The 72,089-nt window shown below is 41.3% G+C and overlaps 1 protein-coding gene across 1 annotated transcript; it reads left to right on the plus strand.

The window, feature by feature from the left end:
- Positions 1-35,902: 35,902 nt before the first annotated feature.
- Positions 35,903-51,790, plus strand: LOC109196962 (uncharacterized). Its single transcript, XM_025905225.1, has 7 exons — positions 35,903-36,116; positions 38,574-38,912; positions 39,146-39,574; positions 46,176-46,274; positions 46,416-46,502; positions 51,448-51,565; positions 51,685-51,790. The coding sequence occupies exons 1-7, from the start codon at positions 36,080-36,082 to the stop codon at positions 51,788-51,790; spliced, it is 1,215 nt and encodes a 404-aa protein (XP_025761010.1). The 5' UTR covers positions 35,903-36,079.
- Positions 51,791-72,089: the final 20,299 nt, after the last annotated feature.

Here is a 72,089-nt window from a genome sequence, read left to right on the forward strand (position 1 = left end):
GTTTGCTTTGTAAGAATGTCTACCGTTATTAACCAATGCAAATTTGATGTGAATTAGCATTATCCGATAATGGTAACTCTTTTCCCCTGCATTATAACGATGTCAGGAGTTAATGCTAAGTAGGCTGCCATTAGGGGCTAACTCCAATTAGGGGTGAATAATTATTAACAGCTAATGCTAATACAGTTTTCTCTTTCCTTATAACAATATGAGCAGCTAATGCTAATTTGATGTAAATTAGCATTATATTAGTGAGGAGTTAATGCTAAGTAGGCTGCCATTAGCAGCTAAAGGTAATTTGAGGTGAATAAGCACTAGTAGCAAATGCTAATACCGTTTTCTCTTGTGTTATAATGATGTGACCTTAATGCTAAATAGACTGCCATGAGTGACTCTTTTCCCTTGCATTATAACGATGTGAAGGGTTTATGCTAAGTAGGCTCCCATTAGCAGCTAAAGCTAATTTGAGGCGAATAAGCATTAGTAGCTAACGTTAATACCCTTTTCTCTTGTGTTATAATGATGTGAGACGTTAACATTGTTCTCAAATAACAGAATGAGAATGAAATATTGATTCTAACAGGGCCCATAAACAGCATTAGCTTAGAAGCATTAGCTTATCAGAGTTTCTATCATGGTCACACAAATCCTTAGCAGAGCAAAGTGGCCTACTTAGCAATAGCTGCTCAAGTTGTAGAAAGCAAGGGAAAACAGTATTAGCATTAGCTGCTAAATGTGCACTTGAGAACAAATTTATTGTGAATTCAGCTGTGAATGTAGAGTTTCCAGTATTTAAGCTTCCATTTCCAAATGTTAGCTGCTCCTGCCTGCCTCTTTATCACACACACAGACTGAAATAATTCACAGCCTTGTTTCATCCTTCTGTCACTATCACTGTGGACATACAGCATGGCAAACATACACATGGCTGACACTTTATTAGGTACACAGTGGCCGCTATCTCAGGTGCACCTGTGACTTAATAAAGTGTATCTAAAGTTACGAAATGTTGTCTCTGTCCATGTATTTATGGACCTAACTGTAGGTCTTCTTTTAATGAAACTCTCAACATGACTTATTAGTTATCATTAATGTTCCTGCAAACAGACTCCTTGGAGACCCCCTACATAAATATCCATGTACTATCCAGCTAGACTAGTGTGTCTGTCCCTGAAAATATTCCTGCATGTGTGGTTGTTCATGTCTCATCTGCAGGAAACAAACAGGAAGTGAAGGACACAGGAAATGTTTCCAACTCTTCCTCCTCTATCAGACATTCTCTTCACACCTGAGAGTGTCCAGTCTCCAGCCTGGATCCTTCAGTCCAGCCGACAGCAGCTTCATTCCTGAGTCTCCTGGATGATTGTAGCTCAGGTCTAGCTCTCTCAGATGGGAGGGGTTGGAGCTCAGAGCTGAGGCCAGAGAAGTACAGCCTTCCTCTGTGATCAGACAGCCTGACAGACTGCAGACACACAAAACATATCAAGCTGTTTAACAGTGTAAGGTAAGAGCCTCCAATATTAGAGAGAAAGCCCCAACCATCAGACAATCCACTGTGAGCAGCACCTGGTGATGGTGGGAAGAAGAACTCCCTTTGACACAAAGATCCTCCCAGTGAAAACAGGCTCCAGGAGGAGCATCTACCATGACTGGTTGCAGGGTGAGGGGAAAGAGAAGAGATGAGCTCAGAGAGACAAGAACAAAACACAAACTAAGGAGAGAGAAGACAAAAGTTAAGGACATGCAGTAGTGACATATAAAAGCATCAGGAATGAAAAGAGGGGAGTGGAGAAGAAAGCAGAGCATCATGGGAAGTCCACCTGAGACTGCTACAGCCTGAGCCTATAGCAGCATAACTAAGGGATGGTTCAGGGTCAACTGATCCAGCTCTAACTATAAGCTTTTTCAAAAGGGAAAGTTTGAAGCTGATCTCCAAAGTAGAGAGGGTGTCTGTCTCCTGAACTCAAACTGGGAGCTGCTTCCACACCCAGTCCAACATAGCCAGGCTGAGTCATTAGATTAGTCCAAAGTAAAGTCAGAAAGTCATTATTTGTGTCATATTTTAGTGCAAATGTATAAAAACTATCCAAAAGTTATTTCTAAATCTGATATTAAACAGTTTAAATGGTGTTAAAAGCTGTAAAGAAAACCGAAAGAGTCAATAAAAGCCTCTTTAGAGGGTCACCAGTTTAAAACTCAGACATTTAAACTGGTGATTCTCCTTCTCTGTTCCATTTCCTCTCTAGACTTCCGGTTCCTAGGAGGGATTTGATTGGCTCAACATCCTTTTAGCCTCTCTTTAGTTCTTAGGGTGCTAATCAAAGAGGAAAACACACGAGTCATGTGACGTGACATAAGGAGCGCTCTGATTGGTTGGGATTGACAAACTATGGTGCTGTTTGCAAGCATAGCTTTGCAGTGCCAAGAAAATCTCTTAAATAGGGATGAGACGTTCCACACTGGCGTTGTTTGGAAATGCTGCTCCAATGCGTGGTTCAAACACTCAGATCACGTGACCTTAGTTGCCACAGGTGGCATACCTGCTGCTTCCAGGCATTGCCAGGCTCAGGAATTCCCATTTTCAATTGGCTGGTCTTTTGGACTGGGCATTGTAATGACTGAATGCTGCTTTTATAGCACTGCTTCAGTTTATTGCACACACATTCAGTCCTATCAGCAGAGAGAGAGCCAGACAGTGTCTGTAACATTAGAAGATCTCAGTAAAAACACCACCTCTGCTTCAAGGACTAAATCAAACAGGCACCAGTTTTCAGCTCTGTCTGCGCTCTACTTTTTTCTACTGTCAACAGAAAATAGGATTTATTGCATTCAGGGATATCATCCTCACTGTCAGTCGTTACTCACACAGTGTGTGTAGAAATACAGACAGACTACAAACAGACAGAAATCAAGCAAGAAGATTTGGTGGACGCAAGTGTTGCAGAAGAAAAGATAAAAATCTCATTTTGAGAAATTAAATGTACTGTGAATGAAAAACAGTGAACCAATAACCTCCTAAATTTATTCCTAAAGAAATCAAATTTATATATTATGAGCACAAAGGAGCCCTAAATCTTTAAATTAGCCAATACATAAAGTATTTTTTAAATAAACAAACCATAGAAACTTTTAAAAGTAATTCAGAGTCTAATAATCCACTCAAATCTAAATAAAACTTCACTTGAAAGCTCTAAAAAGGTTACCCGTTTATGCAATAATATAATTCACATTTTAAATGATCATCTGTGGAAAAGGTTGAATCCTGACCTGAGCGTTTCCACTGCACAGCTCTTTAGTCCAGCAGACAGAAGCTTCAGGCCTGAATCCCGCAGGTCAGAGTTACTCAGGTCCAGCTGTCTCAGCTGGGAGGGGTTGGACTTCAGAGCTGCTGTCAGATAATCACAGCTGATCTCTGAAAAACCACAGACCTTCAATCTGTATAAAGAATGAAAGATTTAAGTTTATTAGACAAAGTGTGAGCTTGAAATCATTCAGTGTTTCATCATCTGTTCAGAGCTGAAGGTTCAGAATGTAGAAGTTTAGAAAATGGAAACTCCAAACAGCTGAAGCCAACAGGAAGCAGCTTCAAACAAACACAACAAGAGAAAAAACTCTGAATTTTTCACATTAAAGTCGTACATTTGTAACAAGAGTGTTTTAAAGACGGCGTCACTGATGATCATCTACTCATTAAATAAAATAAAACTCTAAAGGGCTCAGCCTTTATCTCCAAGAAACAAAGCTGATCATGGAGACCTAGCAGGTCAACTGATCTGTGGACAGCACCAGCATCTTTAACTAAGAGTGAGAGGTGAGCTGTCTTTGGAAGCCTTTACTTTTGCTTTTCTTATATTATTATGTTTAGCTTCTGCTTCACAGGTATTCTCTGAAACGTTTCCCGCTGTTGGATGCATTTTCAGAGTTTCCTTATAAACGAGAGCTCCTGTCATGGTCCCTGATCCTGCTAAGCTGACTCAGTAGGACTACAAGTGTTTTTGTCTTTTTTGTTTCTCTGGCTCCCCTCCAGCGCTCTGCCGGGGCAGAGTAATGATGACTCCTGCACCTGCAAACAATCATCTAATTATGCTCTCACTACTTAAGGTGGCTGCTGGGAATGCCTCATCACTGGATTATTGGGTAACGGTTATCCTAATTGGGCGTTCATAAAGTCAGCAAAGAGTCGCAAAAAAGAAGGGAGGATAAGAAGGACAGACGCAACAACATTGTCATCTTCTATGTAGCCGGTGTATCAGTAAAACTCAGGAGAGTTTTCTCCAAGCATGACATCCCGGTGCATTTCAGACCCAGCAACACGCTCAGACAAAAACGGGTTCACCTGAAAGACAAAACTCCTAAACACAGACTTAACAACGTGGTGTATGCTGTACAGTGTAGCGAGGAATGCCCAGACCTCTACATCGGAGAGACCAAACAGCCACTTCATAAGCGCATGGCACAACATAGAAGAGCCACCTCCACAGGACAAGACTCAGCAGGTCATCTGCATCTAAAGGATAAAGGTCACTCTTTCAAGGATGCCAATGTTCACATTTTGGACAGAGAGGACAGATGGTTTGAAAGAGGAGTGAAAGAGGCCATCTATGTCCACTGTGAGCGACCATCTCTGAACAGAGGTGGTGGTTTACGACACCAACTGTCTGCCATCCATAATCCAGTTTTGAGTTCCCTCCCCAGACGCCTTAACGCCCACTCACATCCTGGGCCATCTGACCTCAGGAATTCGCATGATAAGGTGGGGCCAGGTTTCACAATGAGCTCACCCGAAACCCCGGCTGATTAGGTCCCACACCCGCTTTCACACCTTGGCTCATGTGATTAGTGGTTCCCAAACTTTTTTTGCTGGGCCCCCCTTGTTTTACAAGAAAAATGTTCGCGCCCCCCCCACCCCGCGCGCGCACGCACAAACACATCCTTCAACCACACACACCCATATTTTGCTCCATTGCGGTTTCTATCACACCTCAAACATTTATTTAACAATTAAGCAAATACAAATAATCTGCAATAAATTACAGGTAGTAAGAAAATAAACTACCAACTCTTTTACGCTCCGTCCGCACCTACACGGGTATTTTTGAACGCGCAGCTGTTTCGGCCACATGTAAACGGCGTATCAAATCACCGAAAACTCCTTTTTTTTTGCGCTTACGTGTGGACAAGGAATATAGTTTGTCACGCATCGTCAAAGGTATGTGCCTTTTTTCATATCACGCTGTGCGCCACGTTATTGTTTACATGGGATAAATTGCAGAATGGCAGATAGAGACAAAAAAACGGTAATCTGACTCTGCAGGTTTTACACGCTTATATATACAGGCAGTTACTGTCCCTGCATTTAGAAAGGCAGAGGCATCATGATGTAATTACTTTACATGTAGTTGTTTTTTTTCCTGTGTAATAATGTTCAACATTGCTATAAATACATTTTTCAAAAAATCCCTCTGCAAAATGGGTTAAAAAACATAAACAACTGTGGGATACTGTTTGTCCGTGATTTGAACAGCCCAGCGCTGCTCCTGATGCAGGGAAAACTAATTATGCAGGGAGACCTACCTCAGCACTTGTGCAGGTGAAACCAAAGGGAAGATATGATTCACCATATTTTCTAGTCTTTGGCTTAGAATGAAGTTGGTTTGGAAACATATTTAGCGATGCTTCATCTCCTGCTTTGCGTTTGTGTGGGCGCCCCGTGGTAGCAGTGTCCAAGCGTTGTCCCCCCCCCTTTCATGCCGCGCCCCCCCTGCAATACCTCTGCGCCCCCCCTAGGGGGCGGGCCCCACACTTTGGGAATCACTGGATTAGAGAATCATCAGGGGATCCTTTGTCCCTCTTTGGGGGGAAACTCCCACTGGGTTTAAATCTGGGACTCTCGGCCATTTGACCTTAGAACTGAAGAGGCTTCTCGGATGAGAGGTGAAACATCTTCAAGCAACTTAAAGAAGTCCAGACGTTTTTCTTTGCAGGCTCTTTTGACTACGATGACCTGGATGACTGAGAACCTTCACAGACATTATTGGGTAACACTCGTCAGTGTCTTCACTTAGTCTCCTGTGTTTCTCTGAGTTTCCTTTGTGCCGTAAGTTAACCTGCTCTCTTCTCCCTGTGTCAGACTCTGCCTGCCAGCTTGAGGATCGCCACTACTGTGAGAGTAAGCCAGTGTGAAAGACTTAACCCTGAGCATTTGGAGGAGGATTACTGTAAATAGCCTGCTTGTGTTTCCCTCACCATGCCTGTGTTCCCCGGAGGCCCCTACAAGCTACCTTCACTTGTATATAGTTGCACTTGGTGATTTGTGTATAAATAAACTGTGAACTTTTGATCTCAGTCTGCCTACGAGTCCCTCCTGAGTCGTGACAGCTCCTGTGGAGTCTGTGATGATATGTTAAACACTGAATTTTGATTCATATGTGAATGTACTGGTAGTGGACTCATCTCTGTGCTTGTCCTGCTAGACCTCAGTGCTGCGTTCGATACTGTTGACCATAATATCCTATTAGAGCGATTAGAACATGCTGTAGGTATTACAGGTACTACGCTGCAGTGGTTTGTATCATATCTATCTAATAGACTCCAATTTGTACATGTAAATGGAGAGTCCTCTTCACCCACTAAGGTCAATTATGGTGTTCCACAGGGTTCAGTGCTAGGACCAATTCTATTTACATTATACATGCTTCCCTTAGGCAGTATCATTAGAAGACATAGTATACATTTTCACTGCTATGCAGATGACACCCAGCTCTATTTGTCCATGAAGCCAGATAACACACACCAATTAGTTAAACTGCAGGAATGTCTTAAAGACATAAAGACCTGGATGGCCGCTAACTTTCTGCTTCTTAATTCAGATAAAACTGAGGTTATTGTACTCGGCCCTGAAAATCTTAGAAATATGGTATCTAACCAGATTCTTACTCTGGATGGCATTACCTTGGCCTCCAGTAACACTGTGAGGAACCTTGGAGTCATTTTTGACCAGGACATGTCCTTCAATGCACATATTAAACAAATATGTAAGACTGCTTTCTTCCATTTGTACAACATCTCTAAAATTAGAAATATCCTGTCTCAGAGTGATGCTGAAAAACTAGTTCATGCATTCATTAATTCCAGGCTGGACTACTGTAACTCATTATTATCAGGATGTCCTAAAAACTCGCTGAAAAGCCTTCAGCTGATCCAAAATGCTGCAGCAAGAGTCCTGACAGGGACTAGAAAGAGAGAGCATATTTCTCCTGTTTTGGCTTCCCTTCATTGGCTTCCTGTTAAATCCAGAATTGAATTCAAAATCCTGCTCCTCACATAGAAGGTCTTAGATAATCAGGCCCCATCTTATCTTAATGACCTTGTAGTACCATATCACCCTATTAGAGCACTTCTCTCGCGCTCTGCAGGCCTACTTGTTGTCCCTAGAGTATTTAAAAGTAGAATGGGAGGGAGAGCCTTCAGTTTTCAGGCCCCTCTTCTATGGAACCAGCTTCCAGTTTGGATTCGGGAGACAGACTGTTAGAGTCAAATTGTTAAATGTTGCCATTATTGTACCTAAATTTGTAAGTCTTGGTTCAAGATGCATGATCAAACTGGTCTGACACCGAGGGCAGAGGAGTGCTGATGTCCAGTTCCGCTTGCTAGCAGGGGCGGACTGGGCATCTGTGGATTCTGGAGAATCACAGAACGGCCGGTACTCCAGGAAGGCCAGCGGGCCGGCCCACCACTCTCCACGCATGCTTTAAACTCCTGTTTCCCCCCCCACTAATCTCTTTCACACTCCAGTACTCTAGGGGGCAGAACTGCACCTCTAAGTTGGATGCCATTGGCTGTGGCCACCAGGCAAGGAGAAGAAGAAGTGGAGTAGGAGGAAGAAGTGGAGTAGGAGGCAAAGAGGTTGGAAAGAAACGATGCAAAACACGGCTGCAAGTAAAAAAGGAAAGCAAAGGGTGGGGCTGAGAAGGCAAGAGAAAGAAAAATTGCGGGCATTAGATGCTGAAGCCTCTAAATGTCACAGACTAACCAACATATTTAGCAGTACAGCCAGCAGCAGTATGGAACCCCAGGACTGCCATAATGAATTAATTAAATACACCATTAAATAATTAATTAAATGTGGCAATAATTAATTAAAGTTTTTTACACATTTAATTAATTAATTATTGCCACATTTAAATAATTATTTATTTCACATTTTAATTAATTATTGCCACATTTAAATAATTATTTATTTATTTCACATTTTAATTAATTATTGCCACATTTAAATAATTATTTATGTATTTCACATTTTAATTAATTATTGCCACATTTAAATAATTATTTATGTATTTCACATTTTAATTAATTATTGCCACATTTAAATAATTATTTAATGGTGTATTTAATTAATTCATTTTGGCACAGTTGACTCCTTCATGTCTCACCATGAAATAATTTTATCTGTCAACCTCACCCATCAAACTCAGGGGGCGGGGTTAATGCTGATCGAGTCAAAACCATTGCTTTGGCCTGGTGGCCATTGTTTTTAGCACACAACAACCGCCATGTGGAAACTAACAGAACTGAACTTTGAAAAACCCTGTTTGTGTGTCACCAAATACCGTTTTAATATTTTTTAGCCGAGAATGTAGCGGTTTAATCTTCAAATGTCTGGTCGGTTTGTCAAGATACAGCCTCTTTGCAAAAGTGCTTCAATGATTTCGGAGATGTCTGCCCAGTCTCACGGCAAAGCATGGGACAGACCCGCTCGCCTCGCAAGCATTCAAGCTTTTATTACCACCGACAAAGCGCAGGCCCCGGTACACAGCTGTAATAACCCTGCTGATACTGACTTCATTTACTGAGGTTATATTTATCGGGATTTTATTTCCTGATGGTCGTATGTGTCCTACGTGTTCCAGTCGCCAATTCTGAATTATAACTAACATTAAAAACAAGTTTAAAGAGGAGAGAGCGCAAATAAATCCGTTTAACATCTGATCTTTGGGTTTTTGTTCAGTAATCAGTAGAGATGGGTATTGATAAGATTTTCATGATTCCGATTCCATTTTCGATACTGTTTAACAATTCGATTCTCTTATCGATTCTTAAAAAAAAAAAAAGGAGAACACTAAGGTCGATTAGCTTAGAACTTTGTTTCATATCTTCTCTTTGAAGAAGATAGAAATTTAGGAGTAGCATGGCCTTACAAACCCAACAGTGAGATCTTAAGAGATCCACAGCCTATGGCTCTTCAATGGGGTGTCACAGGGTCCCCGGGGAAAAAAAATTGTAAATGTAAAACAATAAAATAAATATTCTTCTGTAGCAATAACAAAGTATAACATAAATTATTCTGTAGCAATTACACAAGAATTTCCAGTAATGTCCCTGCCTACAATTAAACACATTCACTTACCGAAAATCAGGGGCATCTGCTGTGGCAAATGGGTGCAAGGCTTTTACCACAAACTTAGTCACTGCTCGGTGACATTTGTCTATCCTGGCCTGAAAGGAGACGCTACCGGTAGACTGCAGCGAGAACTGCCAGCATCTGAGCCAGCCAGACTCTGTCTCTCTCATCATGGTCACCTAAATGTAGTGCACAGTAATGGCAGGTTTTGTAATGAGGCAGATCGCACTAACATAATATGCACTGTTAGTTGATTATTTACCTGCCGCATTAACGGGAGAGGACGTGCAAATGTTACCACTGCTGCTGGGTTGAGATTCACGAGTCCGGAGCGGAATTAAAATCACGACATTCATTTAAGGTTATCGCGTGTTTTGTGAGCAAATGCTTTTGCATATTCGTAGTGTTTCCTCCCTTAAATGAAATATCTACTTTGCAAGTATTGCAAGTTGCCCTGTTGTCATCCGTTCTCGTAAAGTATAACCAAACTTTTCAGCGTTTGAGTTGCCATGTTTCCTGCCAGGTAAATGACGCTCCGCAACGTGGTGACGTTATTCGGGGTGACTGGAATCGATAAGGGAATCGTTTGCAAAAATGGCAAACAATTCCAACGAATTGAAACAGTGGGAACCAGTTCTCAGCAAGAACAGGGTTTTGATACCCATCCCTAGTAATCAGCATGACCTGCATATAAACGCATAAAATAGATAACGTTGGTGTTTCCGTCATGTAGTAACTGCTTTAACTGTACAAACGTGGTTCGACACTATGAAACACATACAGACTTCATGATGTTCGGCTAATATTTTTATTGTGAATATTAATCATGAGGGTAAACGGCCCTGTTCACCACGGAGCGAGGTCAGCATATCCACGATATCTTCAGCTCTATGAGTTAACACAGAGTTTCCCAGCTGACTAATCTAACGGTCATCTACGAATAATTCACGGGTCATATCAATATGATTTTACAGAAAATCCTTATTACTGCCAACTATTCCAGAGATGTGAAAATCTACAGCATAAAGAACACAAAATTATAGCAGTCTAACGCAACACTGTAACAGAGATGAACCGTCAGTTTGTCGCAGATCAAAGTGGAATGAAAGTGATTGGTTGAACAGGTGTTCGTGATCTGTGTTTTCTGCATTTTCATCAGCGTAACAGACTCAGCAGCAGATTAGAATAACAGTTATACATTTAATAAATCACCAAATGAATACACGCAAGAAACGAGCAAACCTGTTCCGACAGTTTGAGTTTGTGTTCCCTCAGCTGCAGACTCGCTGCTGTTTAAATGTTTGAGAAGAAGATTACATATAAAGCAAACGTCAAACATAGACTCAGTCTGCGTTCACATTTGATATGAGGCCAGCACGTATAGTGGCTGTGTCCTGTTTTAAGATCATACATGTAAAATTGTTGTCTGACCTCCGTCGATCCAGCCGCTCAGAGTCCGTGGTTACTGCATAAGCAGCTGTAATGTAAACAGCTGGCACAGCGGAAACCTACCGGCAGCATGAGTGTTTATGTTTTTCATTGCAAAAGAACTGTCTGAATGGTTAACTGAAGTTAACTTGGATAAATTATAGTTAAGGAGTATCACAGATAACGGCCACGTGAGCTGTGTGACTGTTCACCACTACACTGAAATCAGTAGGCTATTACTGAAATACACGTGCTATATCATAAACTATGATATAAATAGGGAGGTCCTATCAACATGTTTAGTTTTAAAGGACACCTTCCTGCCTTTAGTCTCATTCATGAGCAATATTAGTTTTCTTCTAACATCCAGAAGTCTGCACCATGTGTTTCATAGTTTGTAACACGCTGTTGCAAACTCTGCTCCTCTCGGTGGAAATGCGCCTTCTCTTTCCTTTTTGTATAAAAACATATTAAAAGTCAGTTTAATCTCAAAATTCACTGTTAAATCCAAAACACACCAGATAAAGAAAAGCGAACGGTTCAGTCTAACACATGTGCCAGTGAACCATTAAACTTCAGTAAAACTATGCAGTTATGAAACATAACTTTAACCTCAGCCAAACAGATTTGCTCAGTTGTAAATAAAACAGCGAAGAAAACGTCACCGAAAGACAAAACCTGAGTAAATTAAGTCCAGTGTTTAACCACTGAGAGCTGACAGGTGAGGAGGAGGATGCATGCAGGTAAACTGAGGGCCTGTTGAGCTGATCTCTGGTGTCATTAGAAAAATATCAGCTCGATATGTTACAGAAGCACAGAGACACAAGACCAGGCGGAAAGAGACGATCGTTCGGTGAAAACGAGAATCTGTGAGCTCGTTACACTCTGTCAGCTAACTGTTAGCAGAGCTAGTGATATCTCTGAAAACATCTGACGTGAAGATTATGCCACTACATTCGCAGCTAAAAAACTGTTAAAACAAACAAACAAACAAACTTCCCACGTGTGGGACTAATAAAGGTTATCTTATCTTATCTTAAAAGTGTAGTTGGTGACAAAAAAAACGGGGTATTTTAAAACTACACCACCACCATTGCTGCCTGTGATTTAGAATTCATTCTGGGATACCTGGCTACCCCAAGTCCACACAAGCAATCGATTATCTAGGATCGCTTGACTTAGTTTACACGGCAACCAATCAAATGTTAGACAAGCTGCAGCAGCAGCGTTAACCCCGCCCACTTAGTTTGATGGGTGAGGCTGACAGATAAAATGATTTCAAGGCGAGACATGAAGGGGACAAAAATGCCATAATGAATTAAATAAATAAATCATTAAATAAGTAATTAAAACTGTCAATAATTATTTAAATGTGTTATTAACTAATTAAATATGTCAATAATTAATTAATTACATGTGTCGTAAATATTTATGTAATTATTATTTCCAATTGTAATTAATTATTTTAATTTATTTGTGCAGTAAGAGTAATTACTAGAGATGGCACGATACCACTTTTTTATGTCCGATACTGACATATTGATATCATAAATTTGGATATCTGCCGATACCGATATGAATCCGATATAGTGTGTTTTTTAATCAATAAAACTGTTTTTTTATATCTTGCTGCATTTTGTATAAGTTCATACTCAAGTTTAAATAAACAACAACACTAAAGCTATTCTGTTATACCTGTATGCAAAAAATACACTGCGCCCAAAATATTTCATAGTTCAGCAACACTGATCAATCTAATAAACTTAAACCTACTCCATCCTCCCTATTCTGGTATTTTAAAGAGTACTTAGCAGAAATATTAATCAACCTAAATAATAGGGTTGCAAACTCCCAGCAAAAAAAAAAAAAAAGAAAAAATAGGGAACCACCCCCCACCCTCCACCTCATGATACTTAATCGATGTAATCAACTTTAATTTGATGCAGTGTGAAAAAAAAATGCACAGAAATAAATTATTTTTCAGGAATAATTAAATAGATTCAACATCTTTCTTCAACAGAATTGCAGACTGCACAGATGGTATCTTCCCAAAGGAAAAAGTACTAGCTTACTAGGGTATATTAGACTTAATAGTTACTATATACAATAATGGACTTCTATATATTTTACATCAGATTAAAACTTTGGGTGTAAGATTCAGATAATTATTTATTAAAAGCTAGACATTTTAAATGAGAATAAGAAAGAAAAGTATGTCTTTGTGCCCCCTTTTCCCTGTTCATGCCCTATCGGCCCCCCTGGCTAAACTTGCTAGATCCGCCCCTGCACAGTTACCAGCCGTCAGCTACGTAGAAAAGGATCCTGGTCTAGAAAGTAATATTAAATAAATTCTAACAACAGCTTATCAAGGTTAAACATGCTGCTGTTGTTCAGCCGCTGGTTTCCTCTTTCTGGTGCAAAGTGGGCCAAAAACAAAGAAGAGAGACGGACTGGCGACAGAAAAGCCGATCAGCTGATCATTAAGCAGTTTCACGATTGAAGTAGCAGCAAGAAGAGGCCGTCGCTCCATATACCGGTTGTTAAGCTTAACATGGGAATGCTTTACAAACATTCAGAGATGAACTTACACACTTGCTTTAATCTTTCTGGGATAACTTCCTCGGAGATGAAATGCTGGTTTGGTAGTGAGGCTCCAAATACACACAGTCGCTCTATCACGTGACGCATACTGCTCCGACGTGCTACGGTTATGAGCCGAGTTACGCCGTGTAGCAAGTTTTGTGAGGTGTTTTTTTGATGTTTAATGTTTAATATCCGATCCAGTAATTTAGGTCAGTATCGGACTGATACTGATACGTAATATCGGATCGGTCCATCTCTAGTAATTACTGCATAAATTATTAAGCCTATCAAGTGATAAATTCATTTTAAGACATAATCTAGTCCATGCTGTCTTGGAAGAAAACCCTTTTTTTTTTAAAATCCATTCCATCATTTTTTAGACCATGAGCAGGGAAAGACACACACTGCAACTCAACTTTACATTTTTTCAAGCGCCCCAAGTCAGACAGTCACAGCCCATTTCTATGTGAGTATTCAAGTTAATCTAGAATAATATACTTTTAATACAACATCTAGTCAACATCAGCACTGTTGCTATAATTTTGATGGTTTGATAGCATAAGCCACAATTAAAGTCTTGTAACACATTATTGTTGCTGAGTTTCTGCACGCCGACTACTTTGGGCCGAGGCCCAGTCAAAGTCCAGGGCTGTTTTTTAGTCCCAGTCCGTCCCTGCTTGCTAGCATGTAAAAAAAAAAACGTTAAAGCTGCTGTCGTCTTGCTTTGTTAACTGGAATAAGTCTGAACTAGTGGGCCTGCTGATGCGCACACCCAACACAGACACTCTCTCTACTTTTAAGATTAGGCTTAAAACTTTCCTTTTTTCTAAAGCATATAGTTAGGGCTGGACCAGGTGACCCTGAATCCTCCTTTAGTTATGCTGCAATAGACGTAGGCTGCCGGGGATTCCCCTGATGCATTTAATTTTTCCTTTCCAGTCACCTTTCTCACTCACTATGTGTTAATAGACCTCTCTGCATTGAATCATATCTGTTATTAATCTCTGTCTCTCTTCCACAGCATGTCTTTCATCCTGTTTTCCTTCTCTCACCCCAACCAATCACAGCAGATGCCCCCGCCCCTCCCTGAGCCTGGTTCTGCTGGAGGTTTCTTCCTGTTAAAAGGGAGTTTTTCCTTCCCACTGTCTCCAAAGTGCTTGCTCGTAGGCCGTCATATGATTGTTGAGTCTTCTCTGTATGCATTATTGTAGAGTCTACCTTACAATATAAAGCGCCTTGAGGCGACTGTTGTTGTGATTTGGTGGTACATAAATCAAATTGAATTAAATTTAAGGAAACATTTATATACTAAGATACATCATCATATGTAAAATAAAATATTTGATTTGTCATATATGTAAAACAAAATGTCTTTTGATCTGACCTCAGAGTATTCAGTTTATAGTTTAAACTTTGTAGTCTAGCAGACAGAAGCTTCACTCCTGAATCCTGCAGGCTGTTGATACTCAGGTCCAACTCAGTCAGAGTACCGGACCAAGAGCTCAGAAGAGAGGACAGAGCTTCACAGCTTCTCTCTGAGAGTTCACAGATGTTGAGTCTGAAAATAAAAACATGAACAAAGACTGTTGTTAAAGTGTAATCAGGGTGTAATAACTAATCCTGTATTTTACAGAAGCCTTATAATATTGTTCTGAGTAGCTTAGTAAAACCTCATTTTAACTTAGAAATGATTAAAAACGCTACAAAACAACAATAAATGGATACATTTACCTTTACTGGCTAAATTGTTTGATTTATTTTCTCAGTTGATAAAAAAAAAAAAACATCATAAATAAAACAAAACAAAGCAGAATACAAATCGGTCAGACCTCAGAATTTTCAGTTTTGGACTCTGCACTGCAGTAGAAAGATGCTTTACTGCTGAAGCCTTCAGACTGTTGGTACTCAGGTCCAGCTCTCTCAGACTACAGGACTTGGAGCTGAGGTATGACAACAAATCTTCACAGCCTTCCTCTGAGAGGTTACAGCTGCTCAGTCTGAAAAACAAACAAACAAAAAAATATATATTAATTTATTTATATGCTGAACCTAGATAATAGATATAACAATTCTCTATACACTATAATGCAAATTTAAATGTTATATATTTATTTTAGTTAACTGTAGGAGAAAAAGATTACTTCAAATTTGTGGAAACACAATTATACCAGTGTATCTAAATGGAAACCAGTGAAGAGCGGGTAGATTTAGTGATACTAAATCGGTCACTTTATGAATACTAATATGTGTGATTACTGTTAATGTTATAAATAATGTATCACATGCTGGACTTGGTGCAGACTCTCGTTTCATTTTCTTTCTAAAACAAACTCCTTTGGCTCATTACCATTTAAAGCCCGCTCTCCCTAAAGGCCAACTTTATTTTGATTGGATGACTTTATAAAGCTCACTGAAGGGCAGCAGCCAGTCATCATGAGCTCCATCTCCTCCACCTTCTGGTTTAGAAATTCTAAAAACTGTAAACTTCATGAAAACAAGATTGTAAGTAAACTCTTCTCTGATGCTATTTTACATTTTAGATCCACAGCAACAAAGTTCACAGCAGGACGTCTCTAGTCAGTCATTATTATGCTCATTACCTGTGTACTGTGAGGAACACTGGATTTTAGACACTAGCTGTATAAAACTGTTCCTGTTAAAGGTGTGTATAAAGGAGAGGAGCAGAAATGCAGACTTCAAGGAGAATGTTTGCTGTCAGGAAATATCCAAGGTAAAGCAGAGATCAATCCAGTCTCTTCCACTTAGCTCACAGAGAGACAGAAAAGCATTCTCACTCACACCAGCATGAAGTTTAGATCATCAGTTGACCTAACCGCATGTCTTTGGACATTGGGTGTTGAAGTGATTTTGTTAAAAGTTGTCATTGCTGTGCTTAAAATTTGTAATCCTTGTCTTAAATTGCATGTAAAGTTTCTGGTTTGCTTGATTGCTGAGGAATGTTTACTTCTTGCCCTTTAAGGGCTCACCTGTGCTTTGTATAGGGTGGGTTAAGCCATATATGGGCTCAGGGGAGATGACCCTTTTATGAATAGAGATGTTGCGCACGCACGCGCACACACACACACACATGCGCGCGCACACACACACACACGCGCGTGTGTGTCCCTATTCTGGTATTTTAAAGAGTACTTAGCAGAAATATTAAGCAACCTAACTAATAGGGTTGCAAACTCCCAGCAAAAAAAAAAAAATAGGGAACCACCCCCCACCCTCCACCTCATGATGCTTAATCGACGTAATCAACTTTAATTTGATGCAGTGTGAAAAAAAATGCACAGAAATAAATTATTGTCAATGGAGAGTTGTATTGGTAGTGTAGAATTATAGGGATTATTTTATATAACCATCATCTTTGTCATTGCATTAATTATCATTTCATCCAAGCATTTATTGAAGTTGCTGGCATTATGTTATAATTTATATTATAGGGGTTATCCTAATCAAATATTAACATGTTTATTACAGGTGCAGTTATAACTACTTTAACATGATTGAGTTAAATATATATATATCATAACTCATATGCTGAGTATATTGTTACAGTAAAAAAGTAGCTGAGCAAAGGCCTGAATGTATTCAGCTTCTTGTTGCATTTGAGTTTGCCTAGTTACAGGTGACGGAAGGATGTCCAGCCCATGGTGACCTCAAAGGCCTTAGATCATCACCATATTCTTAAGAGTATGCCACAAGGAGGAACCTCTGTGTTTGCATTTAATTCTTAAAATACATGAATGTTCTGTACATGCAAATTATGTGCTTGTAAACGCAAGAAGGGGCGTTACAATACCCTGATGTTATAAAAGCAATCTAGAGTGTATTTTGGGTAGAGATGTACAACTGTTTTGCAGTTTGCACCTCTCCACGCGGCGTGCATTCATTAAAATCAATTGTTTGAACGACCTTTTCTGGACTATCATTGTTTTACTCTCATCCTCAATTTCGGACCCTTAACATTTGGTGCATTGGCCGAGGTTGAGTAGAGAGAGTTGGAGGTTGAGACTGAGAGGGTCCAAGGTGCTCAAACAGGCAGACACGAGTCAGTGGTCGAAGTGAGTGGACATAAGCCGGCTTATTCAAAGGTAAGGCACTACCTGTTGAATTATTTCCAAACAGTGCTGAATTGGTTCTGACAAAATTGAAAGTCTACTCACTGAAAATTACTGGTAAAGGTCTGTTTTGATTTTGGTGAAAATCTCATGAGAATTGAAGTTGAAGTAATGATAATGTAAGGTTAAGTGACAGTACTGATTAAAGGAAATGCAGTTGGACTGCTAAGGAAAGAGAATTTAAAGTAGTTGGACTACTGAATTTAGGATATAGGTCATTTGAAATCTGTATATGGTCATACAGTTATAATTGAATATAAAGCTGGGCTTGGACATCAATACAGTCGGTTTTGTGGTTTCATAGGATGTCTTTAAAATACAAGTAAATTTTTCTAGAACGGAACTGTGGGAAGTTCTAAGAAAGTGCATTGTCGGAAGGTGACGCTTCCAATTTGTCGGTGACGATCGACATCTTCCTCTGGGAGGGATAGTTCACTTGGCAAGTGTGGAGAACAACGACGCTCCTAAATAGCTACTGATTGGATCAGTTTACCGTTTGGAACGGTGTTTGCACTTTGTTTGGGTAATAAAGGTTGGACCTTGGGCGTTGGACGCTTTTAAATTGACTTAGGAACTTTAGCAATTAGACCAGACACAGGTTGGACCTGATACTGGGTCATTGATTATCAAAAACTTGGAGTTTGTCCCTTGGAGGGTTAATTCAAATTTTGTCTAAATTCTGTAGGTTGTGCAATCTAAGGCCTTGTAAATATTTGATCTATGAGACGTCTCTGTATTATAATTTGACTGTTTGTATATAGATTGTGTCTGCCACGGGCACTGCAGCAGGCTGGTTATTTTGAGAGTGTGTCTGTGTCTATGTAAATGAGATGCCTGTGACTTATTTGGAGTGACATTTCCTGTTTACGAATGAGTGGCTAATGACTGACTGCAGAGCCAGGGTTAAGGACGACTTCAATCTGTGTTTTAAGGGAAGAAATGCAGTTTATGTTTATTATATTTGTGTGACTGTGGTTGATTATGATAAGTATTTCATGATAACTGTAGAATATGAGTATGGGGTTTGCTTGACACGTGTCTGTACTAGGTAAAACTGTGTAAGACTGATAGGAAGTTTATAGAGACTGCTACACATGGCTGATGCCTGTATTTAAGACGCTGGAGTTGTTTATTACAATATTGTAAGTAAAGTTTTATTTCTTGCCATGACTGTATGACTTTTGCGGGGTTTTGAGATAGGATACATAAACTGTTGATACTTAAGACCGTTACCTGGGTTCTGAGAAGTGAAATTGAATTTGAGATAATTTAATTAATAAAGATGTCTGTAAGCGATGTGTGTTTTGGGGTGTCGAAGTAAGATGTTTTAGGATTTTTAGATGGGTTCTGTTTCAGTTTGAGATAATATATACAGTTACATTTTCTGTGTGTGTGTTGTTGAGTGACAACATGCGCAGTTTAAATTGGGCGCTGTCCCTTCCTCTTTTTAGTTTCAAAACACAAAGGCTGTGAGATTAAAATTACTGTGAGTAACGGTTTGACTTTTGACTAGGGAAATAATATGCTTACTTTTGGGTCTATGAAGATATTTGACTTTGAGTGATGTTATGAGAGGTTGAGTTTATTTTTCTGTTTAAAAACACATAAGTATATGCACTTAGTACACCCACTCAAGAAATTATTGTGTGACTGATGCTACAAAACTGACCTAAAGAATGGTGATGTGTGAAAGAGCGTTATTAAAATGTGTGTGTGGGACAGGAAATGCATGCCCATAAAAGGAACTGAGTGTGTACAGAAAGAACACAGAGAGATAGATGAGTTAACTCTAGGCACATGAAGCAAATGAAGCCTTTAAGAAAAAATGAATATAATACTAATTATATGGTTTAGTGTGTCAATACAGGTGGGCGTCTTTCAACTTTGCAACCTTGAGTTCAGCAGCAGAAAAGTAGATTAAAAGAATTGGGAGAATAAGCCAGTCTTTGGCTCGAAATTGTGCAGCTTGAGCTCTCACTTTGTCCTTGACCCCGAGAAGAAACGCAAAGGACAGTCAATTTCCTGATGAAGACCGATAGAACATCGTGGATGTGAAGAAGTAACGGAAGCTAAAAGACAGTGCACGCGAAAGCAGTAACACTGACAACGACTGATGAGTCCAGCAGCATGACAGAAAGCACGAGATGCAACATGCATGCTGGTGAAGAACAGCGTGATATGTCTGCCTGAAGGCACCGACTGTCATATTTGCCAAGCTTGGAGCAATCTTGGAAGAAAAGACTGAAAAGATGACTGGAGAAGAAAACAGAGCAAATGAAAATAAGACTGAAGGAAGAGGAAATACTGAAAGATCAAAACAGAGAAGAAACAGACTGTGTTTGCTGGGGCTCTGAAGCCCGAACAGGACACTGTGAATGGAAAAGGACCAGTGAGAGATGAAGCTGGACGAGTTTGACTGCGAGAAGATAGGAGATGATTGGATTGAAATTGAACCCTGAACTCGGGATAGTTTAGGGATGTCCACCATATCACAACAAAGAGGTAAACAATACAAAAGGTAAAGATAATCAAAATAACTGACAATTATATTAATGAATAGAAAACACACATATACCAATTGTTACATGTGAGATTATTTTTGAAACGAATCAGAAGTGAGATAGTTTGAATCTAGAGCTCAGTGAAAAGATGCATAAATTAAATATGAATACATGAAAATGCAATGAATATATAAGGATGCAATGAAGAAAACAGCTTACACTGCATTTACATGACCACATAACGCAAGGAAGAACACGCTTACATACATGGCATAATTGGTATTTTTGACTAGAAAAAGAGAAATGGGTCGTTTAGGCGTCCGTGATAATAATGAAAATGTTTTAGTTTGTTATTTTTAGGGGCAAGCAGACCTGGACCAATTCTCCAGATCCAGGAGTCGGATGAAACTACAGGTTAACATGAATGGATATGTTAAGGCAAGTTTCTGGTTGAATTGTTTACAGTGTCCAGGAACCTGACAGCAAGCCCTAACTGGTGGTGGAAGACCAGCAGGGCTGTGATTTAAGGTGGGGAAGTAAAATTTGGGTTAGTGATTGGGGGACGGAGAAAACTGACTCTTTAACTGGAGAATGGGAAAGTGTCTGTGAGACTGTGAAGCCATATATGCAAAATAGCACACACAAACATACGCAATGAAGATCGGCTTGCTACTTGTATGAGTGATAGAATGGTGTGAATGTTGAATAAACTGATTAAACTAGTTTAAAAGGGTGACTTAGCAGTGCTTTTGCACTGAGTGATCAAAACAAGTGATTAGTATAGAAAGAAAATGAAAATAATTGAATAGTGGCATGAGGTTTAAAAAAGTATTTCTTTTGCCAAGTTAAATTGTTGAGATATGGCTGAGTATGGAAAAAGTTTGAGAGCTTGTGTGAATGTGGACAGAGGAGCTTGCTGTGTGTGTGTGACTGAGGCCTTAAAGGAGGGGTAGATTGTTCAGAGGTGCAAATTTAATTAGGAGGTTTATAAATTAGTGTTGACACATTGTTGTAAGGTGTTAGGCTGAATCTGAGTATGGTAAAGTGCTTAACCGGGGTTATTGTTGTGTACGAAACGGTGTAGCTTTTGGCGAGGTTTTCGGTGTGTTGAACAGGTGAAATTTAAGATTGTTTCAGATTTTTGAGGCTGTTGTTTTATTTCCAGAGAGGGTGGTTGATTAAGACATGGATATCTCTGAGAGGGGTGTGGAATTACAGGGATTATTTTACATAACCATCATCTTATCATTGCATTAATTATCATTTCATCAAAGTGTTTATTGAAGTTGCTGGCATTATGTTATAATTTATATTATAGGGGTTATCATAATCAAATATTAACATGTTTATTATAGGTGCAGTTATAACTACTTTAAAATGATTGAGTTAAATATATATATATATCATAACTCATATGCTGAGTATATTGTTACAGTAAAATAGTAGCTGAGCAAAGGCCTGAATGTATTCAGCTTCTTGTGGTATTTGAGTTTGCTTAGTTACAGGTGACGTAAGGATGTCCAGCCCATGGTGACCTCAAAGGCCTTAGATCATCACCATATTCTTAAGAGGATGCCAGAAAGAGGAACCTCTATGTTGCAGTTAATTCTTAAAATACATGAATGTTCTGTACATGCAAATTATGTGCTTGTAAACGCAAGAAGGGGCGTTACAATACCCTGATGTTATAAAAGCAATCTAGAGTGTATTTTGGGTAGAGATGTACAACTGTTTGTCAGTTTACACCTCTCCACGCTGCGTGCATTCATTAAAAATCAATTGTTTGATTGACCTCTTCTGGACCATCATTGTTTTACTCTCATCCTCAATTTCGAACCCGTAACATTTGGTGCATTGGCCGAGGGTTGAGGGAGAAAAGTTGGAGGTTGAGACTGAGAGGGTCCAAGGTGCTCAAACAGGCAGACACGAGTCAGTGGTCGAAGTGAGTGGACATAAGCCGGCTTATTCAAAGGTAAGGCACTACCTGTTGAATTATTTCCAAACAGTGCTGAATTGGTTCTGACAAAATTGAAAGTCTACTCACTGAAAATTACTGGTAAAGGTCTGTTTTGATTTTGGTGAAAATCTCATGAGAATTGAAGTTGAAGTAATGATAATGAAACGTTGAAAATAAGTAAAGAGAATAAGAGAAAATAAGTAAAGAGTAATGAGAATAAGTGTATTTAAAGCAGTTGGACTGCAGAGAGAATTTAGAGTTATAGGTTATTGGCGAAGTGTTTGTGACAGCAAAGTCTCAATTGAATATAAAGCCGGGCTTGGACACCGATATGGTGGGTTTATGAGTTTTTGGTGTCTTCAAAATAATTAAATTGTATAGAACGGAACTGTGGACAGTTCTAAGAAGTGCATTTCTCGGAGGTGACGCTCCAAATTTCCTGAGGACGCTCGGGATCTTCCTTGGATAGGGATAGTCCGACTTGGCATTTCGTGGAGAACTTGGGAACCTCCAAAATAGGCCACTGACTGGGTCAGTTTACCGTCCGGGGCGGTGGTTTGCACTTTTTTGGTCAGTAGAAACCGGGTTTCGGGCGTGTAACTTTTAACTTAAAACTTCGGGGAAGCCTGGGATGTGAAATGTCCCCAAAACAGAGCTTTTCGGCAGGCGTTGAGTTGGTTGACGCTTTTAAATTGTGTAGGGTCTTAGATATGTGACCACGGCCCGGGGCCGAGACTGGTTAAATTGATGACAAAAAACTCAGGGAGTTTATCGGTCGGACCGTTAATTTAAAAATTGTCTAAATTGTGTAGGTTTTGAAATGAGAGGCCTAAAATCTGTGCAGTTGTAATCATAGGACGTCTGTGTAAATAGATTAAGAGACTTGTCTGAGTCTGAGAGTCAGGCTGGTATTATTTTAGATTGTGTGTGTGTGTGAGAATGCAAATAAGGCAGCTGAGAGGTCCATAGAGTATGAGGAAGTTAATAGGGACTGCTAGTCATTGCTGATGCATGTACTTAAGACGCTGGTTTTGTTTATTACAATATGTAAGTAAAGTTTTATTTCTTGCCATGACTGTATGACTTTTTGAGGGGTTTTGAGATAGGATACATAAACTGTTGATACTTAAGACCGTTACCTGGGTTCTGAGAACTGAAATTGAATTTGAGATAATTTAATTAATAAATATGTCTGTAAGCAGTGTGTGTTTTGGGGTGTCGAAGTAAGATGTTTTAGGATTTTAGATGGGTTTTGTTTCAGTTTGAGATAATATATACAGTTACATTTTCTGTGTGTGTGTTGTTGAGTGACAACATGCGCAGTTTAAATTGGGCGCTGTTCCTTCCTCTTTTAGTTTCAAAACACAAAGGCTGTTAGATTAAAAATTACTTTGTGAGGAACGGTTTGACTTTTGACTAGGGAAATAATATGCTTACTTTTGGGTCTATGAAGATATTTGACCTTCAGTGATGTTATGAGAGGTTTCAGTTTTCTTTTTCTTTTTTCTTTTGACTTGCTCTTTCTGATCATGGAAGGCATGTCCAAGATACTCGTATGAAAGCGTATTTCGAGTGATTTTAATTGTGTGAATGCTGTCAGTATTTGATTTGAGTGACTGGGTGATTTGTCTGAGTAAGTGAAAAGGGGAAGTTTGAGAGAGAGAAAGGCAGTGCGTGTGAGACGATTTATGGCGTCTGAAAGAGGTTAGAGCATTTAAAAGGTGTGTATGGAATAAAGGAGTGTGAAATATATTTCTTGTGTGATGAAAAGTAGGATGTGCTAAAGTTTGAAAGTGCTTTTAATTCAAGAAAACAAAAAACAAAGGAGTTAGATTAGTTTGAGGAACAGGAAATATGGCTCTGTGTACCGAGGCTGCTGCAATAGGAAGTGTGTGTGTGTGTGGGACAGGAAATGCATGCCCATAAAAGGAACTGAGTGTGTACAGAAAGAACACAGAGAGATAGATGAGTTAACTCTAGGCACATGAAGCAAATGAAGCCTTTAAAGAAAAATGCATATATTACTAATTATATGGTTTAGTGTGTCAATACAGGTGGGCGTCTTTCAACTTTGCAACTTTGAGTTCAGCAGCAGAAAAGTAGATTAAAAGAATTGGGAGAATAAGCCAGTTTTTGGCTCGAAATTGTGCGGCTGGATCTCTCACTTTGTCCCTGAAGCGGAGAAGAAGTTCAAAGGACAGTCAATCGCCTGATGAAGACCGATAGAACATCGTGGACGTGAAGAAGTAACGGAAGCTAAAAGACAGTGCACGCGAAAGCAGTAACACTGACAACGACTGATGAGTCCAGCAGCATGGAAGAAAGCACGTGATGCAACATGCATGCTGGTGAAGAACAGCGTGATATGTCTGCTTGAAGGCACTGACTGTCATATTTGCCAAGCTTGGAGCAATCTTGGAAGAAAAGACTGAAAAGATGGATGCAGAAGAAAACAGAGCAAATGAAAATAAGACTGAAGGAAGAGGAAATACTGAAAGATCAAAACAGAGAAGAAACAGACTGTGTTTGCTGGGGCTCTGAAGCCCGAACAGGACACTGTGAATGGAAAAGGACCAGTGAGAGATGAAGCTGGACGAGTTTGACTGCGAGAAGATAGGAGATGATTGGGTTGAAATTGAACCCTGAACCCATGAATTGTTTAGGGATGTCCACCATATCACAACAAAGAGGTAAACAATACAAAAGGTAAAGATAATCAAAATAACTGACAATTATATTAATGAATAGAAAACACACATATACCAATTGTTACATGTGAGATTATTTTTGAAACGAATCAGAAGTGAGATAGTTTGAATCTAGAGCTCAGTGAAAAGATGCATAAATTAAATATGAATACATGAAAATGCAATGAATATATAAGGATGCAATGAAGAAAACAGCTTACACTGCATTTACATGACCACATAACGCAAGGAAGAACACGCTTACATACATGGCATAATTGGTATTTTTGACTAGAAAAAGAGAAATGGGTCGTTTAGGCGTCCGTGATAATAATGAAAATGTTTTAGTTTGTTATTTTTAGGGGCAAGCAGACCTGGACCAATTCTCCAGATCCAGGAGTCGATGAAACTACAGGTTAACATGAATGGATATGTTAAGGCAAGTTTCTGGTTGAATTGTTTACAGTGTCCAGGAACCTGACAGCAAGCCCTAACTGGTGGTGGAAGACCAGCAGGGCTGTGATTTAAGGTGGGGAAGTAAAATTTGGGTTAGTGATTGGGGGACGGAGAAAACTGACTCTTTAACTGGAGAATGGGAAAGTGTCTGTGAGACTGTGAAGCCATATATGCAAAATAGCACACACAAACATACGCAATGAAGATCGGCTTGCTACTTGTATGAGTGATAGAATGGTGTGAATGTTGAATAAACTGATTAAACTAGTTTAAAAGGGTGACTTAGCAGTGCTTTTGCACTGAGTGATCAAAACAAGTGATTAGTATAGAAAGAAAATGAAAATAATTGAATAGTGGCATGAGGTTTAAAAAAGTATTTCTTTTGCCAAGTTAAATTGTTGAGATATGGCTGAGTATGGAAAAAGTTTGAGAGCTCGTGTGAATGTGGACAGAGGAGCTTGCTGTGTGGGTGTGATTGAGGCCTTAAAGGAGGGGTAGATTGTTCAGAGGTGCAAATTTGATTAGGAGGTTTATAAATTAGTGTTGACACATTGTTGTAAGATCTTAGGCTGAATCTGAGTATGGTAAAGTGCCTAAAGGGGGATATTGTTGTGTACGAAACGGTGCAGCTTTTGGCGAGGTTTTCAGTGTGTCGAACGGGTGAAATTTCAGATTCTTGAAGATTTTTGAGGTTGTTGTTTTATTTTTAATAGAGGGAGTTTTGATAAACATGGACATGTCTAAAAGGGCCCATAGTTTCTATAACAGTGCACTTAGAAAAAACCTGTCAGGTGATTTTGTTTTGTGTTTTGATGAGCTAATAATCAGCTCTCTTTTTCTCATTTTTGTTCTAAGCAGGCCTGCAAAAGAGTGGATAACAGCGCTGAAAATTCTCGGTGACCTTCTCCAGATTACAATAGGCAGAGGAGAAGGCTAACTCTCTGTCTAAAAGGATTGCCGCGAGCCAATCCAGTTCAAAAGCAGAAAGAACTATTTTCTTAAAAACAAAGTAAAACAAATAAATGAGTTGATGTTGCTGAGAGTGAAGACTGAATATTTGCGAGATAGTCTCCACTGTCAGCAATACCTGATGGTAATGCGTGTGAGTGAATGTGTAAATGGATGGTGACTGGACGGACCAGGCAGACCATAGGTTGGACCGACTGGACACCGACAAAAGACTGGACTAAGGTTGGACACATGACTGATAATTGTTCTGTTTTAACTTTTCTGTTATAACACAGGTTGGATCATCAGTGGAGAAAGTGAGTATAAAAGGTGATGTTCTGGTTAACACACAGGCTTTTGTTTATAGGACGTTTCAAGGATGCAGGCTGTGGATGGAGCCAAGAAAAGATTTGACATGATGATTAATTTGATTTCATTCCTTAAAAACAGGTTTGAAGGTCCGGAGCATTTATACATAATATGATAGGACTAAACTCTTCTTTTAATTCCCTAACCTAAGTGAAGGATTTTGAGTTTGTAACACATGAGATGTGTCACAAAAAGGGGGGTGTTAATATATGCGATTAGCTACATGAAAGGTGCTCTTTTAGGGTTACTAAGCAAATGTCTACGTGACCTTTCTGAGTTCTGAGAATAACTCTGTTAAGTGAACAGGAAACACGTCGAGACAGCAATATAGGGCAAATATGTTTGAGCTTGTAATTAAATGTGGGACTTGAAAAGAGGAAGCAAATTTGGTACAGGACGTACTTGAGATGATCAGACGAGAGAAAGGAGAAGAACAGAGCACAAATACACCTAGTTGTTTATATTACAAAGAAGATCAAAAGCGTGTTAGACACAGGTTATAATGGAAGCATAAAAGGGATGAGAGGAACTTTACATAACATAGAAATCCTGCAACAATTCGTAAATTGCCCAAACACAGTGTTCAGACCGGATATGCGCTACCCGTTAAAGGGGGCGAAGAAATCAGGCCTAAGTTTGAAAAATGAAATGGGTTAACTCGATAGAGGATGTTTCCAAAGGTAGAGAAAATAATGTAGGACCTTTTACCAGGAGAAAGCTAATTGTATCTTTTACACTTTACAGTGTGCATTGAGGGAAGTCAGGAATAGTTTAAATTAGGATTGAAAAAATTAAACTAGGTGAAAAGGGGGTGTAGCAAGTAGATTTAGGGCAGTTCACAGCCTGGCGTAAACGCAAGGTGCTGTCACACAGCTTAAGTTATTTGGTTGATTTATTTTATGACAAAATAATAATAAATAAAGAACAATACAGAATCCAAATCTGAACCAAAGAACAAAATAGTGAAATGTGGATTATTGGGTTTTTCTCTGTATATATGAAGTATTTGTAATGTGTATCTGCTAATGAAGGCTTGTAGAGGCCAGTTTATACTCACAAACAAGTGCTCAGCCAGACTGAAAAACAGGAAGCTTTAGTGCACAAGGCATATTAATAAATATAGACACAAAAAGAGGAACTCCCCATATAAACAACGTTCAAAAATGTGTGAAGTATAAAGTACCGAAATAACACTATATAAGTCACAGCTGATGATTCTAATGTTAGAGAGCTCTTGCAACTGGCGTCTGAGCTGTGCAGAGGTCTCTCTTAAGACAGGTACTTATGTAGGTTAGCATGAGGTTGAGTTAATTTTATACACAATGCATAACTGTGCTTGTTTAGAGTTGATGTTCTATCCAAGAGGGTTTTAAGCTTCACTGGTGAGAGTGTCCAGGTGATACATGTTGAGGGAAGATGAGAACATAGCAGGTGAATTGCATGCACGCTTACAAACACACATGATTTAAATATAGGCCAGGCCAAAGGCCTGGACTTGATGCAGCTTTCAACTTTACAGCTCCTAACTTGCAGGAATGGCGGGGAGTGTAATGAATGAATGCAAAACATGCTTACAGACACAATCATGACAGGGGTTTATTTTACAGGGTAAAGGTGGACCACAGGTTGCTTTGTTTCTGCTTAGCAACTACTGAGGTAAATGGTGTTAAAGATAAATATGCAATAAGTGAACAGGAAATGTGTGAGGGTGAGCCGGGTGAAACAAAATGTTGTAGATAATGGAAACTTGTCTAACTGGCACTAACAGTAACCTTGGCATGTTATGTATATGCTTGAGGCCAAAAGAGGCGTAAATCCAGATAGAAAATTTTGAAGTGTGCTTTTTAGCGGAGATTTAGGCTGACATGGGGATGGTGTGCATTTTACTTGGGTTGTGTTTAATAAGACTAAAAGCGTTGCTCACACACATAAAGAGTATTGAGATTAAATAAAGTTAATATAATGGATAGAGCCCAGAACAGGATAATACATAAGTAAAATCAAATGTAATGTTTGATTTCACTTTTATTGGGAAACAATCAGGCTAGAAATGTGAGTAACCTATGTTTAAACTGTGAAAACACTCTCCACATACATTAAAACTGTGCAACTCTGAGTGGGCAATGTAATGAAGCAACTGTTACATATTTGCATTAAACTAGCCAACATAGACTCACCACAAAAGGATGTAGGATGTTGCCCTGCAGCGGGGGCAGAAAATCATTTGCAAACCAGGGATCTTATGTTGATTATCATATTCTTACTTATGTACACACACACACAGAAGGGAAACCAACTTTGAATAATGACAGGAACCTGAGATGAACACAGTAGGTTAGTAAGGTGTAGCAGAGAGAGGTTGTTTGTTTTTATCCCTTACAGGAGAAGATTTCCACTAGAGAGGGACCCAGAAAAGGAGCAGAGACCACTTAAGCATGAAGTGTTTTCAAGTGGGAGCTGGTGTTTTATTGCTGGACCACCTAGAGGACATGAGGTGGTTGTCGGATTTGCTGAGTCAGGGGGTGGCAAGAGAGGGTCAGAGCGAAGGTAGTGGACCTGGGAATGGTGTAGTGACGTCTTTGGAAGACGTCAAAAGGGGGAATTGTGGAATTACAGGGATTATTTTACATAACCATCATCTTATCATTGCATTAATTATCATTTCATCAAAGTGTTTATTGAAGTTGCTGGCATTATGTTATAATTTATATTATAGGGGTTATCATAATCAAATATTAACATGTTTATTATAGGTGCAGTTATAACTACTTTAAAATGATTGAGTTAAATATATATATATATCATAACTCATATGCTGAGTATATTGTTACAGTAAAATAGTAGCTGAGCAAAGGCCTGAATGTATTCAGCTTCTTGTGGTATTTGAGTTTGCTTAGTTACAGGTGACGTAAGGATGTCCAGCCCATGGTGACCTCAAAGGCCTTAGATCATCACCATATTCTTAAGAGGATGCCAGAAAGAGGAACCTCTATGTTGCAGTTAATTCTTAAAATACATGAATGTTCTGTACATGCAAATTATGTGCTTGTAAACGCAAGAAGGGGCGTTACAATACCCTGATGTTATAAAAGCAATCTAGAGTGTATTTTGGGTAGAGATGTACAACTGTTTGGCAGTTTACACCTCTCCACGCTGCGTGCATTCATTAAAAATCAATTGTTTGATTGACCTCTTCTGGACCATCATTGTTTTACTCTCATCCTCAATTTCGAACCCGTAACAGGGGCCCCAAAAATTTTTGTAGTAGTAAGTGCACTCAGGAAAAAACCTGTCAGGTGATTTTGTTTGGTACTTTGATGAGCTAATAATCAGCTCTCTTTTTTCATTTTTGTTCTAAGCAGGCCCGGAAGAGAATGAACCGACGGCGCTGACAAAATTACCAAGTACGAAAATCAGGTGGGCTTTACAGAATTATAATTGATTACAATCAGAGACTGATTGGCGGCAAGTCTCTGTCTAAAAATGATTGCAGCGTGTCAATCCAGTCAAAATATAGAGAACTATTTTCCTAAAAAGGAAAACGAAATAAAACAAATGATTGAGCTCATTTTGCTGATGTGGAGCATCTGATGACGTGCGCGGAAGGCTGCAGATCAGCAAAAAATATCATGTGTGAATGCATGGGAGTGAATGTGAGTGATGGGACCAAGAGGGGAAATAAATAAAAGGTTGACAAACAGGACAAGTGGGAGACTTAAATCTGGGGATGCTGATTTTGGGATATTGATGTGTGCGTTGAGAAAATTATTTATTGGGGTTGGATTATGTTATTACATTATAGAATGCTAAATGCTAAAAGGGAAACATTGATGTAACTTAAGTTACCATGAACGGAGGGGGCACATGATTAATAACTGTTCTGTGTAAGTTTATTTTGGGTTAGAACACAGGTTGGATCATAAGTGGAGAAACTGAGTATAAAAGGTGATGTTCTGGTTAACACACAGGCTTTTGTTTTTAGGACGTTCCAAGGATGCAGGCTGTGGATGGAGCCAAGAAAGGATTTGACATGATGATTAATTTGATTTCATTCCTTAAACACAGGTTTGAAGGGCCGGAGCATGTATGCCTAATATGATATGACTAACCTTTTTCTTTTAATTCCCTAACCTGAGTGAAGGATTTTGAGTTTGTAACACATGAGATGTGTCACAAAAAAGGGGGGGTGTTAATATATGCGATTAGCTACATGAAATGTGCTCTTTTAGGGTTACTAAGCAAATGTCTACGTGACCTTTACCTAGTAACCTTTGTGATGATAAACTTGTTTACCGACTTGCTCTCTTGTAGAACATACAGACTTAGAAAAGGGGAACTTCAGCTTTGAGTTTTGAGAATAACTCTGTTAAGTTGACAGGAAACACGTCGAGACAGCAATATAGGGCAAATGTATTAGAGCTTGTAATTAAATGTGGGACTTGAAAAGAGGAAGCAAATTTGGTACAGGATGTACTTGAGATGATCAGACGAGAGAAGGAGAAGGTCAGGAATAGTTTAAACTAAGATTGAGAAAGTAAATGGGGTAAAAGGGGGTGTAGCTTCAGGGCAGTTCACAGCCTGGCGTAAACGCAAGGCGCTGTCACACAGCTTAAGTTATTTGGGTGATTTATTTTATGACAAAATAATAAGGAAATATTGAAAATATGCAACACGTTGAGGAGATCTCTTTTGTTATATGCCTCTCTGGAGCTTCTCTCCTGATGCTACTCCACCAAAAGAAGTTTATTCATAGAGACTATGTCAGCTCCCAAACAGACAACAACAAACCAAGACTAGCAAAAAAGAATCTGAATATAAATAATAACAAATAAAGAACAATACAGAATCTAAATCTGAACCAAAGAACAAAATAGTGAAATGTGGATTATTGGGTTTTTCTCTGTATATATGAAGTATTTGTAATGTGTATCTGCTAATGAAGGCTTGTAGAGGCCAGTTTATACTCACAAACGAGTGCTTAGCCAGACTGAAAAACAGGAAGTTTTAGTGCACAAGGCATATTAATAAATATAGACACAAAAAGAGGAACTCCCCATATAAACAACGTTCAAAAATGTGTGAAGTATAAAGTACCGAAATAACACTATATAAGTCACCGTTGATGATTCTAATGTTAGAGAGCTCTTGCAACTGGCGTCTGAGCTGTGCAGAGGTCGATCTTGGTCATAACAGTGATGTCTCTATTTACAGGTTGAGTTAATTTTATACACAATGCGTAACTGTGCTTGTTTAGAGTTGATGTTCCGTCCAAACAGGTTTTAAGCTTCACTGGTGAGAGTGTCCAGGTGATACATGTTGAGGGAAGATGAGAACATAGCAGGTGAATTGCATGCACGCTTACAAACACACATGATTTATATATAGGCCAGGCCAAAGGCCTGGACTTGATGCAGCTTTCAACTTTACAGCTCCTAATTTGCAGGAATGGCGGGGAGTGTAACGAATGAATGCAAAACATGCTTACAGACACAAACATGACAGGGGATTATTTTACAGGGTAAAGGTGGATCACAGGTTGCTTTGTTTCTGCTTAGCAACTACTGAGGTAAAAGGTGTTAAAGATAAATATGCAATAAGTGAACAGGAAATGTGTGAAGGTGAGCCGGGTGAAACAAAATGCTGTAGATAATGGAAACTTGTCTAACTGGCATTAACAGTAACTTTTGCATGTTATGTATATGCTTGAAGCCAAAAGAGGTGTAAATCCAGATAGAAAACTTTGAAGTGTGCTTTTTAGCGGAGATTTAGGCTGATAGGGGGAGGGTGCGTATTTTACTCTGTGTTTAATAAAACTAAAAGCGTTGCTCACACACATAAAGAGTATTGAGATTGAAGAAAGTTAATATACTGGATAGAGCCCAGAACAGGATAATACATAAGTAAAATCAAATGTAACGTTTGATTTCACTTTTATTGGGAAACAATCAGGCTAGAAATGTGAGTAACCTATGTTTAAACTGTGAAAACACCTGGGTTCATTTCCATAGAAAAACTGTAGAAAAAACAAGAACTCATGTCAGGAGGACCAACTTAGAAAATGCACCTGAAGATGGTCTCATGAAGAGATTTGCTGTTGGGGTGTGCTGAGACTGGACGAGTATTTTAAACAAGTGAAGGAGAAATGGTTGAGTGTGTGTTTAAGTGTAGATATGCGCTTGATATTGATATATATATGTATATATGGGGGTTTTCATAGTTATTCTAAATGGCACCTCAATAGTTTAATAATTAGCCAAGAAATGTGTATTGAACTCTCCACATACTTTGAAACTGCGCAACTCTCCGTGGGCCATGCAATCAAGCAACTGTTACATATCTGCATTAAACTAGCCAACATAGACTCACCACAAAATGATGTAGGATGTTGCCCTGCAGTGGGGGCAGAAAATCATTTGCAAACCAGGGATCTTATGTTGATTATCATATTCTTACTTATGTACACACACACACACAGAAGGGAAAAATTTCAAAACAAAACAAAAAACAACTTCCCTTATCCTGTCAAGCACAGGAGTAAAATAAAAATCTCTTTGGGCTCTGTTAAAAATTTCTTTAGTAAAAGTGTAAAAGGCCAAACCTAAGAGGTTGGGCAACCCGGAAAGTCCCTCCAAAATCAGGAGTTAATAGTCAGGAAACATTTCTCACTTTAACGCCTTATATCTGAAAAATGATTGACTGATAGATGTAGATTGACATACAAGTGGACATACATACACATGTGAATTTAGACATTAGAAGTGTAGAGGCATGTACACACAGATTGGCAAACCGGTACAGAGTCTAACTGAAGAGCTTAACAAAGCAGACGTGGCAGTAGGGTTTATCATTTTGCCTGATATGATATTGTGAACCAACTTTGAATAATGACAGGAACTTTAGATGAACACAGTAGGTTAGTAAGGTGTAGCAGAGAGAGGCTGTTTGTTTTTATCCCTTACAGGAGAAGATTTCCACTAGAGAGGGACCCAGAAGAGGAGCGGAGATCATTTAAGCATGAAGTGTTTTCAAGTGGGGGCTGATGTTTATTACTAGACCACCTAGAGGACAGGAGGTTATTGTCTGATTTGCCGAGTCAGGGGGCCGAAGAGAGAAGAGCAGCAGTTGAGAAGGTCGCCAACAGAAAGGAGCGGTGACAAATTGAGGACTCCACAAAAGCAGGGGAGTTTCTTTCCAGGATACAAAGTTTATATAACATGATGCAAACACGTGAATCAGAGACACGTAATGAGAAGAAACTTATTAAAATGTTCCTTACCACTACATGTTTATTGTATGCAATGATATTAACCATGGCTGTGTTGTTTACTGTTTATATTTTGCAGGGTACTCCAGACCCCTTGTCTGAACACAGAGGCCAGTCCAGTCCAGCACTTCCTGAGACTGTAGTTGCTAAAACGGGATCGGTAAAAAGACAAAAGCGCGAGGTGTCAGGTAAAGGTGATGAGTGTCTCAGCAGCAATAATGGCATAGAGTTGAATTATGTTAAAGGGTCTACCAGCTCATTCACGTTTGATTTGTGTAACGTCATTAAGTGTACAGGAGCTAATAGTAGTTGGAGAGCGTATGATGTACAGGTCTGCAATCACCCCATGATATGCTTAGGTAAATTTAGTTGATCCAAAGTCTAAGCCGCTCGCAGAAAGTTCTATCACCATTCTGACTGATCAGATGCTAACTTTGAGAGCAGTAGCTCAAAAGCAACAGGAACCAAAAGGGAGAGTACTTCTGACCACAGATTACTCTAGACTGGAGCTTAAGGATTTAATCGAGCGTGTCACTGGTTTCAAGGACAGTAACCTCTGGCTTGATTGGGTGGCTCAAAATGCTAGAGAACAACATGTATCTGATTATGTTGCCTGTGCTTTAGCCAGGCCACGTTTGTCTACAGAGTGACTGGGAGCTCCACTCATGCTGATTAGAAACCAGGTAAAGACTATTCCATAACACAACTCGCGAACTTTAGCTGCCAGACATAAGAGACAGATTTTGGCCAAATGAGGGACCTAGGGTACACATGTTTATGATCCTCGCCTAAACTCACCGACCTGGGTTGACTCCATAGGAGTGCCTAGGGGAGTTCCAGACGAGTACAAGCTGGTAAATCTGATAGCTGCAGGATTTGAGAGTATATTTCTTTGGGTAACGCCTAATCAAAATTTTGACCACATTAGGTTCACTAAAACCTGCTGAGACTCTCTAACCTCACCAGGGACGCCATGATGGGGTTGGAAGAACAATTGGGTCCGAGTTTGCTGATGGGAGTGTAAAATCAAATGACCCTTGACGTGAGAGGGGAGGCGTATGCGCCATGTTCGGAGACATGTGCTGCACTTTTATCCCTATTAATACTGCCCCAGATGGCTCAGTAACCTGAGCTCTGGTGGGTCTGAAGAATTTGTCTAAAACAATGCATGAGCACTCAGGTATCGAAAATCCGCTGGCGTCCTGGATGACATCTGTGTTTGGACAATGGAAAGGTGTGGCTATGTCAGTGATATGTTCATTGGCTGTATTTTTGGGAATGTTGGTCATCGCTGGTTGTTGTATCATTCCTTGTGTAAGAGGACTGTTGGTAAAGGTAATGGGTTGTGAACCCTGGCTGGGTTGAGGGCATCTATAGGATGAACTTAGAACCCATAGAGCCGAGCAGGGAGTGATGCAACACGAAGTGTGGTGACATTCCTGATTGGAATGTCAAAAGAGGGAATTGTGGAATTACAGGGATTATTTTACATAACCATCATCTTATCATTGCATTAATTATCATTTCATCAAAGTGTTTATTGAAGCTGCTGGCATTATGTTATAATTTATATTATAGGGGTTATCATAATCAAATATTAACATGTTTATTACAGGTGCAGTTATAACTACTTTAAAATGATTGAGTTAAATATATATGTATCATAACTCATATGCTGAGTATATTGTTACAGTAAAATAGTAGCTGAGCAAAGGCCTGAATGTATTCAGCTTCTTGTGGTATTTGAGTTTGCTTAGTTACAGGTGACGGAAGGATGTCCAGCCCATGGTGACCTCAAAGGCCTTAGATCATCACCATATTCTTAAGAGTATGCCACAAGGAGGAACTTCTGTGTTTGCATTTAATTCTTAAAATACATGAATGTTCTGTACATGCAAATTATGTGCTTGTAAACGCAAGAAGGGGCGTTACAATACCCTGATGTTATAAAAGCAATCTAGAGTGTATTTTGGGTAGAGATGTACAACTGTTTTGCAGTTTACACCTCTCCACGCTGCGTGCATTAAAATCAATTGTTTGAACGACCTCTTCTGGACTATCATTGTTTTACTCTCATCCTCAATTTCGAACTCGTAACAGTCTACTTTATGTCAGCATGAAGAAGAATCACACTTATGCATGAAACTTCAAATGACTGAACGTCCTCCTCTTGTGATCTGTGGCCGGCCGGACTTCATTCCACAGATGTGCTTTAACAAAGTGTGAAGCTGAACTCTGAGCTGTGACAGTGTGAGCAGTGTGAGAGTGTCAGTAGATGATCAGCAGAGGAAAGTGAGAGCTGCTGTGAGCTGATGTCCTGAAGGGCTTTTAAAGAGTCTCTGAGTTTGACAGGAACATGAAGATGTTTGTGGTGTTTGTGATCCTCCTGCACGGTAAGTACACCTTCCTCTCTCTGCTCTCATCATCATCTCTCTCTCTTTAATGTGTTGAAGTGCAGCAGGAGGAGATTTCCATCAAACACTGGATTCTGATTCAGATCAAACTAACAATCCAAAGCAGCAACTTTCAAATCACTGGATTCTTCTTGGTGGCTTTCAGATGAGCTCATGTTACAATCAGCTGCTGTGTGTGTGTTGTTGTGTAGCTGAAGCTCTGACTCACATTTCATATGTGACCAAAGGAAACTTGGTGCTGTGTGACACACTTTAGATTCTCTGCTGCTGCTTTGAACTCTTCAAACTAAAGAGCCAAACTGATGATTGACTGTGCAGCTCTGACATGGCACCAAATGTCCCTGTTATCAGCTGCTGGATGGACGTTATCAGAGCTTTTTAGTCCCACACGGATCACCAGGAGCTCCTCCTCTGTCTGCAAACAGGCTCAGCAGCTCTGATCATTCATTGGAGTCAGCACAGAGTGTGGAGACATCTAGTGGTCGTGGAGAGAAGTGCATGTAACATGTGTGTGTTGTGTTAATCAGCATGAGTAGTTAGGGGGACGTGCCTCCCTGTGCCTGATGGGAGTCCTTGTAATTACCCAGCATGCTGTGCTGTGTGTTTCATTTCTAACACTGGTTTTACTGAAGAGCTTTCTGAGCTTCTTTCATTGATTGTGACCAACATACATGTTTGCTGTGGATCCACATCTGCTCTTACCAGGGGCGATTCTAGGATCAGAGCTTTTAGGGGTGCTGAGCACCCAAAGAGCTGCCCAGTCAGCCAAGATACACTTTACTCTTTACTGCATCCTCCCTGTCCTCATTGTCTGTTGTCTTCGTCTCCGTTATCAGTCATCATAATTTTACCATCTCTGTGCAAGTCTGCAAATGTCTTTATTAAATCATAAGATTCTTAAATTCATCAAGTCTCTCTGTGCCTGGGTCCTCGTCACAAAACATGACTTCACTGTTTTGTACATTTTAACACAATTTAATCCCCACATTTGTGAAAGTAAAGCAAAACACTTTTTTGAAAAGTCTGTAACAAAACCATCAAATCTGATGGTTTTGTTTTGTTTTTTTCTTTTGTTTTATTTTGTTTTGTCCTTGATGACATCGCCGCTTTGAAGGTGAAACATCAGAAACATAATGCCCTCCATGGCTCAGTGATCATAGCAGAGATATAAAAACACAAAGCAGAAGAGCTGAGAGGAACTGGGAGAAGGACAAACAACCTCAGGGTTTTATTTCAGGTAATAACCTCCTGGAGCTCATCTTGGACCAACATTAAACTTCCAGTTTTTATTTTAAAATGTGAAAAGTCTGCTGCTTCTCAGTTAATCCTTCACATGAACAGCAGCAATATTTCTATAAATCTCTCTCCGGTTTGTTCCCCACAGCACAGAAACAGCTCTGATCACATTGATCAATGATTTATTGTTGCTGCTGCTAACTCTGGGCTCTGATCTCAGCTGATTCTTCTGGATCTGATGTTGTCCATTATAATGGCTGAGAGTCAAGGCTTCTCTGCTGAGTCTTGCATATATTCTGCATCCACTGATGCTAACATCTCCAAGGGGAAAGTAGAAGGAAACTAAAACCCTGAAAACTCCAAACATCAATTAAAACATTCTCATGCAATTGTCATGAAGGTAACACAAAGAGTGAGGAGACTTCACATTAGATGGTTAAACTTGATTATTTTTAGATATAAATCAGTGGGAGCACAGACAGGAGGGGTCAGGACCTCTTGAACTCTTACAGACTCAGTTTGACAGTAAATATTTAGTTGTACAGAAGCTGTCTCATCAGAGGTCACAATGTTTTTATTTTACTCTCTGATCCATTCACTAAAGTCTAAAACATAATTTCCACGTAGAGTCAAAGTGTTACTGCAGCAATATGACAGCATCATTATTGAGAACATGGATGTTGATCATAAAGAGTGAGATCTTTGTGAACATTAATGAATATGTAACCATGGTAACAGCGATGATGTCCATTAATTACTGTGTGGTTAAACTTCCTGTCAGACACACGCTGTTTTCTCTGCCTCCGGTCTGTCTAAAGGACCAGTTCATCCAGAGTAACCACAGCTGACTGTATCATGAACACTGGCAGGCTTCAAATCGCCCACAGAGACGCTTTTATGTGTGTCCTTGTTTTACTGCTTAACTTTACTTGACCAGAGAGAGCAGCAACAAAATAATGTAAAAGAGCGTGACAGTGTGGGCTGGGTTTATTCTGTCCTCTTTAATGTTTTCAGTTCAGGTCCAATAACATCTAAGAACAGAGGATCTCATTTATATTTGAGGACTTCGGGTAGCTGATGTTTTATATCAGCACAGATTTGTGTGACTCTAAACTCTGACAGGTCTCTGATTGAACTGATGCAGAGTTCATGTTTAGACTCACACACAGCTGATTCATGGTTCTGTCTCTGTGTCCTCAGTTTCCCAGCATGCCTCAGCTCTGGAGGTGTATGAGGGGGTGGACTCTGTCCTGCTGACCTGCAAGGACTCTTCTGTACCGTCTTTAGCCAATCTGGTGTGGGCTCGCCACGACCTCGATCCTCCAATCGTCCACGAGCGTAATGATGCAGGAGATGAACTGAGAGACCAAAACCAGCGTTATAGGAGAAGAACGTCCATGAAGACGGACTCTCTGAGGACCGGAGACTTCAGCCTCACTCTGAGGAACCCCATCATCTCTGATAGCAGCAACTACACCTGCACCATCACTGCATCTGGAAACACAATGACACTGACTACAGTAGAGCTGCAGGTCAAAGGTCAGCAACAAACTAAAACACTTGATGTACAATCAGGTATGAGGCCAGAGGTCATTGTTGAAGATACAGATCAGAGGTCAGAGGTTAATCAGGCTTCTCAGCAAACAGCAGGGACAGAAACAGGAACTCTGGAAAGAGCAGAGGAGGGAGCGTATACATGCTGCTGCACATGAAGCAGAAAACCTTTGTGTCGCCTTTGTTGTAGCTGTGTTTGTGTCTCTGTGTCCTCACAGTGTCCCACCAAGTCCTCACCCTGGAGGTGTACGAGGGGGCGGAGTCAGTCCAGCTGCCCTGTCAGATTCCGTTTGTATCTGGACCCACCACAGTGGTGTGGAGCCGCCACGACCTAAATCCTCCAACCGTCCACCAGCGTCAGCAGGAAGAGGACGAGCTGACAGATCAAAACCAGCGTTACAGAGACCGAACATCCATGAAGACTGACGCTCTGCAGACTGGAGACTTCAGCCTCACTCTGAGGAAACCCCACATCTTTGACAGCAGCAACTACACCTGCACCATCAGAGTGACGGGAGAAGAACCCAGACTGACAGATGTTCACCTGCAGGTCAAAGGTCAGCAGCAAACTCCAAACTTTAATATATTAGACCTCACTACGTTAGTCTGCCTTAAGCTACAGCTCATGTTTTCAGACAGAAAACTTTGTAAAACAGAAAAAACTGAATTTATTTGTTGAACTCTAAAAATCACCTAAAACAGTCATTTAACACAGAGTGAAGATAAGAGCCTTCATACACGTGTAAAGATCTTACAGTAATAACAGGAAACCCAACAGCCAGATGATCCCCTCTGAGCAGAACTCAACTTTAATATGATGAAATCTTCAACAGAACCAAGATCAGGGAGGGAGAGCCACCTGCTTAGACTGGAAGAGGCTGAAAGAGAAAAGAACAATCTTGATGGATCTTGATAGGCTCATGGATGAATCCTGAAGTGACAAAGGGCACCACTTAGATTAAGACAGTAACAAGGTGGAGGAGGTGTATTGATTTATGCTGCTATTATCATGGATAAGCTAGTTGGGTCATTTCATGTTGAAGATGGACTTGAAATAAAATTTCAAGCTTGCTAAAGGATACTTTCTTCAAGAGATAGTGTAGAAAAAAAGTCAGCCGCATTCAAGAAGGCCACTGTTTTTATACAGGACAGTGCACCATCACGTGTGTCTAAGTACTCCAGCGTTTGGCTAGTCAGCTATAGTCCCAAAGCTGACAGAATAATGACCTAAATTAAATCCTACTGAGAACTGGTGGACCTTTCTGAAGGGTGAGATTTACAGAGAGGGAAGACAGTACGCTTTTTTAAACAGCACATGGGAGCTGTGGCTGCTGCTGCACAAACAATTGATGGTCAACAGATCAGGAAATTGACTGACTTTATGCATGAAAGGCTGATGGCAGTCCTATGAGCAAGCACTTTGCAATAGTGGGAAGGGAAAACCACCTTTTAGCAGGAAGAAACCTCCGGCAGAACCAGGCTAGGGAGGGGCGGCTAGCTGGAGCAAACAGTTGGGGTGAGAGAAGGAAGACAGGATAAAAGACATGATGTGGACCTCAGACTGATTCTTTATTTTGGACCACTTTAGTCGTGCTCGTGTAAACCTCATCGTGTTGTTGGTTTCTTACAGAGCCGTATGTTTTTCCTGCTGAGGCCTGGGTCCTCCTGGCTGTCTTGATTACTGCTGTATTCGTGGGTCTTGGAGTATATCTTTGGAAATTACTCAAAAAAGGTATGTTGTGTGTGAGTGTGTACACAAGTCTAAACTTCAGTCATAAACAAAGTTTCCAGTGAGAAATCATTCAAGTCTGTGTTTCACTGTATTCCTCTGTATACGTAATGCTGTGAGCTTCTTCCAGTGACCACTGTGATAATAATCAGGTCATTCAGGCTGATGTTTTGACTTTTCTCATCAGCTGAATATGTTCAACCTTAAAATAAATTTGCTATCAAGTCAAAACTGTGCTGTAATAAAACCTACTTTCAGCTGCTCCCAAATCACAAGGGGTCACAGCAGGTAGGCCCGCGTGTTTGATACTGATTTGATGTTGGATACTGGATAAGGGGGTGTATGATATGGTAATGGTAATTTTTGAAATGTTTGTATGTAAATATCTGATACAATATGTTACAGATTTACAGATTAAGAAACAATACCACTAACATATACAAGGATTAAGAGAGGTGGTTGTAAGTAAATAAATATCAGAACATTGACAGGAATATTACAGCAGTGTTTACATTGTGTTAGATGGAGGAGTTGTACAGGGAGCTGGCAACGAGCAGGAATGATTTTCTATGTTGTTCAGTGGAGCTTTTTGGTAATCTCAGTCTCTCACTGAACGTGCTCCTGTGGATATCCAGTACGTCATGGAGTGGGTGGGAGGTGTTATCCAACATTGTCTTTATCTTGGACAAAATCCGCCTCTCTAACACCATGCTAAGGGAGTCCAGTTCCATACTGGCCTTGTGGATCAGTTTATTTAGTCTGTTGGCATCTGTGACCCTCAAGCTGCTATCCTCTATGCTGCCTCAGCATGCAACAGCATAGAGGATAGCACTGACCACAACAGATGCGATGATAGTGTTACGTTCTTAGTCTAGGCGAGTATGAACGCAACAAGAAGTTGGCCCACTCACACACCACCCAAGCAAATACACAAACAACAATATCCTTTTAAAGTGCTAAGCAGCCATTTATTTTCTTCAGCTGTGAGCAGTGCCAAAAATAACAAACAAAACTCCCTACTGGTCCCTATGCTTTCCTACACAAAATAATTATTGGAATTATTTTGGAAATGTAAAATCTTTGCCCAATAAGATGGATGAGCTCACGTCGCTAACCTGGTCACAGAGGGAGTACCGGCAATGTAGCATCATGATGCTAACGGAGTCGTGGCTAACACCGCTAACTCCGGACACGAGCGTGACACTACCGGGATTCCAGCTGCTGCGAGCGGACAGGACGAGAGAGAGCGGTAAGAGGAAAGGAGGGGGACTGGCAGTGTTTGTGAATGACAGATGGTGTAACCCCGGGCACATCACTGTAAAAGAACAACTCTGCAGCAGAGACATTGAGCTGTTAGCCGTTAGCATGCGTCCGTACTACCTGCCCCGGGAATTCTCGCATGTTATCGCGATAACAGCATATGTCCCCCCCTCGGCCAACGCGGATGCAGCCTGTGACTCTCTCCACTCTGTGGTCAGCAGACTGCAAACACAATCTCCGAGAGCCCTTCTCATAATATCAGGGGACTTCAATCATGCCTCACTGAACTCCACACTGCCCACCTTCACCCAGTATGTGACCTGCCCAACCAGAGACAATAAAACACTGGACTTACTGTATGCCAATGCTGAAGAGGCATGCAGTTCATCACCTCTCCCTCCCCTGGGCAGATCTGATCACAACCTGGTGCACCTTGTCCCTGTGTATGAGCCCTTAGTGCGCAGGGAGCCACCAGCCACCCGCACAGTGCAGAGATGGTCGGAGGAGAGCGAGGAGGCTCTTAAGGATTGTTTTGAGTCTACTGTGTGGGAGGTGATCTGTGACGACCACGGAGAGGACATCGACAGCCTTACTACATGCATTACTGACTATATTAATTTCTGTGTGGATAACACCGTACCTACCAGGACTGTACGGTGTTTCTCCAACAACAAACCCTGGATTACCCCAGAAATTAAAGCTGTCCTCAAGCAGAAGAGGAGGGCCTTCAAATCCAGAGACAAAGAGGAGTTGAAAAGGGTGCAGAGAGAGCTGAGGGGACTGATAAGGAATGGGAAGGACAGCTACAAGCAGAAGATGGAGAACCAGCTTCAGCAAAACAACGTTGGTGAAGTCTGGAGAGGCCTCAGAACCATCTCAGGCCACAAACATCAGAACTCTCTGCCTGGGAAGGATGTGAGGTGGGCAAATGAACTGAATCATTTCTTCAACAGATTTGATTCAGCCATGAGGCAGTCTCCAACATCGGCTGCAGACTCACCCACCCCCACTGCTGCTGTTCCACCTCTGACACCTCAGACACTTCACACCTCCTCTATTCACCCTGCTCACGCCTCCCCACCCCCAACAACAGCATCCAATACACACTCAACACAAGGCTCCAGCCTGTCTCTCTCAACCACCCAGGTTAGGAGGGAACTGAGGAGGATTAAAGCCAAGAAGGCAGCGGGTCCAGATGGCATCAGCTCGAGGGTCATCAGGTCCTGCGCGGACCAACTGTGTGGGGTGATGGAGCACCTCTTCAACCTAAGCCTGAGGCTGGGACGAGTCCCACAGCTCTGGAAAACCTCCTGTGCTGTACCAGTGCCAAAGACTTCACGCCCCAAGGACCTCAACAGCTACAGGCCGGTGGCTCTGACATCCCACCTGATGAAGACCTGGAGCGGCTGGTCCTGGCTCAGCTTCGGCACCTGGTGAGCTCATCACTGGACCCACTTCAGTTTGCCTACCAGCCGGGCATTGGAGCGGATGATGCCATCATTCACCTCCTACATCGTTCCCTCGCTCACCTGGAGACCGCTGGGAGCACTGTGAGAATCATGTTCTTTGATTTCTCCAGTGCCTTCAACACCATTCTTCCCTCGGTTCTGAAGGACAAGCTGGAGAACTCTGGAGTGGACCATCACCTCACTACCTGGATTTTGGACTACCTCACCGACCGACCACAGTATGTGAGGACTCAGGGCTGTGTTTCGGACAGGGTCGTCTGCAGTACGGGGGCCCCACAGGGAACGGTTCTGGCTCCGTTCCTCTTCACCATCTACACTGCAGACTTCTCCCACAACTCCACCCAGTGCTTCCTGCAGAAGTTCTCTGATGACTCTGCAATAGTCGGCCTCATCACTGATGGGGACGACAAGGAGTACAGAGGACTGACTCAAGACTTTGTGGACTGGTGCCAGCTGAACTACCTCCAGATCAATGCCAGTAAAACCAAGGAGCTGGTGGTAGACTTCCGCAGGCACAAACATCCTCCACTGCAACCACTGAACATCCAAGGTATGGACATTGAGGCTGTGGACAGCTACAGGTACCTTGGTGTTCATCTGAACAACAAACTGGACTGGACTCATAATTCAGACGCCCTCTACAGGAAAGGGCAGAGCAGGCTGTACCTGCTGCGGAGACTCAGGTCGTTTGGAGTGAAGGGCCCACTCCTGAAGACCTTCTATGACTCTGTGGTGGCCTCAGCCATCTTCTATGGTGTGGTCTGCTGGGGCGGCAACATCTCTGCTGGGGACAGGAAGAGACTGAACAAGCTGATCCGCAGGGCCAGCTCTGTTCTAGGATGCCCTCTGGACCCAGTGGAGGTGGTGAGTGACAGGAGAATGGTGGCTAAGCTGTCATCCCTGTTGGACAACATCTCCCACCCCATGCATGAGACTCTGACAGCACTGAGCAGCTCCTTCAGTGGGAGACTGCGGCACCCACGGTGTGGGACGGAGAGATTTCGCAGGTCTTTCCTCCCCACTGCTGTCAGACTCCACAATAAAGACTTTAACTGATCAAACACACACATCCACACATGTGTAATAATACTAATGTGCAATTATCTTCCTGGCATCGTTGTATTTTTACTCAGTTGTATATAGCATTTGTACTCTATTTTTATCTCATTGTATATTTTATTCTATTTTATTCTACTGTATATAGTATTTTATTTTATTCTATTCTGTACAGTTGTGTACTGTATTTATTCTTATTTTATTTTATTCTAATTTTTGCTTCATAACTTTTGCACTGTCCACTTCCTGCTGTGACAAAACAAATTTCCCACGTGTGGGACTAATAAACAAATTTCCCAAGTGTGGGACTAATAAAGGTTATCTTATCTTATCTTATAAAACCAACCAAAAGACAATCCACTTACCTAACTTTCTAACCAAAAAACAGGAGAAAACTTAATCAACAAAAATGGCTTCTCACGCCTACTAGGCTGCTGCAGTGAAGAATATGTACAAGGTGAACAAAATACACGATTGCTACTTGACAAGACTATTTACAACTATTTACAAACTAAGATTCTAACACCAGACACACGAGTGGAACATGGCGGATACACAGACAGACCAGCCCCCACAAAGACAGAAGACGTGACTTAAATACACACAGAGAAACACAGGGAGATTACACACAGGTGGGGAACACAGCTGGGAATAATCAACCAGACGAGACAGAGGTAAAACTGAACACACTCACATGAGACGCAGACCTTCACAATAAAACAGGAAACGAAAACACTACACCAAGACGCAGACCTGACACTGAGAGACAGAATGACACACGGACCCTGAACTAAACTAAACGTGAGATACAACCGAGAACAAATCCTTAAACATGACATAAAACAAAACATTGACAGCATTAAATCATAACAATAGATTCAAAAACATGGAAACCTCTAACTACTAATTTGCATAAAAAATATGAAGTCAGTTCATGTATAATAACTAATAATAATAATAAGAGCAGCAAATCAGCAACTGAGAAAACAGCAGACCAAATAAAGGAGAGTTTTACCAAACAAGAAGAATGTGGTAATATTTATATATATTGCATTTGTTTCTCTGTGGAAACAGTTCAGATCAATGAGAGGAGGATCAATATGTTTGTGATATCAGGGAGAACTCTGCTGATAGAAGCTGCTGGGACTGTGTGAGGTCCTGAGGACTGAGACTCAGGTGGAGCTCAGGATTGATCAGAGGAGAGCTGCATGATTACAAAGTGAACTGTGAGGATCAGCTGACTGTACATGAACATGATTTAGCATCAGATCACAGCCTCTGAGCACTGAAGTCAAGTTACACAGTAACTGTATGATGTGGGTAAACATGTCAATCACAGTTATTTTATGTCTGCTGAGAATTTATATATTTAATAAAGAGATGGCATCATAGTCAGAGACAGAGTGGGCAACTATCCGACAGGAAAGAATGAAAGAAACAGAGAGAAGACACATCCAGGAAAGAGAGAGATGGAAGCAATATGTAGCAGCTGATGAAGATGCTCAGACAGACGGGCTGGGCACACAGAGGACTTTATGATCTGTTCTTAGATTCAGTCCAACATGGATCATTTCTGCTCAGAGTCCAATCATCTATAGAAACCTGCCACTGTGGTGAAATAGCCTACTCAAATATGCACAATTTGTGCTCCTGTACTGAAAACACTGGTTAACATGATTCTACTTTGACATTGAGTATTTGAACAGCTCATGTTGAGCTTTGTCGTCTTCTCAGTCCCTCAGGTGGAGGTGGATTCAGGGGTGGAGTCTGTCCAGCTGACCTGTAAAGCCAAAGTTCACCTGCCTGAAGATGCTGAGGTGGGGTGGACGGACAGTTCACACAGGAGGGTCCATATGTATGAGAATGGCTCTGACCAGCCTGAAGAACAGCATCAGGTTTACAGAGACCGAACGACAATTAATGAAGAGCTGCTGAAGACTGGAGACCTCAGTCTGGTCCTGAAACACCCCACAGAGAGAGACACGAACACCTACACCTGCAACATCAACAGCAGGGAGGGAAAAGTCCTGATGAAGAGAAAGGTGGAGCTGAAAGTCAGAGGTTAGTGCTGTACAACTGAATAGAAAACATAATAAGACACATTTTTGAAAATGTTTCCACTTTTATAAAAGTCAGAACCAGTTTTAAACATAAATGATCAAACATCTGAATTTTCTGTTAAAACCAGTGAAGCTTAAAATGGAAGACAAACTTGAGCAGTGTTGGGAAGGTTAAAATGTATTCCACTACAGATTACAGAATACATGCCCCAAAACGTATTTTGTAACGTACTCCGTTACGTTACTCAATGAGAGTAATGTATTCTGAATAGTTTGTTTTACTTAATATATTATCATGCTGTTTACAACTACATAAATGTAGGTTGCTGTGTGATTTATTATAACCACCAAACACTACGAAAGCAAGACATGATTGAACAAGCAGTTATGTAAATGCGCACAAGTTCGCTAAACAAATAAAACTGAACAAGAATGATGCCACCTTATCCTATAGTCCAGCCAATGATGTGATTCACATTCATATATACGCAGCTAATCAACATCGTTGACAGGCTATGACAGCGTCCTTATGTGCCGACACCGGTGTTTTAGCTAGCAAAGCGGCGTGGCTGATGTGGAGTGAAGCCACGTTAATGACAACGTGTACAACCATTGGAGATGTGAGCAGGACAGACGGAACAATTGACGGAAAAAGTGTGGACTTTATACCAGTTTTAAATTGTGTTGATAGACCATGTAAAACCAGAGGTATGATAAAAATATATATATATATATATATAAATATATATATGCAATGTTTGTATTTTTTCATGAATACTATCATTGTCTATCACCGTAAAAACAGTGTTTCATAAGGAAAAGGCCCTCCACCTGTGAGCACCGCCCCCCATCCAACCTTTCCTATTGGTGGAAAAATGTACCAATCAAAAAATGATATGGCAACGTGGCTTTAGTTGTTGAGGAACGGGAGGTTTTAGGAGTGACGGCGGTGTTTTGAGATGTGAGAGATTTGCGACATTTAGCGCAAATCTTGTGTAGTTAGTGTGTAGTTAGTGTGTAGTGTAGTCAATAGTTTTGTTGTGTGTGTCAGAACAATGAGGCGACTGCTGAATGTTACAGGTGTTAAAGCAGTGATACATCTGCTGTTGTCAGGCCTGCAGGTATCAGGCTGTTGTTCTCCTTTATCTCATAGTGGACAGAAATTATTTTTTGGAGTGGCACAAATAATTTGTGTGGCATCAGATTTGATGCAGAACAGCTGATTGTTCTGTAAATAGTTTGAAATGTTTATTTAAAAACGCCTTGGCTGTCCCATTTCACAACCTCGCACTTCCGGCCTTCTCGGTCTTCGAAGGACCCGGCCCACGTAGACCGCGAAGGCCGGGTTCTCCAAAGGATGCAGCCGACGTTTTGGGACACAGCTTGAGAGTTTAAAGGGCCAGAGGCCAATTAAATGCTCCATGCCCATGGCAGAAAAAGCCCATTGCCAGGTAAATGTGTGGTTAATTCTTCAAAAATATAAAAAACAAGCATTTTTAGACCTGTTAATAAAATTAAATCATTTCTGCTCTTTAATACCTTCAAAATTCATCTGACATGGTGTCCAATGTGTGCCAAAGTTGGACATTTTTGTACAACGTTTGGATATTTATGTATTGACAGTGCTGTAATTTTTCATAGTTTTACTTTAGAAACAAATCTTTGCACATATGTTTATATGTTGCTTACTGAATTTCTGGAATGAAATATGACATGAGGCATATTTTTAAAAGGGTTATATGCAATGTTCCCTCTAATTTTTCATGTGTCTGAGCGAACACACAAACTCCCTGAGCAATCCCTTTGACCACTGTGAGCAACCTCAGACGTGTGCACTGTGGTCACGCCGGCATCTAATCCATCCAAGTTACATGGTTTATTAAAATAATCAAATTACAGAGTTTACATTTATGTTAGACTACTTTTAATTAACTGCTTTAGCCCACTTACAAAGAAAATTAAAAAAAAATCTTGTTCATGACCTGTGTAGTATGTTAACACTATTGGAAGAAAAAATAACTTGAACTCCAATTTTGAAAACACAACTTTCTTCTTTTCTTTCTTTTCTCCGTCTGGGAGAGAGTTGTGCAACTCTGTGTGCAAAATATAGTATATAATGACCAATGTTGGGCAATTAATTATATAGTTACTTCTTCAAAAAAGTAACTCAGTTTGGGAAACAACAAAGTTTTTTGCAGCTCTTTTTTTTTTAATGCAGCCAAGTCGTTTTTTAAACAAACATTTCAAACCATTTACAGAACAATCAGCTGTTCTGCATCAAATTTGATGCCACACAAATTATTTGTGCCACTCCAAAACATTATTTCTGTCCACTATCATAGCTGGACTGGCCCGGTATGCCCGATGGTAATTTTTCGTTTTTATGGGCCGATGTTTTTTTTGTTGTTATTTTTTTCCCCCGTAACGGTGTAAACAGTGAAAGGTGGCCGATTGGACAGATGCTGGCAGATGTGTAAAAATAATTCAATTGTTTGGTAGTGGCTATGGTGGAGTGGTGGAGGCCAGCAGGTGGATGAGGGAAAGGGGAGGCGGAGGAGGAGAGACCCGAGGCGGCCGCCGGTTCGACTGTCAGCTGAACTGAGCTTCAGATGAGAAGTTATGACCTGCAGTCTATCTGGGTCAGATATAAACCAAGTTTAGGTGGAGTTTATTTTCGTTATGCTGACTTTTTAAAGTTAGTTACAATAACTGGTACTGCGTACTACCTAGCATGACGGAGTTTCTATACTACTGCTGGGCGGGTGCTATGATGTGACTAGTGAACTTAATTTTATTCATAAGGTTAGTTAGTAGAGTTGCCAACCGTCCCTTAAAAAACGGAATCCTCTGGTATTCAGAGTTAAAATTACGCATTTCGTATTGAGCTGAAAATAAATGCGATTTGTCCCGTACTTCAGCTAGAATGAAAAAAAAAAACAGACGCAAAGCTGGAGTTATTCTGCGTCTTTGCGCTGTCAGCTGCCTCTTCTTCTCTCATTCTCTCCCCTCCCTCTCCTGCTGCTACTTCAATCACGAAACTGATCAATGATCAGCTGATCGGCTTTTCTCTCTTGCTTGTTTATCTCCCACTTTGCGCCAGAAAGAGGAAACCAGCGGAGGTCGCGTTAAACAGCAGAAGCACCTTTAAACTTGATCAGCTGATGTTAGAATTTATTTAATATTACTTTCTAGTATCAGCTGATGTTTGCTGGAGCCACAGCTGTAAAGCTGCTGGTCATGATATCGGTTTGGATATGTGGTGAGAGGGAAACATGCAGATGAAACCAGGAGATGTCCTTACTGAATCATCAGAGCTGAACAGGTGATGGAGAAACAGGTTTACCTTTTAGGTGACATGAATGAGTTGAAGGGAAGTTATGAGCTGTTTCTGAGAGACAAATAACACCAGGATCCTTTTCTACGTAGCTGACAGCTGGTAACTGTGCAGGGGCGGGTCTAGCAAAGTGTTGCCAGGGGGCCAGGTAGGGCATTAACAGGGAAAGGGGGGCAAAAAATACTTTCTTATTCTCATTTAAAATTTCTTTAATTGCTTTTAACAAATAATTATATGAATATTACAACCAAAGTTTTCATCTGATGTCACATGTATAGAAATCCATTATTGTATATAGTAATTTTTTTCAGGGTCCCAACATAATTTTTTCAGAAGTAAGTACTGTATATGATGCCAGTATTTTCCCACATTTTCTAGATACTGTACCAGTACTGTTTGTAAAATGCCATCAAAAAGTTAATTAAGTTTTATTCTTCTCACCTGTCTTTCTGTCTCCTTTCACTTTTTAAAGGTTGTCATGTTAGAAAAAATATTTTGCCCTGCCATGCTGTTTACTGATGTGGTAAATGAATAGGTTATGAAAATGTCTCTAAATCTGTCATTTATTATTTTTAATATTCAGTAATGGTCATGTCTCACCTCTAGTCTTCTCTGTCTTAATTTCAGGTTTCCACCATATGTTGTAGATTGTTCAGGAGGTTAACTCAACCAAAAAGTCTTTGGGTTTTGGCTAAGTATTGTTTAGAATACCAGAATATATCTCTCTTTTATATCACTGAAACATAAGTGGGGAGTAAACTATAAAGATGATAGTGTCATGTCTCAGCTGTAGGCAGGCAGGAAGAGAGGACCCAAAATGCAGGACTCACGGAGGCAGAAGTAACTCAAAAAACACAGCTTTATTGCTGGTAAGAAGCAGAACAGGAAAACACTAACCAAACTGGGGAAACAGAATAACTAGGCAGGTTGACAGGCTGGCGAACAGAACACACAGAGGAAGCGAGGGTGAACAGACGTTAACGACGCGACACCGAGTAGGGGAAGACACAGACACTAAATACAAGAGGTGAACCGAACAAAGAGGAAACAGCTGGGAGACACGGCTGATGCTGGTTACACTGACGAGACAGGGAGAGCACAAAGCTGAACGCACTGACATAGGACACGGACCTACAAAATAAAACAGGAAGCACACGACAGACAGAGACACAGACGCAGACTTATAAGCAAGCATAATGACATCATGGACAGACAGAGGGACATACGGACAGAGAAGACTAAGCAGAGGCAACCTAAACTAAACATGAGGACAAGATAACAAAACCTAAACCAGAAATAATAATCATCATCATCATCATCATCATCATCGGACGGCTAAAGAATCAGGATATAATCACAATCAAAACAGCATCACCCGAGAATAAGAACTAATCCATAATACAAAAATAAACCAAAACATAAGAAACTCAAAATGCTGGGTCGAACCGACCCAGGACCGTGACAGATAGAGATGACGAGTCTGTAGATGAGCGTATGCTGCTTCTCTCATAATCTGACTTACTCAGGACAACTCAAAGTCTCAAAACACAAACATTTAGCATTACAAAAATCCTCCTGGTCTTCTGACAGAAACTCCTCCTCTTTCTCTCAGTCCCCCACGTGGAGGTGGATCCAGGGGTCAAGTCTGTCCAGCTGCCCTTCACCACAATTCACCTGGCTAAAGACACCAAAGTGGAGTGGATGGACAGTGACAAGAGAAAGGTCCACGTGTATGAGAACGGCTCTGACCAGCCTGAAGAACAACATGAGGCTTACAGAGGACGAACTAAAATGAAGAGAAACCTGCTGAAAACTGGAGACCTCAGTCTGACCCTGAAATACCCCACAGACTGGGACACAAAGACCTACAGCTGCTCCGTCTACAGCAGGTGGAAGATGATTCAGATGAAGACTCAAGTGGAGCTGAAAGTCAGAGGTCAGTGCTGCAGATATGAGTCAGAACCAGCTCTCTATTGCTATTTTCCACGTAAAGTAACCAGAACTTTCTCTTTCAGGAGTTAAAAAGTTAAAATTTTCCTTCAGCCACGTTTAGTTTTTTTCCACTGTCATGAAATTTTTAAAAAGTATAATTTAAATCATTTCACAGACATAAGTGTTCTCTCTCAGCACTTTAAAGAAACATCTCAAATGTCTACAACATTGTCTGAGCTGGAGCTCTTACATACAACCTGTCTATCCTTCAAGCTTGGGTCGGGTCTTCTACCAGAGGCCTGGGAGCTTGAGGGTCCTGCGCAGTATCTTAGCTGTTCCCAGGACTGCGCTCTTCTGGACAGAGATCTCCGATGTTGTTCCCGGGATCTGCTGGAGCCACTCGCCTAGCTTGGGAGTCACCGCACCTAGTGCTCCGATTACCACGGGGACCACCGTTACCTTCACCCTCCACATCCTCTCGAGCTCTTCTCTGAGCCCTTGGTATTTCTCCAGCTTCTTGTGTTCCTTCTTCCTGATATTGCTGTCATTCGGAACTGCTACATCGATCACTACAGCCGTCTTCTTCTGTTTGTCTACCACCACTATGTCCGGTTGGTTAGCCACCACCATTTTGTCCGTCTGTATCTGGAAGTCCCACAGGATCTTAGCTCAGTCATTCTCCACCACCCTTGGGGGCATCTCCCATTTTGACCTCGGGACTTCCAGGTTATACTCGGCACAGATGTTCCTGTACACTATGCCGGCCGCTTGGTTATGGCGTTCCATGTACAGGGAGTGCAGAATTATTAGGCAAATGAGTATTTTGTCCACATCATCCTCTTCATGCATGTTGTCTTACTCCAAGCTGTATAGGCTCGAAAGCCTACTACCAATTAAGCATATTAGGTGATGTGCATCTCTGTAATGAGAAGGGGTGTGGTCTAATGACATCAACACCCTATATCAGGTGTGCATAATTATTAGGCAACTTCCTTTCCTTTGGCAAAATGGGTCAAAAGAAGGACTTGACAGGCTCAGAAAAGTCAAAAATAGTGAGATATCTTTCAGAGGGATGCAGCAGTCTTAAAATTGCAAAGCTTCTGAAGCGTGATCATCGAACAATCAAGCGTTTCATTCAAAATAGTCAACAGGGTCGCAAGAAGTGTGTGGAAAAACCAAGGCGCAAAATAACTGCCCATGAACTGAGAAAAGTCAAGCGTGCAGCTGCCAAGATGCCACTTGTCACCAGTTTGGCCATATTTCAGAGCTGCAACATCACTGGAGTGCCCAAAAGCACAAGGTGTGCAATACTCAGAGACATGGCCAAGGTAAGAAAGGCTGAAAGACAACCACCACTGAACAAGACACACAAGCTGAAACGTCAAGACTGGGCCAAGAAATATCTCAAGACTGATTTTTCTAAGGTTTTATGGACTGATGAAATGAGAGTGAGTCTTGATGGGCCAGATGGATGGGCCCGTGGCTGGATTGGTAAAGGGCAGAGAGCTCCAGTCTGACTCAGACGCCAGCAAGGTGGAGGTGGAGTACTGGTTTGGGCTGGTATCATCAAAGATGAGCTTGTGGGGCCTTTTCGGGTTGAGGATGGAGTCAAGCTCAACTCCCAGTCCTACTGCCAGTTTCTGGAAGACACCTTCTTCAAGCAGTGGTACAGGAAGAAGTCTGCATCCTTCAAGAAAAACATGATTTTCATGCAGGACAATGCTCCATCACACGCGTCCAAGTACTCCACAGCGTGGCTGGCAAGAAAGGGTATAAAAGAAGAAAAACTAATGACATGGCCTCCTTGTTCACCTGATCTGAACCCCATTGAGAACCTGTGGTCCATCATCAAATGTGAGATTTACAAGGAGGGAAAACAGTACACCTCTCTGAACAGTGTCTGGGAGGCTGTGGTTGCTGCTGCACGCAATGTTGATGGTGAACAGATCAAAACACTGACAGAATCCATGGATGGCAGGCTTTTGAGTGTCCTTGCAAAGAAAGGTGGCTATATTGGTCGCTGATTTGTTTTTGTTTTGTTTTTGAATGTCAGAAATGTATATTTGTGAATGTGGAGATGTTATATTGGTTTCACTGGTAAAAATAAATAATTGAAATGGGTATATATTTGTTTTTTGTTAAGTTGCCTAATAATTCTGCACAGTAATAGTCACCTGCACACACAGATATCCCCCTAAAATAGCTAAAACTAAAAACTACTTCCAAAAACATTCAGCTTTGATATTAATGAGTTTTTTGGGTTCATTGAGAACATGGTTGTTGTTCAATAATAAAATTATTCCTCAAAAATACAACTTGCCTAATAATTCTATACGTCAGGTTGGGTATCAGACGCCACCTCTCTGGGGACATCTCAGGGCCTCCAAGGTATGGAGGCCTATCTCCCCCCACCACTTCCCCTGCCAGTGGCAGACACCCTCAGACATCGGTGCACTGGTGGTTCTTTGTGTCCGGGGGTGGGCGTCCAGGTACACACCGGCTCACTCCTTGGTGGCTGCTTGTCGGGGCCCGGAGCCTGGGGCTCGCTTGGGCCACTTCAGGGGTGGGGTGCCCTCGGCCTCTCGGCCTGGGGCTCGGTCACTCAGGCACAGCTGGCTGCCAGCGGAGCTCACGGGCACGTCATTGCAACCCCCCTGGCTTCTGCTCCGCGGCTGCTGAGTGACCCCTCATCTGGGACTCTCCTCAGCTCTTTCTGGGATAGTGGCGCAGCTGCCCCTCTGTTGGTCTTCCTTGGTCTCTTGTGTTCTGGGGGCCTCTGGATGTCTGGAGCCTGGATCTCCTCCATACCTGCTTCATGCCCTGGAGGGCGGGGCAGTGGCCCCCCACACCCTCTAGCAGATCATTACATGAAGGAACCTTTTAAATACAAGCGCGTCCATGCTCACAGGTGTACACACGGGTGATCACACACACAAACTACACCCTTTTTGGCTCCTACCTCAAAGCACACTGTGCGCTGTCGATCTTACGTACTGCACAATAACGTTTAATATGTAGTATTTACTGTTATATTCCCATATATCATCATGATGTTGTTTATTCTATTGCTCTTGTTTTCTTCTGCTTATTTTCTTTTTTCTTTCTCAACAGGTGATCCAGGTGATTGATATATGTATTTTTTGTGTGCTTATTTTGTTGGCTTTTGTTTTTTGCCCTTTATCCCCGTCCCTCTTCTCCGCTGTTTTTTCCCCGTCTTTCCTTCTCCATTTTCTTTTCCTCATTCAAGTCTGTCCCGTATCTAGCAAGTGAAAATAAAGAAATAAAATAAAATAAACAATAAAAGGTGAATCAAATAGACCATTAAGGCAAGGTAGGGATGGTCTATTTGGCAAAGTAAATCCGTTGGGCATCTTTCTTTGCCTTTAGACAATAATTCTGATGATAAAAGAACCAAACAGGACAGGCAAAAAAAAAGAGTGACTTCCATAAACATACCCTGAAGGTGGAGAGAAACGAGAGCAAAGGAGGAGAACAAAACACCACACAAAAACACACTGGCAGGTTGGCCGCCGGGAACGCCTGACCATGACACACAGTGCCGCCACATGTGCATAGGGCATGATTCCTGGGCTATAAGAATAATGGCAAATGTCTCCATCCAAGCTCATGTTGTGCTTTGTTGTCCTCTCAGTCGATGAGGTGGAGGTGAATCCAGGATTGGAGTCTGTCCAGCTGCCCTTCAAAACCACACTTCACCTGCCTGAAGAGGTTAAAGTGGAGTGGATGGACAAAAACAACAGGAAGGTCCATATGTATGAGAATGGCTCTGACCAGCCTGAAGAACAGCACCAGGTTTACAGAGACCGAACACAGATGAATGAAGACCTGCTGAAAACTGGAGACCTCAGTCTGACCCTTAAATATCCCACAGATGGAGACAACAGGACCTACACCTGCACCGTCTACAGCAGGGAGGGAAACATCCTGCTGAAGAAACAAGTGGAGCTGAAAGTCAGAGGTCAGTGCTGTAGATACAGGTCAAAGGTCAGAGGCAGATTCATGATGGTGGTTCAGTCTCAGTGGACTCCATCCAATAATGTTACAGTGTTAGCATGTCTGATGTTTGTGGCTGTTTTGGTTTTTATTTGATTTCCAGCCAAATGTAAAAGCTTCAGCAGATGAACTGTAGGAGCAAAGTTCATGTGTGAGACTTCATCTGAAAGGTAACATCTTCTAGTTTCTGAACATGTGTTTGTTTAGCATGTGGCTAAAACACAGGCTAAGCTAAGTCAGTTCAAATCTCAGTAAAAACCTTCTTTGGTCCTCGTCTATAATCAGTCATATCTGAGTCACAATAACTAGAAGATGATTTCTAGCAGAGCTGTGAAAATCTCCACATCCTTTCTCCATGTTATCATCCAAAGCTGTGTGAAGTTTCAGAGCTCTGCAGCTAACAGAGACTTTCAGTTTGCTGCTCTCTTCCTCTGACAGCTCCATTCTTAGGGAGCGTTAGTTCTCTGTTTCACTTTATTCCACTTATTCAGTCTGATGTTCTCTGATCTGTTTCTCTTGTTTAGTGTCTTAAATGCTGCCAGTGCCTCTCTTTGCTTTAACCAACCTTTCTCTTTATTTCTGAGCTTTTTAAGGACTTTAACTGATGACTTTAACTGACTCTGAAAATGGAAAGAAATCAGTCAGATTCATGGCTGCATCAAAGTGTCACATGTAGTTCTCCCACATCAGCTGGATTATATCTATAGCAGCAAACAGACTGAAAGCCTTGGACAGTTTCTGTGGTTGCATTATTTCATATGTGTTTGTAGGAGTTTCACTTGAAGAGCACAAAGTTTGGGAGTAAAGTATTAACCTGAGTTCCTCAGGTCTGTGACACACACTTTACTGCAAACTGTATAATAATTAACACCAAAAAGTGTAAATAAATATGAAGATGTTGTGGTTGTTGCTTTGAGAAGTGGTTATTACTTTGGACAGAGAGGGGAAGATGTTATCAGAACAAGCGTTTAATCATCTCAAAGCTGAGAGTGTTTAGAGCCAAGCTACACGTATTTCTTCTCATCAGTGCAATGTTCCCTCTAAGCTGCACATGTGCGCAATTGCGCACTGCTGGCACGGTCTCTGCGCACAGAAAATCTGCATTGCGCACAAAAAAAATCTAACCTGAATTGAAATTAAAATTAAAACTTTAACAATTCTGTTTTGCAGTGTTAGTCAGTAAGTGACTGGCTGCTCCCGTATGGGATTAGAACCATGCCACCTTATCCCATAGTCCAGCCAATGATGCGATTCACATTCATATATACGCAGCCAATCAACGTGGTTGACAGGCTATGACAGCGTCCTTATGTGCCGACCTCGGTGTTTTAGCTAGCAAAGCGGCGTGGCTGATGTGCAGTGAAGCCACGTTAATGACAACGTGTACAACCATTGGAGATGTGAGCAGGACAGACGGAACAATTGACAGAAAAAGTGTGGACTTTATACCAGTTTTTAAATTGTGTTGATAGGCCACGTAAAACCACAGTTATGATAAAAATATCTGCAATGTTTGGTTTTCTTCCTGAATACTATCGTTGTTTATATTTACTGCGGGAAGAAACAGTAAAAACGGCGTTTTATAAGGAAAACGCTCGAAAGCCTGTGAGCAAAACCAAAACCAAAAACCCCCAGCCTTTCCTATTGGTCGAAAAATGTACTATGTTGACCAATAAAAAAATGATATGGCAATGTGGCATCTAGTTGTTAAGAAACGGGGGAAGTTTCAGGAGTGACGGCGGTGTTCTGAGATGTGAGAGATTTGCGACATTTAGCGCAAATCTTGTGTAGTTAGTGTGTAGTTAGTGTGTAGTTAGTGTGTAGTGTAGTCAATAGTTTTGTTGTGTGTGTCAAAACAATGAGGCGACTGCTGAATGTTACAGGTGTTACAGCAGTGATACATCTCCTGTTGTCAGGCCTGCAGGTATCAGGCTGTTGTTCTCTTTTGTCTCTTAGTGGACAGAAATTATTTTTTGAAGTAGCACAAATAATTTGTGTGGCATCAAATTTGATGCAGAACAGCTGATTGTGCTGTAAATAGTTTGAAATGTTTATTCAAAAACGCTTTGGCTGCATTAAAAAAATAGCTGCAAAAAACTTGTTATGGGTTTAGATTTTATTATTGTCATTTGTATTAAGAAATATCAACCCATATATGCTGAGAGTTTTATAATTAGTTGTAGATTGATAGAGGTTTAATCCTTAATAGTCTACAAAGACTTTGTGTGCATTCCAGAGTGTTCTGGCATTCACACCCACGCTGGGAGCATGGGAGAGGGCATGCCTTCTCTTATTTTTTTATGGTAGGATAAACGTATCTATATCTGTTTTAGGCTAAGTGCCTTTTGTTTAGATGAACTGCTGGACTTCCAGAACAGCAGGTTTAGGGAAGTCGTTTATGGGGTCACACTCTGACCGCACACACACACACACACACACACACACACTTACACAACGCACAGGCAAGGTACTCTTTGTGTGTATGTATACGTCATATGTTAATGAACCTATGCATATTCATGTGACCTCAATGAAAGAGCAGTGTACGGGGGGGGGGGGGACGAGAACAACTGGGGTCAAGCGAAGGAACGGCGTTTGTCCAGTTCTCTCCCGTGCACGAGACACATACGTCTTCGAAAGAATCTCGCCTACTCATGTCGTGTTTTGCTGTGTAATTACATTGTCTTCAACGTTCCAGCGAATAGGTTTAAGCTACAAATCTATCAACTTGTTTGCCAAACTGAGTTACTTTTTTGAAGAAGTAACTATATAATTAATTGCCCAACATTGGTCATTATATACTGTATTTGGCAGACAGAGTTACAGGACTCTCTTCCAGACCACAGACTCAAACTCATAATATAAGTCAGAGCTTTATAAAAAAAAAAAGAAAAAGAAAGAAAGTTGTGTTTTCAAAATTGGAGTTCAAGTTATTTTTGCTTTCAATAGTGTTAACATACTACACAGGTCATGAACAAGATTTTTTTTACATTTACATTGTAAATGGGCTAAAGCAGTTAACTAAAAGTAGTCTAACATAAATGTAAACGCTGTAATTTGATTATTTTAATAAACCATGTAACTTGGATGGATTAGATGCTGACGTGACCACAGTGCACACGTCTGATGTCGCTCACAGTGGTCCAAGGGACGCTCAGGGAGTTTGTGTGTTCGCTCAGACACATGAAAAATTAGAGGGAACATTGCTTACGTGTAATTTGCAGCAACAAGTCAGGTTTCTGCAGGAAACAATTAAGCAAGTACACTATAAGTACCCTGTACTTACTGCGGTGTGGGCCGTATTATGGAGTCACTTAATCTGGTTTAACTTCTGGTATTTTATAGGGAAAGAGATCCAAATTGTACTTTAACCCTTTAAAACCGGTCGAAGCGGGCACGCTCCGTTTTCCGTAACTATTTTTAAATCACTGGAGAACTGGAAACACGTAAGCTAGCAATAATTTTTTTTTGCATATGAAACTGGAGGAGTTGCACTTACATCTTATGCCATAAGCTTGTCCTAGGTCATGGTTTCCTTCTACATAAAGCTTTGCAAAAATTGCATACACAGCACTTGCAGCAACAAAAACATTATATTCCAGAAACACGCTTTGCTGGTCTTATCATCTGTTCATAACACTTCCTATGTTTGACTAGACATCAGCGCTAACTATCGCATGTCTGCCATTACCTGGTGTGATCGTGGCTCATGAGTTGGGAGTTCGCCTTGTAATCGAAAGGTTGATGGTTTGAGCCCCGGCTTGGACAGTCTCGGTCGTTGTGTCCTTGGGCACGACACTTCACCCGTTGCTTACCGGTGTTGGTCAGAGGGCCGGTGGCGCCAGTGTCCGGCAAAATTGGTGTTTCTTAAAAATAAAACTATGAAGACATTCAAAATAAAATTTTCTGTTGTTAGAAACTATTTTGTGCAAAAAAAAAAACCCCACACAAACGATTTGCAATTTTTTTTGTAGTTTATTACACTTTTTCGCAATTTGCATATTATTAAAATATGGGCTATATCAGTTGTATTGATGTATAGCAACTTGAAATGCTCCCACAAATGGCACTACAGCATGTAAAAATATAAAGATAAGCTCTGGCAGACTTGGTTCTATGGTAGGTCTTAAAGGGTTAAATCATTTTTAGTATTGTAGCATCCAAAGTAACCACTAAGTAAGTTCTGCTTAAGCAATTTTCTGCATAATGAACTTTTCACTGTTCAGCTGTTTTTACATGTTGCCCATAAAATGAATACAGTGGTAACCATTTTTCTCCATTTCTTATTAGAAATGATACATTGATACGTACAATCAAACTTTGGAGAGCACAGGCATCCAAAACAACACTTACACTCAGAACAAGTTTATTTTCTTTTCAGTTTGTAAAATGTCTTTTACTTTGTGAGCAAGAGTCCAAAAACTTCCTCAGACTGTCAGCAGATTTTCACAGAGTCGTCCCAAATAGTAGAAAAGCACAGCAAAATTTTCAGCTTCTCCAGTGATCTCCACCTGTACAGACACACATGGAGGTTTTCAGCACTCATTAATACATTTGGCCCTGTTAAGGGTCCAATATTGAGGAGGAGTATAAACAACCATGGTCCAGAAGAGCTTGGTCAAACAATTGATTTTAATGAACACACACAGCGTGGGGAGATGTGCACTGCAACATCAGCTGTAGATCTCCGCCCAAAAACTACGCAAGCAGTTGTTTTAAAGCATCAGGTTTATACAACACCCTTTCATGCGTTAAGCAGATACAATACATGCATACGTCAATTCAAAACCACAAACGTCTATTAACGACTTTTGATAACGGTTTGAAAAGAACATCGCCTCCATCTCCATCCCAGGTGTCTTCCTGTGACTTGTCATCGCTCACTTATCTCGGAACATCAGGCACACGTTCTGCAACAAACTGTTCTTTTGCAGGCACAAGCAAAATATGATTAAACTTTCACTTATAAATGAGTCTATCTACTGTGTATATGTGTGTGTGTGTATGTGTCAACATTAACTGCACTCAGTTTCACCTCTCACCTCACCAGCTAAAACTTGCAACCTTTCCACCAGACAGAAGGCCCGCACGTACACAACTGAAACTATATGTGTAATATATGGAACAAATGTTTTAATCGAGAACCACTACTAAAAGCTTAATCAAAAGATATAAATGAATAAAAGATAATAATGAATAACCTGGTTATTCAAATAGCATGATCCAAACAGCTCCTCAAAATAACTTACACTTATTATTTGTGATATTTTAAACAGCTTAAAAACAGTGCTGTGTTAAAGCTGTGCTGTATTGTCTGATTATATTTAAGGTCCAATCATGTACTTGTGTATTTGTAACTAAGCAACGACGTGGGCGGAGCTTCAGCTCTGAACTATCAGGAAACATTTTAGAGCATCAGCTAATAAAAACACTGTGAGACAGGAAGGATTTGAAGTCTTCTGCGCTCTTTATTCTTGCTTGTGCAGAGTTTGTGGGCTGCAAAGCGACCGTCAACAACAACTGCTTCCTCTGCTGACAGGAAATGACATCATCCCACCTGAGGCTTTGATTCAAACAATAAAGCCTGAGCTGTCCCTGTGACCCACTCATTTCCATCCTTTCTATTCTGCTCACTTGTTCAAATCTTCTACTCTGCCACCTCCAGGTCGCCTCCTGTCTTTGAGTCATGTCTCCAAATCATCACAGCCTCACTAGGCTGTAAAGCTTCATATTGACTTTAGCTGCCCTCCTCCTGTGTGTATGTGTGAGTGCACGTGAGTGAGTGTGCATGTAGGTGTGGGTGCATCGTAACAGTTAAAGCACTCTGTGTGTGTGTCTCTGTGTATGTGACTTCCTGCCGGTCATAAACGTAATCTCCTCTCCCAAGCTACCCCAAATTCCTTTAGATGACGTACAAAACACAGTTAACATATTACAAACACTGAGACCATCACTCTGCATCCACTGGGGCCGTTGGCCTCTTCTTGTCTTACGTTTACAGATAAGCATGTGGAGAGTGTCCTTCAAACCTACTTCTAAGTTATAACAATTATGAGCATTTATTAAATTCAGGTAAACGCATCAGGATGATGATTGTGACCCACACCCATTTTCACACCTCGGCTCGTGATTATGTAGAGGATCATCAGGGGATCCATTGTCCCTCTTGGGGGGAAACTCCCACAGAGCTTAAATCTGGGACTCTTCATCATTTGACCCTAGAACTGAAGCAGCTTCTCGGATGAGAGGTGAAACGTCTTCAAGCAACTTAAAGTGCAGACGCCTTTTTTCCAAAGCTTGTTACACTGCACAACAAGTACTTTGACTTTTCATACTTTATGTCCAATTTGCCAGTACTGCAGTTTTGTGTGTAGTGAGGTGTTTTCATGGTGTTTTATTGGTGCTTTTACTAAAGGAAGGCTTCTATCAAATTCTTCCAAATGTTGTCAAACTGAGCTGTGTGATGAAGTGAGTGTGACAGAAACACTCAGACTGTGTTTCTCTGCTTCATCAAGTCAAATCTGGTCCTCAGAGACTGAATAAAGTCCTGTCCCACTAACAGCAGCTCCAACAGTCTGTTCACTGCTTTCTTCCTGTCAGTCTTCATCTTTCTGCTGCGTCTCCTCTTCACACTGACCACTTTCTATCTAACAGTGAGCTCCCAGTGAAGCAGCAGCATTCAGCCTGTTAGAGTCAACACAAATGTCTCCATCCAAGCTCATGTTGTGCTTTGTTGTCCTCTCAGTCCCCCAGGTGGAGGTGGATTCAGGGGTGGAGTCTGTCCAGCTGCCCTGCAAAACCACACTTCACCTGCCCGAAGACGTTAAAGTGGAGTGGAAGGACAATTATAGAAGGTATAACAGCAGAAAGGTCCACGTGTATGAGAACGGCTCTGACCAGCTTGAAGAACAGCACCAGGTTTACAGAAAACGAACGAAGATGAATGAAGACCTGCTGAAAACTGGAGACCTCAGTCTGACCCTGAAATACCCCACAGATGGAGACAACAGGATCTACACCTGCACCGTCTACAGCAGGAAGGGAAACATCCTGCTGAAGAGAAAGGTGGAGCTGAAAGTCAGAGGTCAGTGCTGTAGATACAGGTCAAAGGTCAGAGGTCATGTAGGAGTTTATTCTCTAAAAGCTTTTAGTTTGAATCTTATTTCAGTTCATTTGAATAAAATAAATTCTTTGATGTTTTGATCTAAAAGCCAAAAATGTCAGGCGGAGCAACTGTGTGTTTAAATGAACAGACTAAGAAGACCATTAAAAATGATTGAATTGAAATTGAAATGATCCAACATACAAATGATCCAGTCATTTGTATGTTGTCACATGTCAGGGTGGAGCAGCCATAAATATGAGGCTTTTATTGTGAAAATGATGAGTGTGATGATCCAGAGGAGCCCATGGGGTGTTTGTGGCTGGATGCAAAGGTTTGTAGCTCTCCTTGTAAAGAGAAACAGCTTGAAGCTACAGAGGAGCGTCTGCAGAAGAAGACAGGGGAAAGAGGAAGAAGCTGAGGCCGCTGGAGAAAAGACAGGAAAAGAAAATCAGCTTTATTTGTTGGAGGCCGTTTGTTCATCACACTGAAATATTCCCACTTTAGAGACATGAAACAAAGTGAAGTGTGGATTGATGTTTGTCTCAATGATTTGGGCCCTGGAATCATTTCTTCATCTCCCACTTTAAGACATATTAATGTCAGCCTCACATGTCCCACAGTGGACAGATTTCTATTTCTAGATGATATTTGGAGGATTTTCATGTGTTTCTCTGCTGTCACAGCTCTTTGTGATATTTGAGCGCAGCTGTAATGTTTGTGTGGTTAAAGCCACCAGACTCCACTGACAAAAACTCTCATTTTAGCCGGAGAACACGGGGCTGCTGTGGGACTTTGTGTTTGCAAAGATTTCTATTGGAGGCATTTTTGCCTTTATTATATAGGTGCAGAGAGTAGACAGGAAAGTGGGGAGAGAGTGAGGGACACACAGGCACCTGTAGTAAGCCCCGCCTTCAGTCCACCTGCTCAGCCAGGTGAGCTATAGCGCTGCTTTAACATGTTAGTGTGATTGAGAGTGAATGAAAGTGAGTGATGGAGGCAGCAGGAAACTAACAGGCTGTTTGTTCTGAGAGGTCACATGACTGTTTTTCTCAGCAGAGTCTGATGGATTTGATGAGACCGTGAGAGCGGCTTCAGTTCCTCATCAGAAAGAGTCTGACAGAAGCTCCTCCCTCTATACCCCAGTAGACTTCTATTAGACTGCTCCAGATTCCTGAGAGTTCACACAGAAAACTTTACAAACAGCCAAAGAAAAACTATTGAAAAGGCTTCAAGATGACAAAGAGCTCTTTCACAGCACATATGAGCCATTAAGAAGTGCACATTTGTGTTTTCCATAGTCCATCATCCAATAATATCACAGGACAAACTGTGAGGTAAAAAGCCTTCAGCTCTTTGTGAATGAAGCAAAAAGACTTTGGTCCTGAGAGATGGTTCAAAACACAATTCAGACCTACCAAAGTATTATTGGTGCCAAACACATGAAGCCTTCAACTTTGTATTTGTCCAGTCAGTGTGGCAATAGAAGTCACTGTGAGGATTTTCAATGTGCTATCAAAGAGCATCCAAACAATCAGGTGAGAATGAAGAGAATTAGTGTGGATGGACAGAAAATCCATATCCAGTGTGATTTAGGAGCCGTTCATATATAATGAGTGAAATGAAAGAAGAGCACAGACAGTAAGAACATGAGTGAGCAGACATTTTGGAGCTGCTGATCCACACAGGGCTGGATGGAAGGAGTGGGAGTCCATGATGGCTCAAAGTCTCTGATCCTAACTGTTCCTGAGCCTCTCCCCCTGCCTCCTCTTTGGATCTTCTCCTCCTCTTCTTCCTTATCTGCCTCCTCCACCACTGCTCTCTCCTCCCTCATCTCCTCCTCAGCTGAACTGAAGTCAGGGCTGTAACATGAGGAAACGTGCAGAAATGACTGAGTCAGCATGTTGTTGAAGTGAGTTGAGTGATTGTGAGCAGATTAGATGTGCGAGCCTCCCCTGTAGAGAAAAGCAAATCTTCTCCAGAGTTTCCCACCTCATGTTTTCCTGTGTCACAGCTGATTGTCAAATCCTGGCTGTCACTAAATGAGTGGTCCAAAGGTGGAAGGAGGAGCACAGTTAGATTGTTCACCTCCTAACCTGTGAAATCAATCAGCTGAATGAAAAACACTGTGATCCTATGAGCTGCTATCAGGGCTGCTCCATTCTCAGGATTCTCATCTGGATGATTGAAGCAGATTATTGATGAAGTCAGCAAACAGCTTTCAAAATGGCTCTTTTTCCAGGGGAACTCCCTGAAATGTAAATCTCATGGAAATGAAGAAGAAGTCCAAAGGCGTGGTTAGGCCCAGACTTGTGGCTGTTTTCAATGTAAAGCCCATGTTGCAGGCAGCTGCTGCTCCTTACTGGCCCACAGTCTCCACTGATGGATGTGTCAGCTCACTTGTACTGTAGCCACGGGGAGAGCGATGGAGAGATGAAGCTGACAACCAGAGGTGTAGTGCTATTTGTTGAAGGAGCCCAGCGCACCGTGTGCCATGTAAGCACAAGTTTCCAGAGATGATTGGACTCTGAAATGATCTATGTTGGACTGAATGTAAGAACAGATCATAAAGTCCTCTGTGTGCCCGTCTGTCTGAGCATCTTCATCAGTGTGCAGCTGATCTACAGCTAATGTGCTGATTGATGAGCAGCCTGTTCATGGTGATGATGAGAAACAGATTTGATTCAAAGCACAAATGAGTGAAAAAGGAGCAGCAGCTATGATAGAGCGAGTCATCTGCTGACAGAAATAGTGGAGTGAAGGATTTGTGCAGCGTTTCTCTGTGAAAACAGCTGATTCAGATCAATGAGAGGAGGATGAAGGAGAAGCAGCATGTTTCTGATAGAAGGATCACTGCTGTGCTGCAAACTGCTGGGACTGTGTGTGAATGTGTGTGTGTGTGACGGCTCAGCTGGAGGCAGGATTGGTCCAGAGGAGAGCTGCTTTATTCCAGACTAACTCTTCTAGAAAGCTGAAATCTGTGTGGAACAGCTGACCTGTACCATGTGGAAAAGAACAGCAACATGATTCAGCGTCAGATCCCGACACATCCACGGATTCATCCCGTTACAGGAACTGTGCCACACGTGGCCTCTGTTTGTTCTGCATGCCATGTGATGCTGCAGGGATTTCTTCAAGTCACTATAATATAGTGTCAGATGGACACATGAAGCTAACACGGCACATCTTTGTGAGTCTGCAGCATGTTGACACACATGTCAGTGTTGTACAGATCTGAGAGCAGCACAAACAAACTCCATCAAAGTGATTTGTGCTGTTGCAGAGCTGTGTGACTGCATTTGTCTTCACTATGGACACATTTCTACAAATGGGACTAAACATGTGACCCTCTGCACATCCATGGGCTCAGGCTCAACAGTGCACCCATTGGCTGGATGCAGCTTGTATTGTGGCTCCTCCCCCTTGACCTCCGTGTTAGCTTCAGGTCAGTTTAGCTGTGTTTCCTCCAAATCCCAGAATTCCTGAGGAGCAGGAATATGTGGGGCTGGGCTCTAAACACTCAGGGTGAGGACTGAGTGAAGAGCTACAGGACAGAGCCAAAGTTTCAGCACTGCGCTCACAGCTTTGAGACGTCCAATCAGCAACTGGTCCTGATAACATCTCCCCTCTCATTCCACATACATGAAGACTGCTACAAGCAGCTATCAGCCACATCAGGCTCACATCATGCTTGGTATTAAACATGCTGCAGTCTGCAGTAAACTCCCTGCCACAAAGCTTTGAGTGCTCTGAAAGGGAATCTCCTCCAAATCCACCTGTAACAAGGTCACCTGCAGAAATAACTGTGTCCACGGGCAGAGTCACTAACACTCTGCACCAGAGCTAAACCTGCTTTGGAGCTAAAAAGCTGCTGTCAGGGTTTCCTGCAGAGGTTCACAGTAAATGTGGAGACTGAAAGCTGTGGACAGTTTCTGTGGCTGGATTATTTCATATGTGTTTGTAGGAGTTTCACTTTCAAAGTTTGGAGTAAAGTGTTGAAATAAATCAGGTCTGTGACGCACACTTTACTGCAGATTGTTCTCAATGGAACACAAAAAGCAATCAAAATGTGATTGATCCTGATGTGGTTGTGATTGTTGCTTCTAGCAGTGTTCATGTATTTGCACAGAGAGGGGGAAATGTTATCAGAGTGTGTAACTGATCAGATCTGATGCTAAATCATGTTCATGTACAGTCAGCTGATCCTCACAGTTCACTTTGTAATCATGCAGCTCTCCTCTGATCAATCCTGAGCTCCACCTGAGTCTCAGTCCTCAGGACCTCACACAGTCCCAGCAGCTTCTATCAGCAGAGTTCTCCCTGAAACCTGAGCTTACTGTGGATTATTCTGGTTGCTCCATCACTCTCTGCCTCACACTCCCTCATCTGCTGCTTTCCTCTGATTGGCTGCTCTGACAGCGTCTGCTCAGAGCCAGGTGTGGAGGCCGAGCAGCCGCCCAAATGCTCCATTCCACGGCCACAGGTGGGAGTGGAGCCGGAGATACTAACACCACGATGGGCTTGTTTCACAGCCTCACAAAGACACAAAGTCCAGTTTGAGGAAGTGGGAGCGCTGTTTGGAATCCGGTTTGTGCCCATGTGGATAAGGATGGTGTCGGCCTCCGGACGGGATCGTATTCTGCCAGGAAACTTGTCTAAAATGTCCCAGAGCGTCGGGCCGGGAAAAGACAGAGCGTACGCCTCCTTTATTGTGAAATTCCTCACCATGGTAACTGAACACATCAGCTGGTCTGCAGCAGGTTATGTTCAGAGTTTGAGGCTCAAATTGGCTCAAAGTGTCCCATTTTCACTGATTGTTTCCCGACGACATGCTTCAAGTGTGATATGGATCCTCTGCTGAAGGAATCTGCTTTCTATCCACAACCTGTTGATCCGTATCTGACTAACAGCAGCGCAGGAAGCCCTGCAGTTATAGAGAAACTGTCTGAGTCGCATTGTTGCTGCAATTTACCTGCAACTGCTGATGAAGAAAAAGTCTCAATGTGTTTGTGTTTGGTCCTAATCTGCTGCCAAGTCTGTTTGACACTGCTGGATTTCCAGCTGATAGATGACAGATTAGAAACTGATCAGTCTATTGATCACACAATACTCCATCAATAGAATTGATTTGACTTTGATTTGTGTAACAAAGTGATTTCCACGTCTCCTTCATGATGTGACAGTGTCAGAGCTGAATGCACTTGTAGAGTATCATGTTTTTATGGCTCACATTTAAAGTGTTCCAGCTCTAATGTACAGCTGTCATATTAGAAATAGAAGCAGCTCTGATTTTAGTGCTCAAATAAATCTATGAAGTGATGAATTCACACATGAACAGTTTTCTGCAGCGTTCCTCTCGGCCTTATTTGCAGCTCCACTCTTGTTTTTGCTCTAATAATTATTTTTCTCCATGAGCTGTTTCTCTGCCTGAAGGAGGCGCCACTCCATCGCTTCATTTAGTGCAGAACAAGAGTCACATGATGCTGCTCTGTCAACACCAATCACACTTTGTACAGCTCATGTTGTGTTTGTTGTCCTCTCAGTCTGTCAGGTGGAGGTGGAGGAGGGGGCGGAGTCTGTCCAGCTGCCCTTCAGAACCACACAAAACCTGCCTGGAGATGCTGAAGTGAGGTGGAGAGACAGTTCAAACAACAAGGTCCACATATATAAGAACGGTTCTGACCAGCCTGAAGAACAGCACCAGGTTTATAGAGACCAAACGAAGATGAATGAAGACCTGCTGAAAACTGGAGACCTCAGTCTGACCCTGAAATACCCCACAGAGGGAGACAGTGGAGAATACAGATGTGATGTCTGGAAGAATGGATGGATTATTAGAAGTAAAGAAGTTCAGCTTAACGTCAAAGGTGTGTGTGTTTGTCTGACTGTCTTCCTCGCTACACTGTACAGCCCTGTGTATTAGAAAGACTTAGAAGAGTCTTCTCCAAGCACGACATCCAAGTGTACTTCAGACCAAGCAACACACTCAGACAGATACTGGTTCATCCCAAAGAAAAAAGTCCTAAACACAAACTTAACAATGTAGTGTATGGCTTCATAGGGGATGACAATGTTATTAGGTTTGTCTTTCTTACACCAACTAAGGAGGATAAGAAAGAGGAGTAAAAGAAGCCGTTTATGTCCACTGTGAGCGACCATCTTGAATAGAGGCGGTGGTTTACGACACCAACTGTCTGCCATCTATAATCCAGTTTTGAGATCCCTTCCCAGACGCCTTAACGCCCACTCACATCCTGGGCCATCTGACCTCAGGAAATCACATGATAGGGTGGGGCCAGGTTTCACAATGAACTCACCCAAAACCCTGGCTTATTGTGACCCACACCCTTTTTAACACTGTGGCTCATGTGATTACGTAGAGGATCATTAGAGGGTCTATTGTCCCTCTTGGGGGGAAACTCCCACAGAGCTTAAATCTGGGACTCTTCACCATTTGACCCTAGAACTGAAGCAGCTTCTCGGATGGGAGGTGAAACGTCTTCAAGCAACTTAAAGTGCAGACGCCTTTTTGCTAAAGCTCCTTACACTGCACAATAAGTACTTTGACTTTTCATACTTTATGTCCAATTTGCCAGTACTGCAGTTTTGTGTGTAGTGAGGTGATTTCATGGTGTTTTATTGGTGCTTTTACTAAAGGAACACTTCTATCAAATTCTTCCAAATGTTGTCAAACTGAGCTGTGTGATGAAGTGAGTGTGACAGAAACACTCAGACTGTGTTTCTCTGCTTCATCAAGTCAAATCTGGTCCTCAGAGACTGAATAAAGTCCTGTCCCACTAACAGCAGCTCCAACAGTCTGTTCACTGCTTTCTTCCTGTCAGTCTTCATCTTTCTGCTGCGTCTCCTCTTCACACTGACCACTTTCTATCTAACAGTGAGCTCCCAGTGAAGCAGCAGCATTCAGCCTGTTAGAGTCAACACAAATGTCTCCATCCAAGCTCATGTTGTGCTTTGTTGTCCTCTCAGTCCCCCAGGTGGAGGTGGATTCAGGGGTGGAGTCTGTCCAGCTGCCCTGCAAAACCACACTTCACCTGCCTGAAGACGCTAAAGTGGAGTGGATGGTCTATTATAGAAGGTATAACAACAGGGAGGTCCACGTGTATGAGAACGGCTCTGACCAGCCTGAAGAACAGCACCAGGTTTACAGAAAACGAACAAAGATGAATAAAGACCTGCTGAAAACTGGAGACCTCAGTCTGACCCTGAAATACCCCACAGATGGAGACAACAGGACCTACACCTGCACCGTCTACAGCAGGGAGGGAAACATCCTGCTGAAGAGAAAGGTGGAGCTTGTTACGCGTTCGAAATTGAGGATGAGAGTAAAACAATGATGGTCCAGAAGAGGTCAATCAAACAATTGATTTTAATGAATGCACGCAGTGTGGAGAGGTGTAAACTGCCAAACAGTTGTACATCTCTACCCAAAATACACTCTAGATTGCTTTTATAACATCAGGGTATTGTAACGCCCCTTCTTGCGTTTACAAGCACATAATTTGCATGTACAGAACATTCATGTATTTTAAGAATTAAATGCAAACACAGAGGTTCCTCCTTGTGGCATACTCTTCCGAACATGGTGATGACCTAAGGCCTTTGAGGTCACCATGGGCTGGACATCCTTCCGTCACCTGTAACTAAGCAAACTCAAATGCAACAAGAAGCTGAATACATTCAGGTCTTTGCTCAGCTACTTTTTTACTGTAACAATATACTCAGCATATGAGTTATGATACATATATTTAACTCAATCATTTTAAAGTAGTTATAACTGCACCTGTAATAAAAATGTTAATATTTGATTATGATAACCCCTATAATATAAATTATAACATAATGCCAGCAACTTCAATAAACACTTTGATGAAATGATAATTACTGCAATGATAAGATGATGGTTATGTAAAATAATCCCTGTAATTCCACAATTCCCCCTTTTGACGTCTTCCAAAGACGTCACTACACCATTCCCAGGTCCACTACCTTCGCTCTGACCCTCTCTTGCCGCCCCCTGACTCAGCAAATCCGACAACCACCTCATGTCCTCTAGGTGGTCCAGCAATAAAACACCAGCTCCCACTTGAAAACACTTCATGCTTAAGTGGTCTCTGCTCCTTTTCTGGGTCCCTCTCTAGTGGAAATCTTCTCCTGTAAGGGATAAAAACAAACAACCTCTCTCTGCTACACCTTACTAACCTACTGTGTTCATCTCAGGTTCCTGTCATTATTCAAAGTTGGTTCACAATATCATATCAGGCAAAATCACAAACCCTACTGCCACGTCTACTTTGTTAAGCTCTTCAGCTAGACTCTGTACCGGTTTGCCAATCTGTGTGTACATGTCTCTACACTTTTAATGTCTAAATTCACATCTGGATGTATGTGCACTTGTATGTCAATCTACATCTATGAGTCAATGATTTGTCAGATATAAGGCGTTAATGTGAGAAATGTTTCCTGACTATTAACTCCTGATACTCAAGGAACTTTCCTGTTTGCCGAACTTCCTAGGTTTGGCCTTTTACACTTTTACTAAAGAAATTTTAACAGAGCCCAAAAAGATTTTTATTTTGCTCCTGTGCTTGACAGGTTAAGCGAAGTTGTTTTTTGTTTTGTTTTGAAATTTTTCCCTTCTGTGTGTGTGTGTGTACATAAGTAAGAATATGATAATCAACATAAGATCCCTGGTTTGCAAATGATTTTCTGCCCCCGCTGCAGGGCAACATCCTACATCATTTTGTGGTGAGTCTATGTTGGCTAGTTTAATGCAAATATGTAACAGTTGCTTCATTACATTGCCCACTCAGAGTTGCGCAGTTTCAAAGTATGTGGAGAGTTCAATACACATTTCTTGGCTAATTATTTTCCCAATAAAAGTGAAATCACACATTGCATTTGATTTCACTTATATATTATCATGTTCTGGGCTCTATCCATTATATTAACTTTATTTAATCTCAATACTCTTTATGTGTGTGAGCAACGCTTTTAGTTTTATTAAACACAACCCAAGTAAAATGCACACCATCCCCATGTCAGCCTAAATCTCCGCTAAAAAGCACACTTCAAAATTTTCTATCTGGATTTACGCCTCTTTTGGCCTCAAGCATATACATAACATGCCAAGGTTACTGTTAATGCCCGTTAGACAAGTTTCCATTATCTACAACATTTTGTTTCAC

Source organism: Oreochromis niloticus, linkage group LG3 (assembly GCF_001858045.2).
Source record: "Oreochromis niloticus isolate F11D_XX linkage group LG3, O_niloticus_UMD_NMBU, whole genome shotgun sequence".
Lineage (NCBI taxonomy): Eukaryota > Metazoa > Chordata > Actinopteri > Cichliformes > Cichlidae > Oreochromis > Oreochromis niloticus.

What these genes read in the sequence shown, in the direction of transcription:
- LOC109196962 (XM_025905225.1), top strand. Translation starts at nt 36,080, where the DNA reads ATGAAGATGTTTGTGGTGTTTGTGATCCTCCTGCACG. An exon ending in TGAGGTGGGGTGGACGGACA is followed by an intron (nt 46,275 to 46,415) that starts GTTCACACAGGA and finishes AACACCCCACAG; the next exon opens with AGAGAGACACGAACACCTAC. An exon ending in GACAAGAGAAAGGTCCACGT is followed by an intron (nt 51,566 to 51,684) that starts GTATGAGAACGG and finishes AATACCCCACAG; the next exon opens with ACTGGGACACAAAGACCTAC.